The sequence below is a fragment of the Calypte anna genome, chromosome 1 (genome assembly GCF_003957555.1).
Source record: "Calypte anna isolate BGI_N300 chromosome 1, bCalAnn1_v1.p, whole genome shotgun sequence".
Lineage (NCBI taxonomy): Eukaryota > Metazoa > Chordata > Aves > Apodiformes > Trochilidae > Calypte > Calypte anna.
In genome coordinates, this window is record NC_044244.1 from 19,288,596 (window position 1) to 19,360,684 (window position 72,089).

Sequence of the window (72,089 nt, forward strand, 5' to 3'; positions counted from 1 at the left end):
AAACATCGTTGAAAGGCCTGGGCACAAGATTTACTAAAAAGCTGTATAAATATCTTGTGATGTTGATATAAAATTTAATGTTTGGACACTCTTTGCTCTTATGCTCCACAGATCATGCTTTCCAAATGTATATTACTCATCAACTGTGAATGAACTATTTTGTCTTTTCACTCTTATAAACTGAAGGGATCAGATTTCCCTTACTGCTAATACTTTTAATTTCTGTCCAAGTACCTCTGAGAAATTTTACAACCCTTTGACTGTGTAGATAAAATAAAACAATTAAAAAAATAGGCTGAGACATGCAAATGGAACTGAATTATTAATCCTCATTTATGATAAGAGCTGAAATTTTGTGTGGTCTTTTAAGAAAAAGTTTCAAAATGTGTGTTGAGCACGGCATCCCTGGTTTTCTCTCCAGATGAAATAGAATCCATTCAAATATCTGTCACCCCTTCTGTTTGCTTTGTTTTGTTCTTTTTCCAGAACCACAGTATGAATCCCTGAACTATATAAGAAGCTGAGATAGATAGTGCAGAACAGGTCTAAAGCCTCGCTGGGAACATGTCCAGTCTGGATATCTATAAGGTGGAGAGGCAAGAGACACTTTCTTTCAAAGGCCTTGCACAGCCACCACAAAAAAGGTTCCCAGAGCAAAACAGGCTTACTTAATCTTTGAGGATAGATTAAATCATTACAAATCGGACCAACCTCCATCTGCTGCAAGCTATGCTGAAGCTGCCTCTCATTATTTTGCAGCCCATTTTTGATTCATATTTCTTCTCAACGTTTATCTGTGTAAGAATTCTGTGTCCAGGTCCAGGCGCTGGCGGCAGGAGCCACGGCACCACCTCTGTGAGAAGAGGCCAGGGCTGGCCTGGGCTGCACACACCTGGTACCAAATGGTTCCACAACCAACCCACCACAGGGCACAGATGAGCCCTTTGGCTAAGATGATGGCATCCATGTGAAAATGTATTTAAGGAAGGGTAAAAAATGCTGCATAATCCAAATCTATCTACAATATCTAGGAAGAATGAGAGTATCATACTCACAAAATGGTAGCACCATACCATAAAAATACAATTTAGAACTGCTATGAGAGGTGAAAATTTGCATTGCTTTTAGCTTTATCCAGGCAATTATTAATAGAAAAAACATGTGATAGAAATAAACTTGGTAAATGCAGAGCAGCTACAAACATTGATGCATTCCTCTATCAAAGTTGACTATAATCCTGTATATTTTACAAGCCCCTTAAAATTTATTCTGTCATTTTTAAACAACATACATATGTACATAACAGACACACACACACATAAATATATGTGTGTGTGTGTGTGTGTGTGTGTGTGTAAGATATATGCTGGACCAAAGTACAATGTGCTAAAGTGCTGGTTCCAAAGAGTGTCTATTCCACTATTGATTAGTATCTTGAAGCAGCCTCATAAATTGCTGAATACAGACAAGAAAGCAAATTACAATTTAGCTTGCACAAACACAGCTCAGTGATTCTAAATCAGTGTTGAAATAATTTGCCTTGCTCATGATGCATATGTTCTAAGAATGTTTCTTAGTCTCTGTAGCCTGAAAGAGAACATATCAAAATAGTTTTATGAATACATCCGCTCATTCTAATAAACAGGAATAATCTCAATTTGACTTCTATATGTGGTTTCATGCAAAAAAAAAAAAAAAAAATCTAGAGAAAATCTATGAACCAGGCTGCAATGCTTGGAATCATGGTTGATTACAATTTGCAGTGTTGAAGCATTTTTCTGCTGTGTCTAGGAGTCCTGCATGCCAGTCTACATATCTTCATGTACATGTCTATAATGCAGACTTACATAAGTAAGGTAATGGTCTAAAGTCCTTTCATACCAACTCTCACTTTCAGGATGCAATTTGTCTTGTCTCAGGAGACACCTAAAATAGCCAGCTCAGGCCCTGCAAACCTGTCTTTCTCCCTGCACAGAGAGAAGCAACTCAGACATTTTTCTCAAGCACAGGAATCAGCTCTTAACTGAGACACCAAAAACATAAACTATCCCATGGGAAATTCAGCTTCTCCCACAAAGGTATAATCTGTACAGGCTGTGTAAAATCTCCCCACCTCATGCAGACATTACTTAGATCCTAGGATATTTAGAAAGCCCCTAGCCATTTACATGAACAGCTGTGTAGTCCTTACCCATGATCAGCCAAATACTTTTCTGTGTTTCAGATTTCCTCATTGACTCATAGACTTCTTTTGGCTGTAATTATGAATCCATAACTGATATCCAGCTCACAGGCTGATGCTAACATATAGATACATCCAGTTCAGTACTGATCTCAGACTGAACATTAACTATACAGTGTCCACATTTTGGGCTTGATCTAGCTACCTGCATACAAGAAACCAATGCTATTTGAGATTTGATAGGTTGTCCAACAGAGCCTCACTGACCTGACACTGTGACACAGAATTTAAGAAAAATCAGTGTCCTTCTAAGGTGGTAGTTAAAAGTCAGGTAGGACACCCTATGACACAGCAAATAGCACTAGATATTTCTCCCTCTTTAGGAAACAAGGGGAATATTCAGTTGTTTAAAGATATGGTTCTATGACCATGGTAGATAATGTGAGGTTGGCTTCCATCTGATGCTTTACAGTACAAATCATTTATAATATCTGATGAAGATACAGTGTCCACACATTCTACCCAAAAGTGTGTAGTGTCATTTCATATGTCCCACCACATCCTTCTCAGTTCCTCTACACTGTTCCAGAAATCCACAAATGTCCTCCCAGGACTGTATGGGTGCCTTGAATACCTCAGAACAGTTCAGATTACACCAGACACTCACGAAATAGCAACTAAACACTGATTTTAGAATTATATGAGGATGAATCCAGACTATCCTTTCCACCAAAGCTCAAGTATGAACTAGCAATGCAAGATTTAGGCTATTTTGTGCCTAAATAAAAACGCAATATTAAGTGCTAAGGAAATTGTGGAAGAATGACCACTACAGCAAAACAGACCAAAAACTTTGAGAACCATGATTCTGATTTTAGCAACTCATGCACAGTATTTTAAGCTTGTACTGGCCATTAACGTACATTACTGTCAGTAGCAAATAAATTACATTAAACCCTTAGTTTGGGTTTTTTTTTATTTTTTTACTTTTATCTAAAATTAAAATAGTCTTAAATTATAGAATTTGGGAAAAAAACCCAAAGCATACAGAAAAATCATTGTATATTTTAAAAGTTATGTTAATATTTATTCCTGAAAAAAATTAACAAGTGACTTTCTAATATCCCACTTGTATATGTGAATAATATAGGTAGATTAATGTAAAAATCTCAAATTATCTGTCAAATTAGATACAAATTCTTGTTATTCTTAGTGTCATCTTAGGCAGGGTTTTTTTGTCTTCTTTAAATCTGCATTCTATTTTACCTCAATGAAATATAAAATTGTGCAGACAATCTAAGCTTTACATATATGAAACTTACTTAATATGAGTGCTGTAGGATTATAATGATTACAGCTTTCATTTCTGTTCAAAGTTGTTAGACGTATCAATAAGCATTTAGGTGTGATGGATGCATGCTTGAACACTGCAAAATATTATTTTTTTCTAGAATGGCTTCAAATTCCCTGATTTTGAAAATTTTGAAGGCCGATATACTACAGGAGATGATCAATAAATTCATTTATGCAATTAACTTGATAAGGCTGTTGCCACTATTGCAAATCGACATTGAAAATCCCAGTTTTCACCAGCTTGGATTAATTCCTGTTAATGGGATGCTTTAATGTTATTCAACTAAATACCAGGGTCATCCTGATCTCAAATTATATGGTTATTTCCAAAGTACAAGCTGTTTCAAGGGAAGCCTAGCCTATTTATTTACTGATGCATGTCCAGATGTGCTTTTCAGACTTTTAAGAACTGAATCAGAAGCAATTCAGATAAGTTGCACATGAATAATTTATCTTGTTCTTACACATTTTTAAGAGAAGAAAGGACTTTATATGTTAGCATTTTGCCAATGCAATAAAAAACATTGCTAACTAGGACTTGTGTCATAAGTGGTTTGGTCACTGGGCTTGTCATGCTTGCACAATAGGTGTTTCATTATTCAGAGACAAGCCAGATAGTCAAAACTTACTGAGGAGGTTAGAAACTCTGGATGCCTGCTGATTTGTGAGTGCCACAACCAATTTTCATTCCCAGCTACTCCTGCCTTTAGAGCAAGCCTGACATTTTTAGTACAGATTAAAATGCTCCAAATATCAACTGCTTCTGTTGTTAAATGACACATTCCGAAGATGGTTTATTTCTTTTGCAAGCTCATATGCCAAACACTTAAATATTGGTGCATCTAAATTCACAGTAAGAAAGAGGCCCTAAGGCTCCACACACAGATCCATGAAGTCCCTTGTTAATGTAGCACATAAGGCTAAACGATGAGAAAAGGATGGGGAGCCAAAGTCTTATTAATTTCACCTAGTATTATGCAATGTCTGTATTAAACTATAAGCCACTGTTCAAGCAGGAAGAGACTGGCTTTCTGAGAAGGTATGTGTCATCCCATACCACCAAAATCTTCCTGGGCACACACAGAGCAGCATTTAATCCTGGCTAATTCTTCAGGAAGAATGAATGCAGAAGGTACCAAAATGGGTAGCTAGTATGAAAAAGGGAAATAAGGTCACTTGTTCTGAGCAGACAATGTAAGAGTCTGTTTTCCCTAGCCTACAAAAATGAAAGCTGAAAGTATCAAGACTGCTGCCTAAAAATAACATCAAGCAAGTTGTTTCAGTGTATGACCTGTTTGCATCATTCTCTCACTACATGTTACTGGAAAAGCCTGTCTTTACCTTCTTAGTAGCCTCCCTGTAAGTACGGGCTGCTGCAGTTCAGTTGCCCCAAAGTAATCTATTCTCCAGGCTGAGCAACCCCCCCTCCCTCAGCCTCTGCCCACAGTGCAAGTGCTCCAGCCCTGACATATCATGGTGGTCATCTTCTGAACTCACTGCTTATGTCTATCTTTTACTGGGGGCACTAAAACTGAATACAGTATGCTAGAAGTGGTCTAGTGAGAGTCACATAGAGGGCATAATCCCTTAGAATCATAGAATCATAGAGTCGGCTGGGTTGGAAGGGACCTCAGAGATCATCGAGTCCAACCCTTGAACCACCGTTGCGGTTGCTAGACTATGGCACTGAGTGCCACATCCAGTCTCTTTTTAAATATCCCCAGGGACGGAGAATCCACTACTTCCTTTGATATACACAATTTGATCCTCTTATTGCACCTCAAGAGGCTTTTGTGCCTCTTGGTTGCCATGGCACTGCTTTGGCAAGCTCAGTTTGCTGTCCTGCAGACCCCAAGGTCCCTTTCCACAGAGCTGCTTCCCAGCTTTCTATGGTACTGCTGAATGTGTCCCTTAGTGCCATGGCTTAGTCAGTGTGGTAGTGTTAGTTCATAAGGTGGACTTGATGATCTCAGAGGTCCTTTCCAGCCCAAATGATTCTGTGAGTCTGTGTGGTGGAGTCACTATCCTTGGAGGTATTAAAAAAATGGGTAGATATGATCCTTCAGGAGATAATTTAGTGCTTAAGGTGGTGTAGGACTGACACAGAATCATAGAATCATAGAATCATAGAATCATAGAATCATAGAATTGACTGGGTTGGAAGGGACCTCTGAGATCATCATTCTATGATTCTATGTTTAAGAAGCAGCCAGTCACCCTGGAGTCCCAGGACAGTCAATAGAGAGAAATAGGTTTCACTAGAAGATAATATGTTTTAGAAAGATATAAATCATTCACTGGGTACCCTTATTTCTCTCTACAGACCATAGTAAAGTTCTTTAAATGCCTGAATTAAGAAAGACTGATCTTCTTCCTCATTACCTATATCATCCAAGGGTTCCTGATAGATGATTCCAATATTCTGTCCCTCACTTATAATCTATATGCACACATAATATGTACAGAGGGCTCGCGCCGTGGTAGAGAGCCATCATTTAATTGTGATAAATAGAATATAAAAAGGTTGAAATTATATAATCTGGTTGTAGCAGTTTCATGCATTCATGCAGCAGATGCATTTTCACCCTTTGAAGAGAATAATCTGGGCTGAATGGATGGGAATATCAATGAAGTGAACCCTCTTCACAATTGCTCTTTATTCAGCTGCATGTTAGAATGAGAAATTGCCACAGACACTTTTTTTCCCCATTGCATATGGTATGACTTCTTCATGTATGTTCAGCTGAAGTTTCTGTAGAGTAACAAATTAAGCTACTCTGTTTTAATGTTAATTTTATAAATATTGCTGTGTTCAGGTTTTTTTAAATTAATAATGATGCTTCCTGTGAGCACCTAGGTTATGCTTTTTTAGACTAATTGTTTGTTCCATAAAGAGGATTTACCAGCTGAGAAATGAAGTAGAAAACAAATTGCTGACTTCATGAAAGTATTCTATAATGTTTATTTAGCAGGCAGAATGTTATCAATATTACTGTCATCTAAAGATTAGTGTAATCTACACATTGATTTTTTAATTCACAGCCTCCTTGGGCTATTCCATGGTGCTAAGTTTTGTATTTAAAACCGTATTCAGGGTTATCTCAGGAGATTTTTTTTTTGGCAGAGGTTCTTCAGCATGTTTCATTTATATCTTGATTGTATTTGGATTTCACTTAGAAATAATTATTGTTGCCTTACAGAAATAAGCCCATTACCTTCTGATGAAGAAAAGATGCATAAATATAATTTCCATATTAGTAGACTGATTTGTCCAGTCTACAGCGTTATACTAGCAAAATACTCATAGATCAGGCATAATGTCTATATGCGTATTCTTGTGTTGTATTTTATTATGCTTTATGGCATTAAGTTTTGATAAAAAACTTGAGTAGCAGTATGTTGCTTCCAGCCTAACAGCGTGAAAAGTGGGAATGAAAGACCTGCCAGCACATCTGAGGCATGTCTTGCAAAGAAAAAGCCAATAATCTCTGTTTATCACTGATGCACTAGAATAACCAACAGAAAAATATTCACACTGACTTCTTCCCTTTATGCGAAGTTCAGTATATAAATAGGAAAAAAAAATTATATAATTATGCTTAATATTTTCCGACTTCTTTATTGCTATTGAGCTGGCATAGCCTAAACTGGACATCCATCTTCTCCTAGTTATGAGAAAAGAATTATTTCACTGTGTCATCAAGCATACCGTGGGATGGAGATTCTATTTTCACTACAGATTATACCACACAAAACCTTGAGGGAGCTGTATGTACTTTATACAAACTGCTTTTAGTATCTCACAGCCATACTGTCTGAATTCCTATTTTTTTAATGACAAAGTTTGTGCATGCAGTGAAATTATACTCTAGAAGTAGTTTTGGAAGCCACAACTGTGTCTTAAAGTATGGTGCTTGTTAGCTTGCTGATTCAGTCAGAATAAGCCAGCATAAATCTCCAGCATTTTTATTTCAAAAATTTTATGACATATAGAAAAAGTTTGCTACAGAAAGTATAGCTAGACTTAATTATCTATCACCTGATCACTGGCAATAACTTCATTTTGCAGACTGACACTGAAGATCATAAACAGAATAAAAATTTACATTCATATCTTTTTCTAGTCCTCATCTCTTCATTATGGCTAAACATTGGAGGCTCTTTCCTATTCTTTCATGGAACTCAACATGTCAATCTTTGTTCCTTATTTTGTAGCTTGATTATTCTTGCACTGATATACGTGATCTTACCATGCACACAGCCAACCATAAAACAGCTATCAAAAATATTTTTCAAGCCCTCAGCTTAGACTGGATGCGTATTGCCAACTCTTCACATCTTCTACTCTTCATTGAAGAAGGGACATTTGTTTGCAATGTCTCCTGTCCTTGCTACAATTCCTTAATTTTGTGGGAGCCCCCAGTAATTTCATTTTGCCGAACATGTTTGAAAACTGCTGAGTTTTTTTCCATGCAAGCCTCCAGAATACTTTTTCCCTCTTAAAAACTCTCTATAACTGTAATACATATAAAGTTACAGTTTCTTGACTCCCACTTTGCCAAGGACAATACTGGATCACTGTTTACTCGTTCCTCTGTTATCCTATGTTTGCTTTTTTTTTCTGTGTTACCCAACAGGCTTTAAGCGTTCGCACTCAGAAAGAGCTGCAGAGACTCCTATCTGTTTTCCTGACTGACCCTGCACCACAGGGTCATAATGTGCCTAGGGCTGTGAACAGTGTCATGATCATAAAAATTACAGCCAGCAACATTTAGAAATTAAATGCCAACCAGGCTCTCTTTAAGTAACAGTAAAAACCTAAAGAAAACCAAATCATGGCAAGTGATAGGAAAATAGTTCTTAATGTATCCCTTCTGATTTAGTTTGCCTACACATCAAAGGAATTTTACCTATCTAGCAAAATTTTGCTTATCAGACAAAATATCTGTACAATATCTCTATATAATAGGCAGGGTTTTTCATTGATTTTGTTTTTTTACAAACCTGAATTTCTGTATGCTCTTGAAAAAAGAAAGAGGGGGGGGGAAACTCCAGAGCTTTATCAGTGTAAAAAGAAACATGAATTAGCAAAGAAATCAATGGAGAATAACAATTTCTGTTACAGAGTGCATTGAGGGGTGTGTCTAATTGCCCAGGCAGTGGGATGGAAGTGTTTCCCTTCTATATTTATGTGACTTTAAACACTGTAATATTTATAGCAGCTTTTTTTTTACATTCCAGACTGCAGACTTCCAGAAGCAGCCTTTCAACAAGGAATATTATTAAATCTTTCCCTGCAACTACAGTATTCTTCCCACAGAGGCAAATCTCTTTTTTTTCTCTGATACAGTGTCACTAATCATTAGTTACTTTCCTTTTCAAAGCTGCAGACTCATTATAAAAATGTGAGTAGCTAGCACTTAGACTTCTAACTGAACACTTCTTAAAATCATTGGATCCATGAAGCCTGAACTCCTCTATACTTTTACTATTATTAAGGTATAAAGAAACTGTCTTCCAGTATTGGCAAGTATATCCACAAACCTTTGGGCCAAAGAACACAGGTTTTATATATAATTACATGTTATGAGAGTCAGAGAACATTAAATACTTGTAGAGAAAAGAACATCCAGTATTTGCAAAACATAAAAAAGCAAGTGATAAAATTTTGCCAAGCAAACTATTATGACTTAAATGCCAATAATATTAAGTGCTTCTTTCTGTAGTCAATAAAGATTGACAGGAAAAATACAGTAACCCAATACAAAAGTAAAAAAAAAACCACAATTGACAGCATGAATTATATTGATGAAGTTGAGAGTAAATGTGCCATCATCAAGGTGTTTAAGAAAAAAAAAAAAACAAAACCAAAAACATTATCCAAGTGAAACTGTGATGGAAGACTTTTCTAGTCCATTGTTCTATAAAACTGGTTAATTTTTCAGAGTTTACACTATATTAGCAGAGTAGAAGATATTAATTGGGTAGTGTAGAGAACCAGCTTTTTAGCAATTAAATCAAATTAACACCTGGATAAGTTTTTGCACTGAGATTTCTAGTCATTTAGAGGAAATAAATAAAATTTACCTTGTATTCAAGTGTAACATATACAATCACTGCATTCTACAAGTATTTCATTCTGTCAAGCACATGGCTTCCAGTGCAGCTATTTCCCTTTCAGATACTCTGGATTGACCACTTGTAATCACTCCCTAGAATATTTCAGTCCAAATCATCTAGGGATTGCATGAAACTAAACATTAGCCAGTTTAAATTAACCCATTGTATTTAGATAGAAATATACCATGGATGACAGGGTAGACATGCAGGAGGGAAGGAATGCCACACAGATTGGTGTCATCAGCAAACTTGCTGAGTGTGCATTCAGTTCTACTGTCCATGTCATGGACTAAGATGTTAAACACCCTCAGTCCCACTGATGACTTTGTTTGTGGCTTTGCTTTTGTCTTCCTATAGTACCATGTACTGGGATTCTATGGTTTTTATTTCAAGAAAAAAAAAAACAAACAAACAAAGAAGTGTTATTTTGTCCTTTATTAATTCAGTAATGTGACAGTCAATAATTAGTAAAGCTGCTTCCATACCATTTACTTTAAAAAAAAAACCAAAAGCAAAACAGCAAAAAAACCCAAACATTATGGTCATTCCAGGTTGTTCTGACAAATAATTTAAATATTGCATGGGAATAGGTGAAGGGGTATTGATTCTTCTTTGGAAAGAGAAATCTCACTATTGCACTTCCTCAGGATACCTTTGGCCTTTTTCATTGTTAACATGCTCAATTTTTTCCTGACTGGTGCAATGCTTAGTGCACATGTAATGGCTGGTGCTGCTAAAGCCTGTCAATTAGAATTTATCTGGGCAGCCCAAAGGAATGCAGAACAGAGAACATTTTTTTGCTGAGCTACACAGGAACACTCTGCAGCTCCACTCAGTTCTTCCTGCTGATTGCTCTGTAAATGCTAACCAGCTGGAGAGCAAACCTTACTCAAGGACAAACAGCAGAGACTTGCATCTACAGTGTGTGGATGCCTGCAATATAATATCACCCTTATCCTATGTCCAATGACCTGAAGATTAAGGAAAGGCATTTGTTCTCTCCTGATGTTTCCTTGTGAAAACAAAATTCAGCACAGGAGTGGGGTCTTTTTGGTCCATAGAGTTCTGTATAAAATTCCCCAATTCACAGTTCATTCAACTCATGTCTTCTGGTTCCCTTGCTGGCTCTCATCACAATAATGCAGTATCTCTCAATAATAAGAAGAAAGATGAATTTTACTACTTGCATTTTTCAGAGGAAGGCACATCCTTAGGCTTTTTGAACCCATTCATTAAGATAAGCCTGGCTCTTTCCCCACCACCACCTCACAAACTGACTTGTGGTTAGTACTTCTGCAGATGGTTCTAAAAACAGAAGAGTAGTAAACATAAAAGAAACTAAGAAAAAATGATGGTGACCTGAGATATGAGATAAACCAGCTAATCAGAGTATGAACATGGTATGGAGTCAGATAAGTAAACTAGACAGAGGAAAAGCTGGATTAGAAAGCACAGAGAGCAAGAAAAAGAACATATATTAGCAGCCTTCCCCACTGAACTGAATGACACAAAAACCTTGTGACTATACTGTGGTCCTGTAATGTCGAGACTGCTTACAAGTGCACAGGGATAGAATTAAAGTAGCAATTCTGTTTCAGGAATTATATTCTTAATTTTTCACAGTTATTTAAAGTGGCAGGATTTGTTTGGAGATTTTGTATATAATTTATATGAATCTCAGTAACGTATGAATTTATAATTTTGGTGCAGAGGTATCAGAATAACAAACTGCAAATCAGTTCCAAACTTCTGCCACCGGAATTCATCCATTTTTCTTCCAAATATTTCCTCAGATATCACCTCTCCCATAGAAATCATAAATACCAACTTAATCACCTATTTATTTCAATAATAACTTCCGATTTCTAATAGAATTAAAGGTCTATGACCATACAGTTCTTTGTTTAGATAAAAATTTTTATATGTATTAAAGAAATTCATTTGTATAATGGTGATGGAGCAGTGGAACAGACTGCCTAGGAACAGTGTAAAGTCTCCTTCTCTAGAGACTTTCAAGACCTATTCTATGTGACTTTCCCTAGGTGATCCTGCTTTGGCAGGGGGATTGTACTTCACGATAATCAGAGGTCCCTTCCAACCCCTACCATTATATATATATATTTGATATCTCTGTTATACAAATATATCTGCAATTGTTATTCACTGAAGTGAAATTTTAGGAGAGTATGAATCGGTTGTCTGGATCCTGGAAAACTGAGTTTAAGAGTTCTTTGTCTTCAGATCCAACCATGTTAAACTGAAACTGCAAAATGATCTAATCCTAGATTAGATCCTAATCCTAGATATTTTACTAATTTTTAATGATAGTCGTTGTCAGCCTGGAAAGTTAATCCAGAAATATTACCAAAGAAAACAGTAAAGTACATCCTGGTATCTGCCTGGTAAATTTTATTCCAACAACCCTGAAATTGTCAATCCAATCATATAACATCGCCAATTGTTAAGAAATTAAAAACAATATTAAGAAATTAAAAACAATTTAACTCCAAAACTGACTGCTATAGACAAATAAACGGATAACGTGAAGTTTAATGTTGAAAGGTTTGAGTGATTTGTTTATCTGCTTTCATCAGTTTACATGTTTCTATTTGGAAGCTTCACTTAGAAGCACAAAACATATTACTCATGAGCAAGCAATTTGTATTAAAAAGGAAAATGTAGGCATAAAATACATCACAAGCTGTACTTCAAGACTTAGCAAATTCCCTTTCTCCCACAATACTAACCCCTTGCAATAAGAAACTGTAAAGGAGAAGCTTTGAGTCTTGACAGTATTTTTCAGCTATTCATCTGTAAGTCAGAACAGCACCTATCTTAGATTGACAAGAGAGCAAGAAAAAAATCTTAAGTTTTGTTCCATGTCTCCCTTCTGTTAGGATTTCTGGACAATAAAATTGGCTTCAAAATCCCACAGAAATTATGGAAATTTAATATTAAATGGATGATCTTCTAGAGGTCTCTGAATGTTGTAGCAACAAAATACTAAGTTTTATCTAAGAAGAGAAAAATATCTGACAGAGGTGACTCCAGAATCTAGTCCAATTTTCTCTCCTTTCTTGCAGGGAGCCTCAGGAATTAAGGAAGCCCTGAAATGCTAGTGTTCTTAAAATACATGAGAGCAATTAGCAGAAGGACTATAATTAAGACTTCTTATTGCAATATCTTTTAGTCTGCACTATAATACAGTACCATGAGAGACATTTCTGAATATTTAATCTTAACAAATTAATATGTTAATCCTAACATCTTACTACAGTTTTTGTTTGCAATAATGTATCTTGCAGAAACACTGTCATGTGGCTACTTTCTTTTCTTTCCTTTATCTGTGGTATAACACTGCTTTTATTCATAGTGAAAGGCACCACACAATGTGAAGAGCCCTCTATATGTGCATTGAAACAGAAAAATACGTTCACAAGTACTCTCACTTATTTACTGGTCACTTGAAATAAAATAATTAGACAATTGAAATATATTTTGTAATTTTATTCAGAGTATATTTTTTTCCATATCAGCTTTGCTTGACTGTTCTTTCAAAGATGAGAACTAGTTGGAGAAAACCTAACTGAGGGAATAAAAAATAAGCAGAAATCAATGAACAAGTGATAATTAATTTATTTATTATTTATTATGATTTATTTATTTTTATGTTCATTTAACATAAACAAAAGAAGGAAAGGAAATCACAAGAATCACATTAAAAGCCTCTTTCTGGTTTTCTATTCATTCAGCTATTACATTCATCATTCAGACTACCTGAATACCCTCTCTGGATAAGTGTCCAGGTTATAGTGCCAATGTGCTTTTAATCCCATTTTTCATTGAAGTAATCAAATGGAGGTGTCAAGCTTAACATAAAATGATACAGAATATTATACATACTACATACCTGTACCTAATGTACTTATGTGGTCAGGAATTGATTAGTTCTGGATTACTTAAAGTCTGACCTCAAGATTTTAGCAAGGTAATAGAGATCTTCAGTATTGCCTAGATAACAATTGATGAAGCACTCTAACATTTTATCAAAATTTGAATTCTTAACACTCCTGCAAGATGGGCAATCTGTGGATTTCAAAACACTTCAAACATAATTCAGTAATATAGCCATGGGTAAAGGAAAATTTTTCTATATATTTTCATTCATTAAGAAAAAAATCCTACAAGAAAATTTTGTTGATTTCTATTATCTTGGTCAGTTGGTATTCAAGAGACAGAAGGTCATTACAGAGATATTTCAACAAACAAAGGAAAATGAAAATAAATGCCAAAGGGAATATATGATATTCATGGAAAAACACAGGCTTTTGTTCAGCAGCATTCCTTGGAAAATGCTTCCCTTTGAGTCCATAATAGATCTTTGTGGTAAAAATCAACTAAGAAGATAGCTAAGTATATTGCTTAGGCCACAATTTTTTAAAAAAAAAACTAGCTCCAAAGCTCTAAAAACACATCTAAAAACTGAATATAGTGTCATAAAGATAAAACCACAAAAGCCAAAGAAAAAAGCACCAAAAATTCCTTACAAATTTCAAGACTGTCTCACACCTTCAAAAATACAAAGTCACTGCTTCTCCTAGTGTATGTTTGTATACCTAAGTATAACTCTGTCTATGGTCCTCCAAATATAGATTTTATCTCCACTGTGGTAAAACTAGAACCTAAGTTGTCACACATCATAACCTGTTAATTAGGACCTGGGATATGATATAAAACTGTAGCAGACTTCTCCATTGCTTTACACTGTGAGCAGTAACCCATGCTTATGTCCACTATGGGTAAAACCAAATTCAGCTGGTACTTTACAAGTACTGGAGTAAATAAGTGTATAAATCAGAGAGCAATGCCAAAGGGAATTGGGCAGATAGCTTTTCCCTCATGCCCTCCTCACCTTTTCCTTTAATACTGGCTGAGATTTACTTCTTTCCTGTCAGTTTTACACCACTATAGTGATGTACCAATCCCTTTAAATTCTGCCATATTGTAGGGCTATAGATAAATAAAGTGAAGCAACAATTAGAAGTAACTTTTTTTTCCTTCCTTGTTAATAATAAAATCTTTCATTCACTATGTAGCAACTGTGTACCACAACCAGTGTTTCATTTCTAATCAGTGCAAAAATAGGTGGCTACCATATGTAAATAAAGGAGAAAAAAATGTTTGAATAAAGAGAGCCCCTGATGATCTTGCTATGACAAAAAGAAAAAAAAAAGTAACCCAGCCAAGCACAATGTGGGATAGGATAATGAGGAAAGATGCATTACAGTGATGTGGGTGTGTGCGTTATGTTTCTGTCCTTGTATAGAAGTATTTCCAACCAGTCACTCACTCTTTTAAGAACCTGCTACACAAATGTTATAATTTCCTTCCCCTTCAGTTTTTAGAAATTAGTTAAATGCCTTCACTTCTTATTCTTGTCTTTTGACTCCAGAGTTGTACTTTACATTTCACAGAAAATCTTTAGCCAGGAACAGTAATTATTTTATTATATATTTGCTTAGATATCACAGTTTTTTTCATAATAGCATGAGTCTAAAGCTGCATATTGTGTGAGTATTCCTTTTCTACTGCTGGCTGTTATATCTCTTCCAAATAAATGCATGCCTGTGATTTTCTTTCCCCAGCTCAACGAGTCAACATATTTTCTCTCATCTCCTTTCTCTGTTTCTGAGCCAAAACTCTGAGGAGGTTCATTCCACAGATAATTTGGTCAAATCCACTAGCAGCAAGACTGGGCACAACTTCCCACTCTTCGGTTCAGATAAAACCAATCGTGAATTGTACCATTCAATCTGAAGAAAAAATATACTTATTTTCAAAAACAATTATGAATTTCATGGCTTCATATTACAGAGAGAGTATAGTCAGTTTCAAAATGTGATCATAACTTACTTGACAGAGCTTTCATGATTAATGATATACTGGAATATGAATTTTGTGCTTCCTTACCTTCATGTGTGTGATTGGTAATATAAGGCATTGCCCACATATCAGTGTAGCTTTTTTCACATTCCTTCAGAGGAATGTGAATGTTTGCTCACCTTTGTGTCTGGTGAACTGCATCTCTATTTTGTTTTTTTTCATATCTGCCTAATTATATGTTCTTAAGCATCACCACCGAACTGTTAAGTACCTTGTAGCGTGAATTCAAACATGCCATTTAAAAACATCTAGTCCCAGACTAGATAGATGTTGACTAAACCACATTAGTTCAAAATTAGAAAAACTAAAAAAAAAAAAAATTTAAATTATACAACTAAAAGCAAGTGACCTACCCAAATATGCATGTAAATACAATCAGTCTCCTAAAATGCAGAAGGAAAATGCAGAGTGAGGGACAAGCGAAAACCCTGGAGACTTGACAGCCAGACACCCAATACCTTCCCACCAAAAGATTTTGAAGTGAGATCTTCACAGAGTTGTATTTCTACTTGAGACACTTCCCTGAGAATTTCACATTGAATAAGCCCTTATGGCTTACATTTAATTTTTATTGATGTCCTCTTAGTTGCTCCTACTGCCACAGATTGCAGAAAAATTTTCATGCCCACAGTTAGTTCATAATAAATGGGTTTTTTAGGAGACACAGGCTTGTTTCAACATACAGAAAGCTTACACTGTATCTCTGTATTCTTTTTTTTTTAATTATCCTTTCTCAGTTCCATCAGTCCCATTCTTCTTCCCATTTTTCCTTCCCCGTAGACTCCAGTATGACAACTGCTCAATGTCCACAATAGCTGAACACTGATGTAACCAGTGAGGATGAAGTAACAGTGAAAAATATTCTGTTCAATCTGTATATTCTGTTAAAAGTTTGAGAACTAAATATAAAGTTCTCCAAATTGAGCAGCTTTTCCTAGCACATGGAGTTTGAGGCACATGCAACATCAATGATGACCCAGGATCCGTGAATGCTTTCTTTATGCTAGCCATAAATCTGCTATATTAGCTGCCACAAACTTTAGTTAAGACAAAACATTCTTTTATGGGCTGAAACTTCTCCATCCTCCCCCTCCCTCAGTTTTACTCTGACAAGAAAACTTGCAAGGTTTAGGAGGTACATCTGAGATCATTGGGTGATTACTGCCACCTAGTTAATTCCCCATGCAATGAGTTACATGCAATTACAGAAATGAAGGGCCAAGTCCTCAGTTGTCAGTCCTCCTTCTTAGCTAAGATACATACATGCATGCTGAGCTTTTCCTCTGTATTGAGAGTGCTACAGCACTTTTCAAAGCATTTTGCCTCTGTAGTATACCTATAGCCTCTGCATTCATTTACAAAAGAAAGGAAAAAAAACCAAAATCTTGTATGCTGAGGATAGGGATGGATTGTACCTGCACTGGCAGCATTCCAAAGGAAATTATCAGCCATTCCTAAAGGTAACTGTGCAGGACTCTCTGTTCCTGATTAGAGCAAAAGCAAAATATTTTGTCATTAGTATCAGCATCCCATCACTGACAACTAACTTTCCAGGTCTCACATGGTTCTTTATACACCAATTTTGTTACCAGCTCCACTGCATCCCTCCTTCTCAGAAACTGCAGCAGTAAGAGGAGGGTGCCTCTGTCTCCTGTTTTTGCCTCTCTCAGTTTTGCTATCTCTCATGACAGTAAGATTTCCAGGGAAAAGAGACCAGTCTGTGAAGTTTGCTTCTCACTGTCACAGCAATATAGGCCACAGTGGCTGAAAGGGGCCAACTATTATTTGGCCTAGTCCCTCCTCTTCTGAAAGGTCAGGTATTTTACAGCATATGTTCAGTGCAGACCCTAACTGGAGAGGAACACCAATCCAGCTTCTTTGGAACAGTGCCTACTTTATCCTATTAAAATAAATAGATTATGCAGACTATCTGTCTTGCCCCCAGATCTTTTAATCAGGCCAGAAACTGCCTGATATGATAGGTTTACTTTGTCAATCCAGGAAAGGAGAGAGAGTGCTCAGAAGGACCGATGGGAACTGTACGCTAATTGCCTTTCTGACTGGAGAAAAATGTAGCAAAAAACTGATTATAAAGGAGGACAATGAAAAATTAGTTGCTTTGTCTAAATGCTTCCAGTTGTTGATAAATGCTCACTGTTTAGTCTCACCAATTTTTTTCAGCCTGCAGCTGCAGAGCCAGTGTTCCCCATGCCTTGCCATGACTGACGATCTGATTGCTTGCCAGATAATCACCAATTCCTGCTCTGCTGGCTGCTTCAGTTATTTTTTTAAGAGCATTTTTTTTCTCCTTTTCTTGAACGTGATGATCTCATACCGGAAATTCTGTTTTTCTCCCAAAGAAGAGAGTCTTTTGTGATAGCAACAGAGCACTCTTACAATCAGCTGGGAGTTTTCCTTACTTAGGCAAGAAGAAAAATAAGGTCAAGAATTGACAGAGTTCCAGCAGTGCTTAAACTCTAGCAGCACAAAAAAGCTATTTAAGGAGCAACAAAAACCTAAAGACACATTTACTCTGAGGTAATGGTGACATAATTTTTTGGAGAATAATTCCCAGTTATTTTAACCTATTTTTTCTTGCTGCATTCAGGACAAAAATGTGAATAGCATATAGATGGAAACTTTACATGGAGACAGTGTGTCTAACAAATCAGTGTAGAAATGTCCAGTACAGAAATGGCTCTTTACCTTGACAATAAAGGCCAGTTTGATAGTTTATTTTCTTTATTCCTACAATGAGTTCATTGAAAAACCTTCATCATTTTTATTCTGCTTCAATGCCTTACAGTTTTCTATCCCTTGTAAAGGAAATAAAGTTACTGAAGGCAATTTGGAGACTCTGAATGAGATCTTGTTTTGAAGTTTCATAATGATTTCATGAATTTATTTTGTACTGCAAATTACAGTCTCTTGATTTCTAACATGAGACTTTTAGGTTTTTATTAGCATGTCTGTGGCCAAGAGACTGGTCAAATTTACTTTAGCCTTGATTCAGGCTTCAGCAGTTCCATTGCTTTATAAGTAAAAGATCCCTTTGTGATGAGAATATCTTTACCCTGCTAATCTAATTTCTGTAAACCCATTTTCCATTGCCCAGTTGGCTGTTCCATGTCGTCCTTCACAGACATTCCTGGAGAGGAGGTGGTACCTATCTCTTTTCCCACATATTATCACAGGGGGAAAAAAAATCTGCTTTTCACCACTACTTTTCCCCTTAAAGAGACTTTTCAACACAGTTCCTTGAACCTGAGCGTTTTCTTAAGCAGTGGAAATGGTCCAGTTTCTTCAGTATGCCACTCCCTGTGTAATTATATGTTCAGACAAGTACATGACCCTTTTCCCAGACGGCACAAAGAAAAGGTAAACCAAGGCTTTAAAAGTTCTCTACCAGGATTTCTGGATTCCTGTTTTGATCCATCTCTTGTTATAGTGGTCCCAAATTGTCTTACATGGAAGGCAGGGCATGGGAATGAGCCTTGGATTTCTCTGTTTTATCTTTCCAACAGGAATTTGTATCAACTAATCCAATTATAGAAATATAAAGATAGATAGAGATGATAGAGATAGAAAAAGATATAAAGATAGAGGAGAGAGACAGAGAAAGAGATAGAGAGGGAGACGGAGATGGAGATGATGGAAATGGAGACAGAGAGATGATCATGGAGACAGATAAAGACACAAAGATAAGAGACAGAGACAGAAGCGGAGAGACAGAGATAGAGATAGAGATAGAGATAGAGATAGAGATAGAGATAGAGATAGAGAAAGACAGGTATAGATATTTCTTCTACAGTCAGTGGAGCAGACTCAGGCAAGTTCACTGCACTTAAACACTTGCTTTCAAATTGGATGAACTGTCCTGTGCTGGTACCTGTACCTTTAGGGATTTTACTGTCAATAAGAATGGCTTAATTTAGATCTCTGACATATGAACAGAGTTATGTGACAGGTACCTCACCACAGGATCCTGCACATGGGAAGTTATCATAAAGCAAAAAACCCGGGGTTAATCTGCTGTTGTGTGAGAAAGCAGCTTCTGTGAACCATAAAGCTGTACAAGATACAGTCTCATGCCAGGATCTTCTCTTCCAGTGAGAACATAAAGGCAGGAGCCTCAGGGATCTGGGCCAGAACTGGTAGCTGGTTTGTTGCAATACAGTAGGAGAGTAAAGGAAGGACAGTTGCACAGGGCTTCAAATGGGATCAAGCTCTTAGATCACTATTTAAACACTAAAAAACAAGAAAAATTTATCAAGAATGGAACCCTCTGAATTTTCAGGATCAGTTATTGATCATGTGTCAGATTCCACTGTTTATTTCAGAATTTCATCTCCTTTTTTTTGCCTCCTTTTTCTATGTTACTTTTCAAAATTATCGAAGTTCTACAGTTTTTCAGTGAACATGGTACTTTAGAAGAATTGGTGTAACTGGCAACATCTCTATCTTGTTTAAAGGAACAAAATTACTCCAGTTACAGGAGGCTCTCATTTTGGGATTGGGACAATTAGGAATGTACACTGGGTAGATCATCTTGCCCTTTCTGCTAATACAGTATTGTTTCCTCTGGTACTTCTTTGGTGTTTCATTCAGTTTAATTTTGCCACTCTTCTTGATCAACTATTTCTTTGCCACGTAGGTATATTGCTAGTAACCATCCCACTGTACTCAGTCCCCATTTTCCTGAGCTCTGTGGAATCCCATATTTTGTAAAAGCAGTTATATTTCACAATACCACCTTCATTAAGTGCCCTCTCACATTCCGCAGGAAACCAACAGTGTAAAAAAACATTTTTTTAGAACTTGAGACCAATAAGTGCCAGTTTTACAAATTTGGACTGGAACTGTCAAGCAATGTTCTTGTAAACCTCAGACTTGAATAACAGTCAAATACCATCCTTTTGTTATTTTAGCATATTTGGTCCTGAGACAAGATCCAGATGTTCAAACAAGACTGAAAAAGAAAGAACTGAAGAAAATATTTGATCTATATTTGGGAGAAACATCACACTTATTTCTAAATAATAAGCAGAAAACTGAACTGAAAAACTGTTCTTCTCATTCTTGGTTACTTAACTGTTCATGACACTGTTAAGCCATTGTTTATAAAATCAAGTTATTTAGTTCTTTCATAATTTTGTGAGTAATCATGAGTTAATTAGACTCGTTTTTTGTATAATTTAACAGCTGGATTTCAATCACCCCGGATATTAGTTTGCAAAACGAAAACCGCATTGTTCTCCCTAGTGCATAAATAAGATGAAAGCAAACTCTTCCATGAGAATAATGGTCACTACACAATTGTGATTCACATTTGCAAAATTAAACCAAGAAATAAATTGTGAAAATGCCAAAATAAACCAGTATCTGTTAAATCTATTTTCTGCCATGTTTTCCTAAAGAAATAATATGATTGCATTGTTTGGGCAGAAATCTGTCCAACTGCTTACAATGACTTTTGAACCCAATAGTCAATTTATGTTGAATTTGACAGAGGAATAAAGGTCACAAGGTAACACTTCAACACACTTTGTAAAAATTATTAACCAAATATAGGAAATAAACTCAATTTTCATCTATCATTGAGAAAAAAGTTAAGAAAGTTTGCTTATCACACACATAGGTTGCCACAGAAAAATGCCCAGTCAGCTAATGTATAGTTTTAGATGAGCCTGATGGAACAAGGAAGAGAAAAGAAAGGATTTGGAGTAGTTTACTACTAGTACAGAAACTTTAAAGTATACAAATCTGAAATGTATACATATACAAATATGAAACCACATTTTTTTAGTTAAACTGCTTACAAAACAAATTGTTTATCCTTAAATCAGCAAGTCACTTAATCTGTTGTTTCTGCAGTTGTTTATCTCCTTCATGTACTGGTGTATTCTGCTAATAAAGCATTGAGATGAGAGGTCAGCATCAGAGTTCAGATCCTATCTAATAAATACCTAAAAGTTCATTGAATGTGATCTTTGATCCAATCAGCTGAAAACTGCCCTTAACATAGCTGTCTTATTTCCAGCACTTACAATATTACAGAATCAAGATTATAGCTTTATGCAGATGAAAAGTGGTTTTTTTTTTCATATATAATAAGTAGCAAATATTAGACAAACACATGTGCAATTTGCTGATGTTGTTCCTACAAATAAAAACTTTTTATTCTACTAGTTCATTGTATTCATTTTATGCTATTACTGTGATGGATAATATGAAAAGAATTCTTGACCCAGAAGATTGGATGTGTTCTTCCTGGATTGTGTCACTGATTTGTTTTATAATCACAGACAGTTCTTTTTACCTTTGTTTCCAATCAATCTTTGTCTTATTTGCTTATGAAAGCTTCTAAAAAGAGCAATAGTCTTCTGTTGAATATTTGGACCCAATATGCATGAAAGAATAAGGCTTTTGACTCTCCTGTAACACTGTTAATGTTATTTTTGTTGCAATTATTACTCAATTAATGTAGTTATTGTACTGAATCTCCTACAGCTTTATTTTGGCACCTTGCTAATATATATATAGGTAAGTCTCTTATGATGCAAAAGCATGATTTACTTCTGCCTATTCCATCTTCCATTTTAAGAAAAATAGTGGCAGAGTTTGGTGTGTTTTTACACAGATGGAAGTTCCTTTCAGTTGAGATCTAATTGACCTCCAATTGTGATAAATTTCTTATGGCAAGAGAAGCCTGCTAACAAGAGCTCTTCTTGACAAAGTTATTCAAGACTGACCATTGCATGATTATACTTGTATAGGAACCTAAGAAACTCTAAAAATCATAGAAAGTACCTAAGCACATAGGTCCTGACTGGTAAAACTGATTGTAATTTGCAACACTATTCATTTTGAAAATATTTTAAAAATCAATCCAAATTTTGGATCCCTTATCATTTAACATTTTTATCAATTTAGTCTGATTGATAATGAAGTTAAATATACACAACATCCAGTAGCAAAAAATATTAAAGTTGTGTAAGACATTGAAGCACACATGTTCCTTTAAAACATAAGCACTATTTGGATGAATATCACTCTTGCACAAAGAATGTACATAAGCATATTAGACATGATAGTAAAATCTTCCTATAAGGCATTTATTTTTCATTACCCAGTCTCAAAACTCCAAGCCAAACCTAAGTTCAAAATTCCTGATATAAGTTAGGCAATTTACAAAATTTTCAAAGACCTTTGGGACACGATCAACATGGTCAAAGGATTTTGCACACCCTGCTAGCACTTTGGAACATAACCCCAAATTTTAAATCCACAAACAACTGTTTAGATGTTGTTTAAACTTGGAAGGTTTTTAATATTCACAACTGTTTAAATGACAGGTATTGCCTCATTCCCATTCTGTCTGAGCCCCAGACACAATTACATCCTCAAGCTAAATGATACCAGACTTTGGCCTGCCCACAAAAAGAATGAGAAGGGAGTGTCAGCATCTCTCCAAACTGTCCTCCCAGAAGGTTTGTAGTGACTTGTTTGAATCCATTGAGCCCTAACCTCTGTCACATCATACCAAAGTATGGAGTCCAGACATCTATGAGTCCTTAACAGGACAGCCACCTCAAAAGATGGTGTTTGAAAATCATGCTGCTGTTTATGGTAAGTAGATATACCAGGATGGTTTTGAATGTCTTGCCTTAAGTGAGCAAGGTTTCTAGTCTAACCTCACTCCATCTACTCCATCTACCTCTTCCCTGCTGTTCTCTGTATCAGTTATGCTACTTATTTTCTATTAGTTTTCACTTTGTTGCAACCATTTCAGATGCCTTTCTGGGCCTTCCAGCTCACCCTGTTAATCAGTAAGCCAAACAGTATCCAGAGAGCAGTTGCCAGCAAAGATGAAGTAAAACACCCACAGAGTGATGTCTTCTGGACTTCACTATCAAAACTTAAGGTAATTAGATATAGAATTAAAATGGCATGCTGATACTGGCTTCAATAGAGTTGTCATGTTTATTTAAACCAGCTGAAGATATATGGCAAATTTTAATGACTCGTTACAATTTCAAGGGACCCATGACACAAAGGCACATTTCAGGTTTTAAAATTATTTCACACTTTTTTTGAAGAAGTTGATCAATGATTTGAAACAGTGGCATTAATGGCTCTCATTCTTTTCACTTAAGTGAGTACCAAACAATTTGTGTTATTGATCCAAGCACAGTGTTACAGTAATTTCTTCAGTGATTTGTCAGATTGTGTGCTCTGCTGGCTGTCTATACAGGTGATTATTGTTAGCACAGTCTTTTTCCCTGTGGTTCATTTCATACTACAGTGATCACAGTTATTATCATTACTATAATTACTGTTGAGTGTCAGATCAGTTAACAGGTTCTATAAACACAAACTTAAAAAAAAATTAATTGTCAAACATAGTAATATAATATAATAATATAATATAAGTTCATGCATCCTTTTTTCTGTTCAAACTATTCTTATGTTTTACTAGTTTTACTCTCATTCTCTTACATTAAAACAAACAAAAAAACATCCTACACACTGATGAGCTTATTTAGCTAAAGCCTTAGCTTTTGGTTGCTGGAAAGGGATGCATTTAGCAGTACACATGTCTGTTCTTGTGAAACAAAGTAAGGTGTATAGTTAAATACAGTAAGATAGTAGGAGAGGCAGAATAAAGATTTACTGAATGGCAGAATACTACAATGACTTTCACCAACTATTAAGATACAGTGAAAGAAAAGCAAACAAGAAGTCTTCAACAAAACTGGAGGTTTAACATTTGGTATATATCCCATCTTCTCCGCTGGCCAAATTAACCCTCAGGCTGCCTGCAGATCTGGTCCTGCTGTGATCAGTGAGTCTGCAAGGCTGGCTGCAAAGTGGCACAGTTGGCCCTTGGGACTCACAGTACCACATGCCTGAGTGCACCCAGGCAGCAGACAGATCTTAGACAAGTTCCCCCAGGGTGGACAGGCAGTCAGGCAGCCACCCCAGGGTTCAGCAGGCAGGTGGCTGCCAGCATGGCTGGTGCTTGGAGCAGCTTTTGTAATCCCATGTCAGCTGCTGTTGAGCCAGAGTCACAGTCACTGTCAGCTTATTCCTCCTGTCCTGCTGTGAGGACATTTATGAAAGGTACTGCTGGAGGAATCCCACCAGTGGAGCAGCACAGGAGGCCACACTGTACCAGACCCACCTTCAGGAACCTCCTTACAATGCAAAAATTTAAATGGGTGCAGTTACATGCTGCTTTCAGATGGTTTCCCCAGATGCTACAACAGTGGAATTATTAATAGAAAAATATAATTTTGTGTCAAGTGAAAGATAATAATTAGTTATTAGAGTACTATTCTGAATGGTGAAAGTAAGTGTGGGGAATAGGTTACTTACTGTAGTCTGATGGTGGCCATCAGACTTTTCTTAGGAAGAAAGAAAATAAACTTTTTCTTTTTTTCTTTCTCATGTTTTTTTTAAGTATTGTGGCTCTAGAAGAAGTACCATAGGAGATTTTTAAAGCTTTCACTGTGTCTATTGACCTTCCCTCAAGCTGTGAGAATTCTGATCCATCTGAAGCATGCTTTCATGGCTTACTTTACTGTGAGCTTCTAGGTCTGCAGCAGATAAATATAAATGTATATTTATAATTTCAAATGTGCTTAAGTAACGATGACATCCATGGAACTGAAGTATGTAGTAACTTCTTCACTGCATTGATCTCAAAGGTCAAAGAGCCACTTGTGGCAGTTGGAGCTATTGTATTCTGATTTAGCTCAAGTTTTAGAGTTGTGTACAGATCAGGTTTTATTTTATCTGATCCAATTCAATGACTATCCTTGCTGAAAGTACAATTTCAGTAAGACAGGACTGTGACTTTACAGATGAAAGATAGACATAAGGAAAACAGAGAACCAGGGAATGGAAAGAACAGGGAAGAGTAGACTCTTCTTGCTGATACAATTAAATAGAAGACAGCTGTTGAACCATTTAACGTCTCTCACCTCTCTGCATGAGAAAGCCATAAATAATGTAAGCAGAGGGACTACTTTCCTTCACAGTGCCTGCACAATGGTATGTGTTGAAAATGACATGCACGAGTCTCCATCTGTGAATAAAAGCTTAGTTAGATCTTAAATTCATGCACAAAGAGCAATAAAAAATTAAATAGACAGAGAAAGGAAAAAAAGAATTGTAAACAAAGTACTGTGGGTTTATTTAAAAACACAGAGAAGCAGGAGACAATATCAGCAGTCTTAGTATTTTTAATACAAATTATTAATGATGGAATTTCTGGAGTAACGTATTGGAATTTAATACCCAGCTTCCAGTCTCTTTGATTCCTCTAAATATTGCTCTTAGCTGTACTGACATATGTTCAGTGTGAGACAGAACTGGATGGCTGATGCTGCAAAGTTCTACAGTCACTTCTTCATCAAAACTTTCAAAAAATATCTTTTGAAAACACACCCAGAACGCATATACTCAAAATAAATTAATGTAAAAATTAGAGGTTTTTAAAGAGGTTTTCGGACACCATGTATTACCTTAAAGATTTCCATCTCAAAGTGATGATGTTAAGCACCAATGTAGGAGATAGGTCACTCGTTCTTGCTCCAGCAAACTGAGTGAAATGTTACTTCAGTGTAGTTATGGAGGCAGCAGGAAGATTTCATTGAATCATATTGCAAGTTGGATGGGACCCATTGGAGTCATCAAGTCCAACTCCTGTCCCTTCATAGGCCACCCCTAGGATCACACCATGTGTCTGAGAACATCATCCACTTGTTTTTTGAACTCAGGCAGGCTTGGTGCTCTGATCACTTCTCTGAGAAGCTTCTTCCACATCTCAACTGCCCTATGGGTGAAAAACCTTTTAGTTCTATCTAACCTAAACATCCTTCTTCAGTCCAGGCTTTGGTCAGAGGATTCAAGATATCAGTCTCAGTCCCATCTCTTTCCCTCATCAGGAAACCCTATGCTGCAATGAGGTCCGCCCTCAGTCTCCTTCTCTCCAAACTGAACAATCCAAGTGACCTCAGCTGCTCCTCATAAGTCATCCCTTCCAGACTTGTCACCATCGTCATTGCTCTCTTTTGGATGGTCTCCAAAAGCCTGATGTCTTTTCTATACTGTGCTGCCCAAAACTGCTCACAGTACTCAAGGTGAGGCCACACCAGCGCAGAGTAGAGTGGTACAATCCCCTCCCTTGACCAGCTGGCAACGCTGTGCTTGAGGCACCCCGGGACACAGTTGGCTCTCCTGGCTGCCAGGGCACACTGCTGGCTCAAGTTCAGTCTGCCATCAGCCAGGACCCCGAGGTACCTCTCTACCATGCAGTTCTCCAACAATTCAATCCCCAGTCTGTACCTGCCACCAGGATTACCCCATCCTAGGTGCAGAAATCAGCAGTTGCCCTTGTTAAACTTTGTGTGGTTGGTGATTGCCCATCTCTCTAACCTGTTGAGATGTCTCTGCAGGGCCGGCCTGCCCTCAAGGGAGTCAACTGCTCCTCCCTTTTTTGTGTCATCCACAAACTTGCTTCAAATTCCTCCCACTTCTGTGCCCAAGTCCTTGATGAAGATGAGGAAGAGGACTAGGCCAAGGCTGGAGCCCTGTAGAACCCCAGTAGTGATTGACTGTCAGCCTTATGTTAACGCATTTGCTGTCACTCGGTGCTCAACCTGTGAGCCAGTTGCTCACCCACTGCATAGCACAGATGTCCAGCTGTATGTTGGACATTTCATCCAGGAGGATACTATGAGAGACACTATCGAAAGCTTTTCTGAAGTCCAGAAATATTACATTCACTGGATTCCCTTGATCAACTAGGTGGGTCACCTTGTCATAAAAGGAAATTAAGTTTGATGAGCAGGACCTTCCCTTCATGAAGCAGTGCTGGCTGTAACCAATGACTTCATTGGCCTTACAGGTGTTTTTCAATACCTCTCAGAATAATCTTATCCATAATTTTACCAAGCACTAAAGTTAGACTTACTGGCATGTAGTTTCCAGGGTCCTCCTTCTTGCCCTTCTAGAATACTGGAATGTTAGATTCTAGTTGACTCAGATCCATCTAGATTGCCAGAACCTCTCAAAAATAATGGAGAGAGGCTAGTGATGACATCAGCCAGTTCATTGAGAACTTCTGGATGAATCCCATCAGGCCCCATGGACTTGTAGGGATCTAACTGTAGCAGCACATCCCATACAAGTTCAGGGTCAGCTATGGGTTGATTCTCATTGCAGTCATTTTCCTCCAGTCCTGAGAATTGAGGCCCCCTTGATCCATCATCAGTGTTGAAGACAAAGAAAAAGAATGCATTAAATACCTCTGCTTTGTATGTATCCCTGTTGGTGAGGTGACCATCCTTATCCCATAAGGGACCAATGTCATTTCTACACTGCCTTTTGCTGTTAATGTATTTAAAAAAAATCATTTTATTGTTTCCCACAGCTCTGCAGTACAGCATAGCTGCTAGTTGAGGAAAACAAAGAGAAGCTGTCCCAGCATATTTAGAACTTACACAGCTCTCTAGATTCACAGCCTCATTCTTTTTATAACCCTGGGAAGGAACTGATACTCTGGGAATCCTATCAGAAGTCTCCCTTACTAATATTCCTGTAACGTTAGGATTTTGTTACATCTTATAATCATATCCACAAACATATGCAAGTGGCTTTCATAAGCCATTCACAGTTTAAAATGGGCAGATCTTTCCAAAGAGAAATGTGATTTGTCCTTCAGCCTAATCAGCACTCATATTATACAAACCTAGGAAAATATGCTGACACTCACCCAGGACACCCTAGAAGAAAACTGAAAACAATATGATTGGATTTCTGTGCATAAAATGTATCTCATCTCACTTCAGTAATGGTGAGACCTTCCTAATCCTCATCACCCATATGCTTTTACTCACTCTATGGTCCAAAAATTCCAGATCCCAAACTCAAATAACTTCACAGACTTCTGTGGACAGCTTTCTGCTAGAAAAGGGAAAAAACAGTAAGAACAGATGGTTTTTATTAGAACCTGCTATATTCAGAGGCAAAGCCAGGACCTGTGGGACCTGTGGCTGTTGTCTGAGATCTGGCTGCTATTAGTATGCGAAAAGGCTAAGTAGAAGCTTCTGACTGGCTAGGTGTTGGCACATGATGCTTGTGATGAAAAGAAAGCTCAAATCCCAGAGGAGTCAGATGATGTTATTGGTTGACAAAACAGGTAATCTTCCAAAGGTGCTTGCAAAGGACATCTAACTTTGCAGACACCCAACACATTCATTCTACACGTCTGCTGACACTCAGTATGGCAAGTCCATTGCCAGAAATTAGCTAATATTTGCAAATATTTAACACAACCAGCTACAGGTAGCAAGGGAAGACTACAAGCTGCAGGTGTAAAAGTGAGAAACTGCAAGCTTACTCCAACAATTGCTTGTGGGAAATACTAAATTTGATGAACTAGGGATAAAGAAGCTCAGTTTCCTGAAGGCGCATAACAGATGACATCTCAGAGGCAGGGACAGCAATTGCCGAGTTCTCTCTTAATAGATCTGACCAGGTTCAAAAATGAAACAACAAAAGCTGCTATATTCCCTCAGCCCTAAAGGAAGTCAAAGCCCAAGCGAAGAGATCAGAGGAAGGGGAGGAGTCTAACTGTCTGTCCTAGCAGGCAATTTACCCAATTGGAACTGGTAAGCAGGATAATTCTGCAATAATCACATCAATGTGTATCCTCCCAGGCAGATCTTATTGAGGCTTTTGTTCCTGCAGTGCAATTTGAAACTTGTTTGGGTGAGCAGCCAGCCTGAAGGTACATTTGAAATCAGGGAAGGTGAAGACTTGGTATAGTATATAATAAAATAATACACCAGGCAACGATGTAATTTGAAGGATATTTACATGTACTTGTATATTTTTTGTAAAGTGTTTTGTTTTCCTTTAACTCTGAGATGATATCTGTGAAGAGTAATATGTAACTTGGCTGGCATACAGCAAAGGGACCTAAAGCTCTGTTTGCTGGCAGTATGAGATTCACCCAGCTTGAAGCCAAAGTAAGCCCCAATAATTATAAAGCCTGACCTTTTGTGTGGTTGCAGAAATCGAAAAATTAGGGCCAAAAAGAGCTGGTTTTGGCCCAGGTCAGATAAAACATTCAGGTTCTGTTATTGACCTTACACCAGCATCCCTGTTGTTTTTCATTAAGTTATTTTAGCCTCTTTTTGAGATTTCTCACCTCCCATGTAGAAGTAAATTAACTCAACATAGAAGCAATACAGAGATAGTACAAATCCAAAGGGAAAGAATGGAAAAAGACAGAGTAAAGAGTGGGGAAAAAAAAGCTCAAAGGGGTTTTAGTAGCTTGAGTAAAAAATCTTTTTTAATACCATCTCTTTTCATCTCTGTGGTTCTTTCCCTTATTGTAGGTGGTTGCTACCAAGCCTAAGGTAGTATTGGTTATATTGTAACTTTTGCAGCTTACATAGTAATAACTAAATAAGTTTCATTTGACTATTTTCAGTGCTAAGTCCTTTAGAAGAATGTTCTTGTCTTCAGTAAAATCACTCTCACTAAATTACTCTCTTCAGACTGTTTCCAACCTAATATTAAGTCACTTTCACCCTTTTGCACACCACAAGAAGCAACAGAAAAAATGTTCACTACAATTTGAGAAATGGAAGGATGCTGATATGTAACCTGTGAACAACCTTTCCACTTTCACAGCTAAATGTTACAACCACCCTTTATTTCTTGACAGCCTGCATACTTGGGTCCCAGGTGTAAATACTTTGGAAATCTGAGATGCAAGGCTTTCAACTGCATGCTGAAAGCTGTAAATATCAGGCACAATTTCCTTTTATTTTAATGAGTGGGTTGTCATGGAAACTTTGTGGTGGACTGTGGGCCTCGTACTGAAAACTCTTGAGGTTTCTGGCAGTTCCCTGACGGGTCCTGTCAACTGCTCTTTTCACAGGAAGTGATAATAAAAATTCACTTTCCTGTTCAGTGAACCTTGAATGAACTGAAGGAGCACAACCTCAAATCCACTTGCTTCCTCTCACTCCAAATTTCATATGCATGGCTGATAGCATGCTACTTAACCCTTTCAATAACTTTGTCAACAGCTGATACCAGTAACAGTTAAAACATGTCTACTATTACATGATCTTGAAAGTCTTTTGATATTTATATGAAATAGGTATAAATAGCTGCCATCTTAGAAATTTATAAATCTGGACCTCTAAAGTGAGGTTGGAGCACTGTCTATCAGAATCCTTTCTTTCCTCCTAGATTTATTTCATGAGCTTAAAACATTTCAAAGTAATGTCAGAATGAGGTCTATTTCCTGTTTTCTGACTTTTAATATATTTCACTCTGAAAACATCTTACATAGATACATCATATTAGCGAACACAATAAAATATAAACCCCTAATCACCCTTTTCCATCCACCATGAGGTATTTTTCAGCAAGGTTCCTATACCCAGAAGTTCTCTTGCTGTATAATACCTCACTGTTATGAAACCATTTTTTGTGAGCTCTTCCCTCAAGGCTTCTGCTTTTACTGCTCAGGAAAGATTCCCGAAATATGTCCTAAACATGATCACCAAAATGCCTGGAGGTAGTCAGGCATCTCTGTTGCTCTTCATCCCTTTTGTTTTTCATATTTCTCAATGTCATGGCTGTCACACTTCAATGCATTGACCCAAATACTCTATATTAAGCTAAACTGTCCCTCCCACAGCTGACTTCAGATGTGTCTGCAAGGGAGAGCAAAGAACTGCTTGAAACAGGTGCTATTGAGTGCTTGCTGGTTTACATTACCAAGTTTCAGTAACTACTTCAAGAAGATTTTGTAACTCCAGCAGCTCCAGCATGTGTCCAGCCTCCCAGGAAGGTGAGTGACTCCAGCACATGGCACATTATTGCTGTGACCTCTTTACTCTCAGTCAGGTCTCCACTACTTTGCTTCACAGTCAGCTTCTTAACCTTACCATTTTACCCTGGGATTAGCTTTATTGAAGGGAACCTCAAAAATATGTAAGCAAACAAGCAAGTAAATGAGTAAACGTAAACAAGGACACAAGCAAACAAGCAAACAAACAAAAACCCCAATTCCTCTAGCTGCCTATCCTCTATTATAATAGAAGAGAAAGTAGAATTGCATGCTTGTTGCTGTAGATTCAACATAATACTACGTAATCCTGCTGGGAAGCTTTATGATTAAAAGGTTAGAAACCTCTGCTTCAGCTATTGAGAAGGGATCAGCTGATACAGATAGGGAGGAAAAATGAAGAGGTATTACTTGTCACTGACAACTTGTAAGCAGTGCTTACAAGTCATTTTCAAATGGATAAAACACTAAAACACTAAATGGCTCAGATTTAGCTCTTCATTTCACCTGCTAATTTACAGGAGAAAACAGGATGGCCATAACCATATACACTTATATGTAGTAGATGTAAAATATAAAATATATACTCATTATTTTAATGAACACTGTTGTTAAAGAGATACATCAGATTTACTACTTCAGAAATTGCTGCTTTGGTTGTTCCTAAGATTTCTTCAAAAATTGTTATTTCCATACAAAACTCACTGTCATAGCTGAATGAGACATGCTTGAAAAACTAAAGCATACTGCTAAAATGCATAGCACTGACCATAACTTGAGACTAAAATCTCGATCCATAGTTCAATACCTACCCCTTGTAAATGGATAGTTTCACAAAAATCAAAATACTTGAGACAGATGAAGTTGAAGAAAAAGGAAAAAGACAAAATTTTAACTCATGACAGCCTGGTGCAGAGATGTAGTGTAGCCTCTAAGCTTGGTGAAAGCCACTCTTCAGAAGTCTGAACAGTTATGGGCATTACAAGATCCAGAGGAGGGAAACTTACATAAGTTACAATCAACAGACCGAAGATAGAAATATTTGATATGAAGAATCCACCATTAGAGATGGGTCATTTCTCTCAACTATAATTTTAAAAATCAAGATTACCTGGGTAATCCATCCAAAAGATGTTTACTAGATAATCCACAGCTCCTATTCTTGAAGGCATATCCAGAGAAAATACTACAGTCTTGTATGGGCAGCATGACTAGATGATGAAATTAAGTTAAAATCCAAGAAAGTGATTTTTGCCTTGTGAACTGTCAAATCCTCACATCCCTTCTCCAGTCCCACAGCACGAGCACGAAGACAAAAGTTAGTGCATAGGTGGCCTATGGTAGTAAACTTTTGGATCAAACTTCAGTGTTATCACCCTCCTTGAGCAAGTGTGGTGTCTCCAGATTCAGAACTTGTGGTAGTGTTGCTATGGTTTTATTTGTACTGTCTAAAATATACTGGGGCCAGACTGACTTCAGGCACAACGACACTCTGCAGCACTGCTTCTCTAGGTGGCTGTAGAACTTTCCTAGAATGAATTGCCTCGGTAACTCACTTTACTGAAGAAGTGTATAATGACCTTCCTAGAAACATTTGACTGCAAAATATCCAAAAGTACAAAAATAAATTTATTCACATAGTTGACATTATAAATATGCACACGGTTTTACATATTTTCCTAGGATTTCCATACTGAAAATTGGCTGAGATTCTTTTCACTTGCAGAGATATTAAAATAATGATCAGCTACACTACTGGTTTCAAATTCTCTCTCTCCAGGACACTAGAATTTCAATGTTTGTGTTCCTCATTTCATGATGCAGTTCTTTATTCATGTTAAACTACTTTGTGATGAACCAAAATTTGCATTTTGTTTATACACGTTGTGAGTATTCAAGTGGCCTTGAAGTCAATGAGCTGTCACATACATAAGTCATTTCAGTGTCATTCAGACCTTTAAATAGCAACTATCCCATCTAGCTACTTCTGCAGAACAATTCAGTCATCTTCATGCTGTATTGAACTCACAGTCCTCACACTCTCACACAGAAGTTTGAAGAGGGCTGGGAGTTGAAACCAGATCATTATATATGGCTGACTAGCGGTTGAACACGAGCCAGCAGTGTGCCTGGGTAGCCCAGAAGACCAATGGCATCCTGTCTTGGATCAGGAATAAGATGGCCAGCAGGACTAGGGATAGAATTTTCCCCTTGTACTCAGCACTGGTGAGACCTCACCTTGAGCACTGTGTACAGTTCTGGGCTCCTCACATAAAGAAAGATTCTTCTGGAGAAGGTCCAGAGGAGGGCAACAAGGCTGGTGAACTGACTAAGGAGAGAGTCTTATGAGGAGAAGCTGAAGAAGCTGGGGTTGTTTAGCCTTGAGAAGAGGAGACTTAGGGGGGATCTTATCATTCTCTACAACTACCTGAAGGGAGGTTGTGGTCATGTGGAGGTCAGGCTCTTCTCCATGGAACTAGACACAGGACAAGAGTGTATAGACTGAAGCTACACCAGGGGAGTTTTCATAGAATCATAGGATAGTTAGTGTTGGATCATCATTTAAAGATCATCTAAAGATTATGTAGTTTCGGTTTAGGTTGGGTATTAGTAAACACTTCCTCATGGAAAGGGTGATCAGGCATTGGAATGGACTGCTCAGGGATGGAGTCATCATGCCTGGAGGTGTGTAAAGAAATGCAGGTGGTGGGACTTAGTGCCATGGTCTAGCCAATGTGGTGGTGTTGGATCATAGGCTGCACTTGATGATCTCAGAGGTTCTTTCCAGCCTCAATAATTCTGTGATTCTGTGACTGTATAAATTATATGTCATCAGGGCCCACCGTGAAATTCATCTTGCTCTCTTTCATCAAATGGACAGCCTTTTAATGAAATTAAGGACAGTGGGATGAGTAGTGTAATAAAACAGCATAGCAAGTGTAGGAAAACACAAATCTTTATTTCTGATCATACATTTCAATGACTTGTCCTTCAAACAGTGTTTATATGGCAGTTTTATAATCTTTCCATACATCTGCTGCATGCATGAAAACAAAGCAATTGCTATGGAAACATCCTGAGATGCTATTTATAGTGTTTCACACAAGCAAACAGGTTGGCAAACAACAGAAAGAAAATGGAAATTAAATTACCTCAACTGAAGAAAAAAACAAACACATAAAGTAAAAGAACTGTATTCCTAAAGTTTGCTCGGTGCTACATATGTCTCTTCCAGTTATCACTGAGGTGGCTCTTTTGCACATAAATAAATGCAGTATGTATTGTTTAAGAAATTGTTTCAAACATGCAATACTAAATATTTACAGAAGAACTGAAAGAAGGATAAGTGGTTGAATTCACATAAGGTGGGAATAAGTTATTCCATTATGGAAATCATTCTGACACTGTAGTTAACATCACTCTGCAAAATGATGTAATGAATCCCAGCAAATTGATAGGAAAATGTATATTTATGCTAATTCACATATAAGTGTTCGGAACAAGTGAAAAGAAAAAAAATAAGATGTAGTAATGCAATGGGTGATTGGAGTATTGTAAACTGGTGGTTACAAAGAGGCTTCCTAAATTAAGCCACCTACTTGATGAATCTGTTCACTCTCTGGTTAGATGACAGGAGGGAATAAAAAGCTGACTTGTCACACATGCATGTTAAATGTGCATTAACAGGTAATCTGACTAGATGGAATTAATACAGCATCTTTTGGACAAAGATTTTACATTTTTGAAATCTGAAAAAGTTTTTAAAAGCTGCCTAATTGGAAAATATGCATAAAAAATGTGAGTGCTTTGAAATAGGGATGGATAGCTTGGACATGATCTAGCAGGAATTTTGATCCTGTGTTTTTACATTTTGAAACCTACACCATCTTCTTACCAAAGAGCAAAAATAAAGAAAAAGCAGGCAGAAATGTATTAAGTGATAAATGTACAGTGGCCTCTATACTAAGTATTTTTGGTGTAGTTTTTAGACTTACGTGAATAACTGATTTTATTAAACCAAAGACTTTTGCATCTATATAGAAATTAATATAGAAATAGAATCTGATCTTGAGTTTTATTTTTATATGCATTTAAAGTTATGTTTATTCAATACTGCCAAATTCACAATGCACTTAAAATTTAGATTGTGTGACACTGCTAACTTAGAAGAACAGCTGAGGATATTTCCTGAGATGCTTGTATGACCTGAATGATTTAAATGACACAGATGAATGGAAGACTTGTGCTGCTGCTTTGCTGTGTCACAGCTGAACACAAACCTCTACATCTTGCACCCAGGCATGGCAGTTCCTCTATGATGGTAAATTAAACACAAATTCTCCTCCCAGAAACTGAGACAAATCCTTCTCTGAAACATGTAGCTGGCATTTGTCATGTTGCAAGCTGATAACTGACTTTCACCAAAACTCACATTGCTTTAACATCACAGATCTGTACACAGATCAGAAGAGCAAGCTCCCAGCATACATCCCCATCCCAGCTGCTGCTGTGTCCCCTCAGACCGCATCCAGGCACAGCTGAGATGACACAACTCCCTGTGGGGCTGCACCATCACCAATATCACTGAACTTATCTGGCCTGAAAATGTGGGAGTTTTTCCTTTGTGGTATTTTTGACCTGTGCTGGTTCATTGTCTCAGCCAAGGGCCCAATCTCATGAAAGATTGTGTTGGCACAGCTGTGGGAATGAAGAGCTTGGGAATGCTTTAAACTGTCATTGTCACTGAAGCTGGCATATTGTGAAGCTTGAGGAAAGCAACAGGTGGTATTTTTCCATATGAAACCCCTACAGTACCAAATTAATGATTCTGTATCTCCAACAATGCTACATTTTTGGTCATTGTAGTTGCTGGGGACTGGATTTGCCCTGCTCTCAACAAACATTTGGTAATAATATGAAAAAACAACAAAAACCCTCAAACCTACAAGTTAACTGAGCTACATTGCAGAGCTTTTTTTAAAAAATAAAATAAAACACTTAATAGAAATCCTATTTTTTCCAGTTTTTCTTTTTAAAAATTACATTTCAAATCAGCAGTGTATGACTGAAGCGCCAGTCATTCCATTTTTCTTTATGATTGATGGGCATCAAAAAGTGTACCATGCATTGCAGAATGTAAATACGGATTTAATCTTAATGTAAAGTTCATAATTCCAATTTAATGTGGGGTTTTTTAATGGAAAAGATAGTGTGGGAATCAACTGAAAAAAACCCCACCCTAAAATAGAAGGATTTGTTTAAGGCCGGTCAAAATGGCAATTTTGAAAATATGTCTTTTCACACCAGTACGATTTCTCAGCTATTCATTTTGAGGCAAAGTTCCTGAAAAATATCTTTTTCATTCACTTTTTTATTTCCATCTGCCTCTAAATTGCATAATATAAACAGTAAGGAGCATTGGGGTTTAACCATTTTTATGGAGTTGTATATAATAACAACAAAATTCACGGTAAACACATTACAGATTAGCTATAGGCAGATCTCATCTTGGGTTTTCAGTTTAGTGATGATCAGTACTCTATGTTATTCAACACTTCTGTCATTGGTCAAGAATTGCACATAGTATTGATTCTAACATATTTAGCAAACCATTCAGAAAGAACACAGATAATTAATGGACCAAGACAATCACATAAAGCATTCCTGTATTGCTTGGCAAATTCACAGAATGCAACACCACTAAATGCAGAGTGAAAAATCTAGGAGACAGACTATACTTATAAATTAATTATTATATCCTGGAAAGCTGAGATTCATCTGGGTAGTGCTGGATGAGTAATTTGACATGCATTCTCAGTGGTTTGCATAACATTCTTCTGTGATGACAAAAAAAAGGGCATATTCATAAGACTGCATAGTCAATTGAGATTAGTACTGAAAACTGGCATGACGTTTTCTTATTGCTCTTTTTAAAAAATGACATTGACAAATCATCCAGAAAACAAACCATAAAGATATTTAAAAGTAGAAGGAAGTGCCTCACTGTGAAAGACTGTAACAGGTCCATCTGTTTACTTAATTAAAAATGTTAAAAAGACTGAAAAGGCATTTGAATGCATTGTATAAAACCTTCTTGTCAAGAAATAAACTGAATGGAGTCTAATCCAGTGGCAAAAGAACTGAAACTACCATGCAAAAAGGTGTGTTCTGCAACTGTTGATGTCTCTGGATAAGTTTGACCCAGAAAACAAGACAAGATTCAGGAACATCCCTCATTCATCCCAAAGCATGCCCTGCTGGATGGAATTTCTCCATCTGTCACATTGAGGTGAAATACATGAGCTAGTGTTTCCTTTTTGCTTTAAGCTGTAAAAATGCTTAATTTCAGTTCCTGGGGTCTTTCACATGCCATCACCCAAACACAGGAAATTGTTGCCCAGTGGTAACTGAACTGTTATTCTTAACATTGCTTTCAGCAATACTGAACATACTTAACAAAGTATGGGTTCTAAATTAATTCTCACAAGGAAGATACACCTGCAGACTCCTTTACTGGAGATCAGAGATTGCTAGTAGACAAAAGAAAGGCTCTGGTCCATTCTCAGATTTGTATTTTCATTATTTTCTTTGATTTAGAAGACAGCTGCATATTATTCTTAGCAGTGATGAAATTGTAATGTCCTTTTGTCTTCAATAAAACTCCACATGAACACAAGTATAATATTATCACTAAGTTTTCTAGAACAGGTTCTTCTTGCCATAATGGGGAAAATTTTGCACATGTACATTTTTATCACTACTTTGTCCTTCAACAGTGTAAATATATTTTCTAAGAAACAGGATTTTCCTAAAAAGACAGCATTTCTAGAAAATAATGTGTGTATATTTTATAATTTAACTGTTATATGCTAAATGGTACAAATACACAAATGTGTCTTAAAACAGCTACATTACAAGCCAAAGCCTTTAACACTTGTGCTCTAGAAACCACCTGTCATTAAAATATCAGTCAAATACTGTCCAAATTAGTGTAAAAAATCCTTTGGGTCATGAAGAGACTCAAGGTCTTGGGTATTGCCATGGCTGGATTTAAATTCATGCTTCTGGACCTGGAATTCACCCTTCAGAGGCTGTAGATCATATGTCACGAAGGCTGGGGTTGGACATGAGCTGTGAACAGGACTGCCACAGCCAGCAGGAGGGGCAGAGCAGAGGACTAAGTTGGTCAAAAATATTGGAAAATATGAACAATGAAGTTTTGCCCTTCCCTCATATGTCTATGTGTATACAAGACTGGAATTGCCATCTGACTGCTGCATGACCATCTCGCTTTCCCCAACAGCTCTCTAAGGTGAAGATGTCACTCCTGGCTCCTCAGACTTCAAGGTTTGATGCCACCCACCTCTCCAGATGAAATTGTATCACAGTAGAGAGAAATGTAAGATTTCAGATAGGATTCAGGAGCACAAGAGGATGACTGACATTCTCCTAATGCAGAATCTACCAGCAAGGGAAAGACCCCAGTCAGGAGGGCTCAAGTAGAGGAATATATGTCTAGAAATACAAATGCTGACATGAAGTACAAGATACTTTGTGCATCCACTACAGTAAAATCTTATTTCTGGTTCTTAGACTTCTCAACCCATATAGCATTAAATTGGAGGCTGCATATATCTTGAGTGGATGTATTGCTATTATACCTGCTGGTATTATATATGTGTCCCAACTAGCCAGATTCCTTTCCCTAAGGTGCATTGCTTAGTTTCAGCTGCAGCCCAAGCCTGAGCTCTTTCCAAAATCCAGTTAAATTTCTCTACATTGTTTCAGTATGAATTCAGGCTTCCTGAATTCTGTCACATTGACAGTAAAGATTTCTGGCATTCTTGCCTGCCTCATACTGTCAAAAAGGTAAATGAGATCCATGAGAAAGGCCAGGACATGCTAAGGTCCATTCACACTTCAAATAAGCATACAACAGTATGTTTTCCATGTCCCCAAGGCCTTCCCTCTCTCTTTTTTTCCTAGAGCAACAAGGAAAACAGATTTTTAAAATACCTGGAAGTGTGAATTCACACACTGGATAAATGTTTTTACAACCCTTTAAGCAAAGCAGATTGACAGCTTACTTAAAAAGCAACACTTCTAAACACAATGCTTCATAAACCAGCTAAACCGACAACTTCTTTCCACAAATATAGTGGCATCTCCTTGAGAATTACATTCTGGAAAAATGCAGCAGCTGATATTTTGCAAAAGTGACAAAATATTTTCCTTTTACAAAACCTTGAGAACATTTCATTTTATGTTTCAAAGATTTATCCTCATGGATTCATGTTTTCAAGGCCACGACGTCCCATTAGATATCTTCTGTAACACATATCTTTAAATTACAACTTCTAGATTTCAATAATTTCAGGTCTACCTAACATTTATCTTTCACGGAGACATCAAATCTTGAGCTGAGGAACAAATAGGGGTGCTGTTTATTTATTTTATGTTTTCCATTTTGCTTTGAAAAACATGCAGTTTCTTGTAACTTCAATCATTTCTATGGACATTTGGAATACTCAAAATATTTGAAAACAGACTACACAGATTGCATGCTTACAGAAAGAGCAGCTAATCTTTGAATGCTGAAGATACAGCAGCAAAAATGAAATTAGCAAAAGTGATCAGCAAAATAAAAAGTGCTTAGATAAACTTAGAGGGCACGTTTTTGCTTGGATTAAAGCCATTTGTACTGTCCATTCTGGTTTGGTTTCTTTGCTTCTTTTTTTTTTTTTTTTTATATGTTTAGTTCAATACAGATAATTCACGAACCATTTTGTCAGCCAGGCCCACCCATGGTCTAGCAACTGCTCCGGTGGGTCAAGGGTTGGACTAGATGATCTCTGAGGTCTCTTCCAACCCGGCTAATTCTATGATTCTATGATTCTATGATAATTCTGTGGATGTGCAAAATCATGTAGTCCTTCAGATTTCCAGTTGCATGCATACACAGAAATCTAAAACTTGACTTCCTTTTGAAATATTTCAGACTAGTGTGAGGTGACATTATAAATTATACTCCCTAACTGCTGAAAGAACATTAAAGCTGTGATTGCAGATACTGAGTTTGTTTCCTTCAAATTTGCACCTCTATATATGTACTTAGGGACTTATACACATGCTTGCCTTTGACAAATGGGCATAAAACTTTATGTACATAAAACAGGGATGGGAGATGAATAGCAACAAAATTAGAACCTGTGAATTGATTTCATATCTTGTGGAAAATAAAATCAAACTTCTATTGACCAACAGTTAGATGCAGGTTTTTTTCAGCAGTTAAAATATACGAGTACAATTTCAAGTTTCTCTACATTTTTTCCTCTAACATCAATCTGCTGAGAAACTCAAATGCTTAGTTGATGTGATAATATAATTTCTATTTCTTTGTCTGTGGGTAAAGCTTTCTGCAACAAAGGAATGCTAATAATTTGAGAAATGTTTTGGATAACTTCCTCACTGATCTTAGTTTGTAGCTTTAAATAGGACAATAAGGGAAATATTTAACAATAGCTGCTTTAATATGACTTAAATACTTCATGGACCTCATCCAGGATATGGAATGCAAGGAATTCCTGTACTGTCCTAATGTTCTGTGGAATGAATGAAAAGAAAAATAGATACTGATAAAAACACAGTCACAGCCCACGAAAATATTATCATCAGTCTCTGTCTGCTGGTAGATTGTTATCTTCTGCATATTAGACAAAATTAGACTCTGAAAGGAAGTTTTAATTACTTTCTTCCATATGTTAATATACAGACAGACTCAAAATGTGGTTCTGGTTTCTCTGTTGTTACTACTAATTTACATACACTTTAGGTTTTTCCAAAATTGAGAACATTCTGAGACTTCATAAAAAAGCAATTTTCTAAAAAGATATTTGTATTTGTATTTGTGTCCATTGTATTACATTACCTATAACACCAACACAAGGAAAGAGTGTGGTAAGAATATAAAATAAACATAGCAGCACTTGTCTGTCAGTTCCTGTCTTAGACCAAATATTGAGAACTTTCTTTTTAAACAGAAATTAATTTAGAACAATTAAATTAATAATGAGTAATCCAGATGTGAATAACAGTTTGGAAATTAAGCAATCTACAGTTTGATTGTGAAACAGTGGATTAACTATTCAGTAAAATATCTCATGAGCCTTTAGCCACATTTTCTAAACAATCTACAACACACAAAAATTTTAGGAAGAAATGCACTTGAGACACTTTAATGAGTTTGCAGTATGTATGTTGTACCTCAGGTTTAGCTACAAGAAGAGCACCCAGGAAAAAAAACCCCAGCAATTTTAGCAAAAGACATCATGCTGAGAATGAATCTGGTGGTTCTGCAATTGTGCAAAGCAAAAATGAGCCTGTGGATATGATTTCAAATTTCTTGTCTACCAGAATAAGAGTTTTACCAGATTCCTAGTTATAACCATAGTTTAGGATGTGCCCAGGAAAAACAAAAAAAAAAGTTTTCTCAAAGCCCTTCTACCTAACTTGTCATACTACCATTAATTACTTGAAAATGGTTTCTACTTTATTCTACCCATTTGAATTCAGCTGGAATTAAAATCAGTAAAAAAGCCTGTGGCAAAAGCTATAATTGTAGTTTCTTAATTAGGAATATAAGGTTTAGAAAGTTCAGATTGGCTTAATAGATTATGTTTAGGAGCATGAATACTGTGTGGGTGTGCCTTAGTGAACATCTGCCCAGGACAATAGATTGCTGTCCAGTGTAAAGAACAAGCAAAACCTGCCATTGTTTATAGCTATAATTTTAATAATGGTCTCAAGTTAAATATTATGTTTGGAATACAGAAAATATAATCATATGGAAAGGATTAATATTTAACAATGTAAGATATTTTTATCACAAATTCATTGTTTTACAGAATGCTTGTTTTAATTAGATAATAAAATTAAAGGAAGTCACAAAAAACAACAAAAGGCTAAATGTTTCAGATAATTTAGACTCAGAAGTCCATGCATGTGCAACTAGTGCAGTTTCATGAACAAAGACAAGTCTATACACAGGCACAGTGAATTATGCATTTTTACAGTAATGCTGTCTGTGTATCTGTTAAAGTAGTTGCCAACATGTACAAATTAGATGTGGAATTGTATTTGCATTTTAAACATGCATACACATGTCTAAATAGTCACAAAATCAAGCCCCACATCCTTAGCCTATTGTTTATGTGAGACATTGTTGATTTAATCAAAACATAAAGAGCTAGAGTAATGGAAAGTTCATGTGAAGTTCCTTTACTGTATTTGCAAATCTTTTTAGGCCTGAAGAAACATTGCTTAATAATCTTTATCTGTCTAAGTAATCTCTTTGTCTTCTGTTGTTACCACTGAAACACTCATTTTTATTTGGATATATGTTAGTATTGGTTCAAGTACCAGTCTTCCACTGGTGTAAAGCACAACAGGATGGCTAATTGTGGCTACCATCTCTTTCCCGGGTTATAATAGGTGACCCCTGGTTCTGGACACAAATCAAACCTGTTAATTACTTCTTTTCTTACTCCCACTGTTTTGTGTAAAGATCATGCAAAGCCTAACAGAGGTGATTAGGCACTGGTTCTGTACAGTTAAAGCTACAGCTACTTTACCACTTTCCTGAATTGAAACAAGATTGAGTTTCTAGCCTTCTCTTTCTTAAAGGACTCTTCAGCTAACCATATCCAGCCATATACATATTTGGAGATCATTGCAGGAAATGAAACCATAGTAAAACACCTTGGGCACTAGGGAAGAGCAAGAGGACTAAAAAATTTTGGAGGTCTGGGAATGACTGACCTGGCATGCTGAAATACTGAGGTTCATTTCTTGATGTTTGATGACTTTTAACATTCATACTTAAATGCATTACAAAATGTCTATCTCTAGGAATATTTTCTCCTTCTGAGAATAATCCAGGATATATAATAACAGAAGGGTTCAGGTAGGGAAGGGATCTTGTATATGAGGAAGGGGTCTTAATATCACCTATTCCAACCCTTCTTCCCACAGTTCCTGGCTTTGCCTTCTGCAACCTGGGTGGTGTGGCCACAGCTCTTGCCAGTGAAGACAGAGGCAAAAAAGTCTTTGAGTACCTCAGTCTTCTCAATATCCTGCATGACCAGGTCTCCTGTTTCCTTCTGGAGGGGACCCACATTGTCCATACTCTTCCTCTAATAAATTTGTAGAAGCTTATTGCTTTTCTTGTTGCCCTTGATGTCCCTGCTCAGATTTAAGTCTATTTGGGCTTTAGCTTTTCTAACCTGATCCCTGGCTGCCAGACAACTTCTTTGTACTCCTCCCAGGTTACTTCTCCTTGCTTCCACCCTCTGAGGGCTTTCCTTCTACATCTAGAGAACGTTCAAGAGTGACTTGTTTTCCCATGCATGCCTTCTGACATTCTTGTCTGCCTTCTATTTTGTTAGGATTCATTGCTTCTGAGCCCAAAGAAAGTGATCCTTGAACAGTGAACAACTTTCTTGGGTTCCTATCTCCTTCAGAGCTCTAACCCATGGTATCCTACCCAGCAGATCCCTGAATAGGTCACAGTCTGCACCTCTGAAGTCCAGGGTTGTTGTCCTGCTTGTTGCTTTGTGGGAACTGCACATGACCCTGAACTCCACCATATCATGGTCACTTGTAGCCAAGGCTGCCCCTAACTTTCACATCCTCAGCCAGTCCCTTCTTATTTGTCAATACATCCCAAACACTCATTAAACATTCTGTCCAAAATGGTCGTATTGTTTAATCTTTCTAGAGTCTGGAAATCTAGAAAAAGTCAGATACTGGTGTAAATGAAAAAAAAAAAAAAAAGTCAACACCAAAATCTGCCTTCAAACATCTGTTTTATTGTACTGTAAATGCACAGGAACAGCTATAACAACAATAAAACCTCCATTTTTACTAGGCGTTTTTCCCATATTCTTATTTGGTTTAATATATTGAGTCAATCAGCTCAAATAGCTGCATTAATACACAGTCTGGAATCAGCATTCTCTCATGTTGTACCATCTTTTATTACTAAATCAGCACGCAGTATTCTCAAATGTCCCTGAACAGAGTGTTCTCAGTATTTATATATCACATCTCTATTATGTCAGTACTTTTACTACTTTCATGTATATACTAGATCATTAACTGCTTTTAACCGTGTTCCAAGTTCTTTCCCAGAGCTGTTGGATCTTCTCACAGTCCAACATAAACTGCTCTGACCAGAGCCTTAATCTTGACTGAATTTACAAGTATTCCCAGTTTATATAAGGGCAGTGTTTCTTCCAGTATAATTACTTCGCTGAATAAAACAGAACACTAATGTCACTACACAACATGAGGTAGGCATTTCCTCTGTCACTTTTTTCTTTATTGTGACATTGTTTTTTTTTTTTTTAAAAGCATACTTACCAAAAAATTCCATAACATGCTTCTTTCATACAATGGTGTACATATTCCTCAGTTATCAAACATGTTTAAATTACACTGTTGGTTGGATATCACCAGAACTGAATCACCTGTGATATACCATGTAGTATATTTTTTTATATTTCAGATGAGACCACAATCTACTGAAATGTGGGCACAGAGCTTGTATAACAGAGGATATCTTAATTATTTATTAAAAAAGGGTAATGAAAATTAACAAAGAAAGCTGTTTGACAATGCTTATTATCTGCAGAGGAGTTCACATGCATAGCTCAGAGTGTACATCTGCATCCAGTGTCAGGACTGAGACTTCTTGGAAGCTGCTTGCTTCAAAGGTTGCTTTTTAGGAGTACTGAGAATTCACATGGGAAAAGAGCGGTTTGATATTGAAAAAAAACCTTTCACATTAAATGACTGATCAGAAATCAAGATTTATAAAATAATGTAGTATTTTTTTCTACTCTTCTTACAGGTCTCATGATAAAATAAAACTCCTTGGTTTTGTACTCCTCTAGCCAGCAGCTGTAGTAACAGAGCACTAGAAAGCTTATCCCTGTCTTTTCAACTTCATGTCCTTTCAAATATTGTGTTAACATCCTTTGCAGGTAATGCCTGGATCTCTCACTCACAGTGAAACCCCTGTGATCATAATATTCTTTTCTGTGAAAACTACTGTACAGAGTTGGGAAAATACGGAATGTAAGTAAGAAAACCTAGGCAGAAAAATGAGTTTTTCATGAAGGTTTTTTCCTTTGAAGATTATAACATAGAATCCCTGAAAAATGAAACACGTAACTAATTAATACTGTATTGCTAATTAGGAGTTGGCTCTGTATGCCAAAATTAGCTTCAGATTTTTCTCCTCCAATAATAATTTCTCATTTATGTCTGAGAAGATGAGGGGAAGGTGAATGAATTCTTTAGGATCCCTTAGCTAAGATTTCTGAAAATCTTAACAAAATTTTGAACTTTTCAATTGTTTTTAGTTGTGACACTTACATACTTATATATCAAAATATTTGAGTGTACATTGAGTTTGTTTATTATGAAACACAGAAATTTTTTGAACATTTGCATGACTTAGCATGGGATCTTCAATAAACATTTTATTAGAAAAAATAAGGTAATGGCAATAACAAAGCTAGCATCACTCAAAAGTCTATGGAATTAGGAATTAGGAATAAAATTAAAAGATTGAAGATAAAACATAACTTTAAAAGCCTTGCATTTCTCATTGCTTGTCCAGTATCAGCTTTGATTTGATATTTTGTCAGCTTGTAAAGTTCCATATAGGGCCCAAGCTCAATTCATCTTCATTGACTGGAATATCAGCTCTTTTTTTGTTTGCTTTTCATTTTTAAACATGGAATAAAATGAGGACAAAGTCTGGATATTTTTAAACAATAGAGGAAATAAATGATTTAACTTTTACAGGAAAGGTCAGTGTATGACTTGCTCAATGTGTCGGATTGACAACACTGGAAACCAAAATCCTTATTTTAGCCACAGAATAGATGTTCAGCAGCAACTACAGGTACTAGTTCAGATTTTTCTACCAGCTTAAAGTGGGAATTTCTCTGATTTATACAGAAAAGAATTGCTTTGTCCAAGTGAAAAAAAAAAAAAGCAAGTTTATTACTTTCTATCTTATTAAAAAGCAAACCAGTCACACTAATCAGCACTCCAGGTAGTGCTTAGTGAAAGACACATAAAATCATTGTGATTTTGTGATTTTCTGGTTGTGCTGAATTTTCAATACACAAGGAATCAAAAAACACCACACTGTTTTCCAGGGACCAAGGGGTGAAGAAAAGGGATGAAGGGTATGTAAGGGTAAATAGAACAGAATGGACAGAGCCTTATACAAGATGCTTTTTTTTTTTCTTCCGAATAAGACAAACTGATTATACATGTTGCAAGATGGATTTACAGTTTTATATGTCCTCTGGTACACTTGGTGCCTATTCTCTAATGTTACTGCCCATAACTGTCTGACTTCATGAGGTTTTTTCATGAAATTCAAAGTCAGATCCTATTTATTTTAATTTATTTTCAGGTAATGTTCTGCCCTGATCCCACACTGCCCCTAGGGAAATCCATTAATATAAAATTCATCACAAAATGAAAAAAATTGTTTCTTTTTATAGGCAAGTCTTCTGAAGGTTTATCATTGCATGCTGAGGGTTCTCATATTTTCCTCTTCTCTATAAACAACTATGAAGAAAATTCAGTATTTGCTGAAGAGGGGGTTGGGCACAAGACTCGCAAAGGCCTTCTGATGAACATTGTCCAGCTGAATGCCATTACTGACAAACATATCCTATAATCTCTTTTATGAAGTAGGCTTTACCTTAAAAATAATGAAGTTGATTGTATTGCTTTTACTTGAAGGATATTCCTCATTCCTCTGGTAGTTCCTCCAATTGCTAAATAAAGTTTGATAATAGCCCTTTATTTTTCTGCCAACAATGCCCTTCGGACTTCTTCTCCCTCCATGATGTTGATTCCCTTCTGAGGTATTTGCAGAGAGAAATCATATCTCTTCTCAGCTTCCATTCTGTAATTCTAAACCAAGATTTTTTTATTTGCTATTGTTATGTGTGTTGTCAAGTCCACTGTTCACCCCTTAATAAATCCTTTCCTCCAGCACAAAGACTTCTTTCTGTGTTTTAATATTTTATACCATTTCTATCACCGTTGTTCTCTTTTGAATGAGTAATCTACTTCATTCTGCAAGATATTCTTCTGATTTGATGATATTAAACACTTTGTGTGTTAAACTATATTTATAAGCATTAATGACTTCAGCACAATAAGAAAATAAATGAAAGTATTAGGTCAGAATGGTTCTAAGACTTATCCTTGAGGAACTTCTGCCATAACTTTGCTCGGTAGTTTTCTTAATGATAACTTGGGTGTCATGTTCACTTCAACCAGGTTTAATTTCTAATCTTAGTATTAATCTCTTTTGCTCAATGGTACCATAGCATACACTTTACTCGAATAGAGGTAGACTAAATCTACTGTTTCCCATGTCTGGAAGTAACAGATCTTTTATAAATTAACTATATCTGGCTAGATTAGCACAATCTACCTATGACAATCTCATTTAATATTTAGTCTGTTTTCTACAGAACTGCACATCCTTCATTATTTTTTCCCTCAGACTTTTTTAGAAGCTTGCATAAAATCAAGGTCAGGTGAATTGTTTTATATTCATCTAATCTATTTCCTTCCTCCTGTTATTAATTATGCACACTGTTTGTTATCTTACAGTCAGATTCTTTTAGGTCACTGTGCTGAGTGCTCTTTCAGTGTTCTTGAATAGCCAGAGGCAGAACTTCAGTATAAAATATGGAGTTTAAGGGCCATATGCTCATAGTCCATCTGTGTTTAGCAAAACATTAAAATAGGTAACTGTATATCTTTCTAGCTGACTTATGCAAAGGCTTAAATTCAAAAACATCCTGAAAGTGAATACGTTTCCACTTAGAAATAGTAATGTAGCATCTCACCCACAGTGCTGATAAAAGAGAACTTATGTGCTACATAATGCACAATATGTTTGGCTATTATGTAGTTTAATTCCCATTACTTTTTAAGATTAATAAGACCACATGTTTCTTGAGTGCATGTGAAAGGATTACTTAGCCAGTGCTCAAGGTATTGTAGATAAAAGCAAGACTTTAACTGTCAGCTAACCTGGAGCCAGTAAAAAATTAAATCAGTTATGAAAGTTTATTTGCTATGAAACCTGCTAAATCTAACTTCTAAATAAGTCTCATTCATCCAGCATCAAGCGGAGATCAGAAACAGAATATATAAAGCTGTGTATTCCAGGATATCAACAGCAATGTGTATGTGAATTATCCTTTTATCATGAAGGTGAAAAGCTAATCCCACAGGGGGAAAAAAAATATCTAAAAAAGTCCAAGTCCATTAACAACCCTCTTTACACTTCATTTAACATCAAGCATCAGCAGGGCTGGTTGTATGGAACTCAAACTAACTTTCCTTTCTTTCTGTTGGCTCTCCCCTGTCAGAGTCAGGGGAGGAAAGAAAAAATATGAAAAAAGGGAAAGAAATTGGCAGAATGCCTAAATGCATGTGAAGAGGAATGCCATCATGTTATCCTACAGATATGTGCAATTGCCCCATTTTGGAGCCTTAATGGCAAATAGTATTACATATTACTCACTTTAGAACCTGAAGTATACCTAAAAACTGTCAGGCAGAGCAGAGTTTCTTCAGAATTTATTATAACTGAAAAGGCTGCCTGAGGGTGCCCTCAAATCAACTCCTTATGTGTAGGCTCAAAACAAACCTGACGCTGTTGTATTTATAGATCATTTCTGGAATAACTCTAAAGGAGGCTGCATGTTCTACCACTTAGAGCCAAAGAGCTGGGAATAGGCTCTCAGAAGGATACCAGGCACTACTCCCAGTAGTGCTATTGACTGACCTCTTTATGCTTCAAGCTGCTCAACTGTAAAATTGAAGGCTTTTTCAAAATAAAATCAAGAAAACCAACAATAGCATGGTTTTAGGCAGGTCATGAAGTCAACTGATGGCAGTTCTATTCCTGGCTCTACAATGCACTCAGATGAACCTGGAGCAAGTTATTTAGGGCAAGCCCACACCATGCTGCTAACCAGAAAGCACTGAACTAGCTCACAGCAAACCAGTTTCAGAATCAGAAACAAGATAACTTCATCACAGTACTGTTCCACCTGAACTAACTCACTAATTAGCTCTAATTTGGGCTAATTAACAGGAGCACACAGGCTAGGCTATACTAACTCATGTGGACAAGCGGTGACTGCCCTGTGTTGGATTGCTATATGAATTAGTTTGGAAATAACCAGGATCTCCCTATCACAGAACAGAATCATACTGTAAGATGCACCCTGAAGTCATAGTACCTAGTAATTTTGCACAAATCCTTTTTTTTTGGTTTTATTTCTTTATTCCTAGCTGACTGAATTCTCTAAAGTAAGCTTTGTTCACACCTCTTTCTAAATAGTGGTAGAAATCACGTGCAAACTCATGTTTTAAACACTAAATGCTGATTTCTTTTTTTCCTCATAGTGGTGAAATTACACGTCTTTGACCAAGTACAGCTGTTTCACTAATAAAATGAATATGGAAAATAATAGCTAAATAAAGGAAAATATCTCTAAAGGACATTTAATCATTGCAGATATTGTCAGTAATTACCAATAATAGATATATGAAAATAAGACTGTTTCAAAGGAATGTCTAGTTTCTTTCAAACTTTCAGCAAATTTGAGACTAAATCAAGATATAATATGATGGACTTACTCTTCAGAGCCACATTTTTTTTACTGGAACACCTGAGCTCAGTGTTGCCCCTGACATTTTCTCCCATTACCCTGAGGTCTACTCCCAGACTACGTGGACTAACTATTGATTTAAATTGTGTGACTTTAAGAACTGAGAGTTGCCAAACAGCCTTTTGTTCTCTTCCAGTAGTCGCGAGCAAGTCCTAAGAGCAGTCAAGATGCTAATGCCAAAGCTTGACCTGTGAATCAGCAACTGAGCTGCTCCCTTACAGAACCATTTAAAGAACTCTGAGTCAATGAGGAATGCAGAACAGGAGGAGGTTTAGGTATTAGCTCTAGGAGAGTTTGTCCTAATATTTGTTATAGAAACCAGATTATTTATGAGATCCATTTCAACATTTTAAAATCACCTAAAGGAAATCTTCCATGTTTGCTCAGATATGAAATATCTCTCTCTTCTTCTCTTTCATTGATTTCAATTTGCTGCAAGCAGGGAAGGAAAAAATATCTGACCCTGCTCTTTAAGATGTTTCTGCTGACTGTCATACATAGATACTTGCTATTAAAAGCATCCAATAACTACAAGTTAATTGTAAAAATATGAGCTCTGTCATATATGTATATTAGACATTAGCCATTCTTTCTTAACCTATAAAATGTTCCTGCCTTTTCCATTTTCTTTGTCCATAAAATTATGATGGTTTTGGAAAATTTCTGGTAGGATTTATAAACTACAGCATTAGCATAAAGCTCTTACATGAGTGACGGAGCATTTAGCTGTGGAGTAAACCACATGTCAGCACGAATGGTGTCACAATCTTCTCAGCCCCAGACTACAACTGGGCACTGCCTGTATAGAAGGAGTTCAGAAACAGGAAACAAATTTGGGCCTGAAGCAATGGGTTAAGAAGGAGGATACTAATAGCAGCTCTTAATTAAATGTGGGAGATAAATTATTAAAGACTTACTTGCAGGGAGATTATTTTGCATTTTGAGTTCACACAAAACAAGGAAAAGGAAGCCTCAAGTGAAGAAAGGGAGAAGGTGTAAGCAAAAAGAAGGAGAAAAACTATGTGGTCTGGAGGAGGGAAAATGTGACCAAGGTAAAATTTGCTGTGCCCTCTACAGCCAGAAACTTCTAAGAGAATTTCAAGGACTTTTCCGAAAGGTAACATGTGAAACATAAATTCTTCATTCATCATTTCACAAGCACCTTTAAACATTTCCAGCATAGCCAGAAGTTGGAAAAAAAGTAAAAATATAACACAAAATACTGACTTGCAGGAGTATGTCCAAATCTCACAGTACATCAAAAAAATGGGGAAACTAATCAGAGGCTAATGGTTATCTGGTTTATAGTTCTAAATCAGTTATATCCTTTGTACTAATTAAAGGAAACATTACTCATGTAGGAACATATCCACATATGCATATGGTGCACATATTCTAAACTAGCACTGATCCAAACTAAATCAGAAAGGAGAAAACAATAATTGCAGCAGCACAACCCTAAAATAGGCAATTACCATCAGGGCTTATGCTAACACGACTATGGTTTTCGGGATGTGAACTGATATGTCAATGGGCTTAGAAATACTGGTTTATATAATGATTAGCCTGAGAGTCAGAACTTTACCTTACCATGCAAGGTAAAAATATGCTGTGATTAGCCTTCACAAAATCCCTTTTGTAGTTGTGTACTTCCATGTTTTTTCTTTTTTTTCTTTTTTTCTTCTAGAAAAAGGGAAGCTGTTTGCCAAAAGCCTGCAAAAATTGAAAGTGCTGGCACAATTACTATTGACAAATAATAACCACGGAGCACATCACAAGTTCTAAAGCAGAGATGATACAGCAATTTATTGAGCTCAAGAGAAATGTTAGACTTTTCCAGGGCTCCTCATATGTTCTAACCCACACACACAGCAACCTGGGGTGGCTCCATCAGGGAATTCTTATCCAGGGTTATGCTAGAAGCAGAAAATTTCATCACACTCAGATTGACAGCATTAACAGGATTGACATAGACACCCAGCTGTCACAGAGAGCTTGGTATTTGAGTCTACATGAAAGGAGAGCTATGTGGTCGCTTCCCAAGGACAAAAGAAAAGAAAAGCAACTTTTCAAAGCCAGTGCCGAGTTGTAACATCACTTGTAAAGTGTGCTGAGCTCATAGTTGTGTTAAAAGACTGTTGCTATATTTTAGTAACAATTATTCATAATAAATTCCAGAAATCATAATCATATTCATTTGAAACATGGGAAAACCCCAATAGGAATGCCTAGTGTTTTCTTTGTTGGGGATTTTTTGTTTGGTTGGTTTTTTTTTTTTTAGATTGACTTGTAGTGTAGTAAAATAGCCCAGTGTTTATGTGCTATAGTTGTGCTAACACCAAAAAAAAAAAGAAAAACGTATGTTCTGTACTCTTTCCAAAATAACTTAGTTTTAGCCATAGTTATATTTATCCATAGAAGTGCTTGCTAAACACAAATATGATTTGTACTTACATATATTAGTATCTAAAGTATTATGTCTTAATGGGATAAGATATTGCTGATGGAAGTTTTCCAGTTTTATTAAAAAAGTGATTGGAATGTTGAACCTAAACACTTCATCCAGTGCATCTGCAATATTTCAAGATCTCACTGGATTCCTGACTGAATTCCTGGAAGGGTACCAGGCTGTATACTGAGTGCTGTCAGTGTTTCCAGTTCGGAAGACAACCCCAAAAAAGCAGAAACCCTACCTTTTTGCCATCTTTTTGTCACACACCTGTGTGACAATGTGTATTTCCTTATAATACTTCCCAAACCACTGAAGGTAGAAGTAGCATAATATTTCTTGGAACATTATTTTGCAGAGATATCAGGGTTTTTTATGGTCAATACAGATCAGTCATCCTCTTGGCCACTTCCTGATACTATTCACCCAGTTTAGTTTCCCCAGACAAGAATCCCTTTCCTTTAGTGCAATTAGTGACACAAATGTTGTTTAAACAACTAAGTCCTTCTTCTACACAGGGCTTGTTAGCTCAGGCACAAGAGTACAGAGCTAACTGCAGCTGAATACAAAGGCATACCCTGGGCAGCTTAACATTTTTCAAACTGCCCTGTTCTGCTTTTCTCTCTGCTGTCTGTAAGGTGTCTCTGGTCTTCCTGATTACACCCCAGGCTCACACACCACGTAGTGTGTTAGTAGTTTGTGTGCCATATTACTCTAATCACAAAGTAGAAACAACAACATGTGGATAAAATGGCCATTCACAACTAGCTGGCAGATTTCTGCCTGTGAGCAATGGCTGTCAGCTGTTCCAGAGAACTTAGACAGTAAGTTTATCACACAAACATTAATATTAAATTCCAGTAACAAGTAATTCAAGAAAACTAGTTTATACTAAGGCATCTGGGACATACAGAAAAGCTGTTATTCACTGCAGATTATTCTTTTACACCCTATATATGGCTTTGTACATACTTGTTAAAAAAACCATAGGTAAAATAATTAAAACATTAACTTAACATGATTTGTCAGTTACTGCCTGATCCAGAAATGATCGATGTTAAAGGAACATCACCACTACAATGGGCTTTACATCACCACTTTGGTGATAAAGTTAGTACTGAAGGTCTACAAGAAGTGGAGATGCTGTTATGTCTTTTTAAGAATTCAGAATTTGAAAAGAAGTTAAAAGCCACTCGGGCTGAAGAAGAAATACTCTTCAAAGTCTCTGAAATGAAATTCAGAAGTTGAGTATATACAGCAAGAAGTAATCCTACCTTTTGGAACAATATGAAGAACATTACTATTCAATCTGTGAATTACAAATGTAAGAGCACCTGATCAATAAAACCATGTTGTTGTATTCTTTATTAAATTTAGAAGTTTAACAAGTTTATTGCAAGTTGTACTCTTGCTATATCTTCTTGTCTTCTATGTATTTTTCTAAAGAAAATATTTTAGGACTAAAATACACATAACTTGTCTAAAATATTACTAAGGAGCCATTAGTTAAATATTTGATCAAGCATCCAAAGAGGACAGCAAGTACGTGAGTAAAGATTTTTAGCATGACCCAAGATTAGTAACATGGAAGAGAGTTAATATGATTGTCTGCTGTGATAAAATAACTAGGTCTGTAGCTGAGGATAAACTGGTCAATGTCACTAAATAAACTTCAGAAAGATTTGGTTAGAGTCCCCAGCAGTATCCTTTTATCCCAGTTGGGATGGTATGCTCTGGATGGACTGGTAGTCTGCTGAGCATCTGGTCAGTGGGTGAGCCTGTTAATTATTGAGTTCAAAGAGCTAATGGTTCACTCTTCAAGGCTGGCTACAAATGAAGATCTTCAGGAGTCTATCCTTGTGTTTCCCAAGTGTAATATATTTGTTATTGTTTGTAAGAGTCCTCATCCAGCCTGTGAATCACACAGAAGTATCACCCTAATACCATCTAGAAGGACCTATCCAAACTGGAGTTACAATACAACAGAAACCATATGAAATTTGACAGAAGCAATTTAAACCCTTGTACCTGGGGTAGGAAAAGACACTGCAACTGCACAGGCTAAGACTGGCTGGTTGAGGAACAGCTCTGCTGAAAAGGACCTGGGGCCTCAGCAGACAGTTTCCAGCACCCTGGATGCACTCCCCAGCCCTCCTAGGGTTTGGCTGCCAGAGGTGGCTGCATTCAAGGCCAGCTGGCTGAGCAGAGAGAGTTGTTGTGGAGAAAGAGCGTAGGAAGCCACAGCAGGGCTTTCCCCATCCTTCCCTTGGGATCTGCTCTCAGCCAAGCCTCTTGATCCTGGCTGCTGCCTGACCTAGAGCTTCAGCCACATTGCAGACCTACCTGTGCATGGCCCCACTGAACCTGACCTGGGGACCAATCTAGCTAGCTCCCAGCTGGCTTCCCAGCTCAACAAAGGACCTTCCTGGCCACCACCAGGCTGTCTTATGCTGCATACCCTTCTATAGATCTGTCTTGCTCCCCTCACTCTGGTAGTGTGGGATGGACAGTGGCTGGAGAGGTCCTGCCTTGCAAGCCCTGGCATCAAACAGAGGTCCCAGCATTCTATGCCTTGGAGCAGCCAGTCCTCATTGCACCCTGACCACTGACAGCTGAGATCGAAGCACTATGTCCTGGCAGCAAAGAAAGCAGTCTCCTGGTCTGTATTAAAATGAGCACACCCAATACATCAAGAATGGCTCTATATTTGTTAGACATATCTGGAAAACTGAGTCCAGTTTTGGGTCTTCTAGTTCACAAAAGATCAGTAAACTGGAGTAAGCTGAGTGTCACGACACCAGGATGGTGTGGAGTTGGAGCACTTGCCCTGTGAGGAGAGAAGAGCTGGAGAGGAGAGAGGAGACCTGGAGAGAGGAGGTCTCTCCTTTCAATTTTGAGTCTTTTCAGCCCCTGGCTGCAGGGGGAGAAAGCAACAGTCTGCAGATACTAAAGAAGATGTTACCAATAAGGTGAAGCTGGGCTATTTACCGAGATGCATAGCAGAAAGATATCAATTAAATAGGGAGGCTCTGACCTGACATAAAGAGATTTTAATTTTTTTTTCCAAGAGGACAGTTGAGCACTGGAAGAGAACTGTTCAGACTCTCAGAGATTTTCAAGACCAAAAGAAGCATCTTGGCCTACATGACTCTGATTTGGACTGACAGCTAACAACACCTCTTCCAATCTGGATGATCTCCTGATTTCATGGGAGAAAATGCTTCCTGGAGACAACGTTTATTTCTTTGTGATTTAGTGAAGACACTGGGGTATAATCCCCAAAATAAGATATTTGGTAATGGGTACTGAATTGAAGTAAAAATGCTACCAGTTTGAACCTTTCTGCCTCTAACATCTCCACAGAATTACAATGATAGTATGAGTGCTAGGCAGCTCAGCTGGTGTTAGAAACTCATTGGTGGCTACTGATATTAAATATATATATATATATATATATATATTAAGGAAATACATCTAGAGAAAGTGACATGGAGGTATAATGTTTGAAAAACCAAGAGCTAGAACACTCTTCAAAACACACCTCTACAGAGTCAATTTCCTATATGACCTTTCTCAGAGTACATCTGGTCTGGAAATCTATATGTGTATATGTTCTACACGTGCACAGTAAACCGAACACTTTTAGGACATGTTGAATGTCCTGGGAATGCACAGAACAAACCACATTGCACATCTGCAGATGGTTTGATACACATGTAGCTGGTTTGCAATATTTTGAGAAGTTCCAGATGTGTGGCTTTTGGTTGGCAGCAGATGACCTCTTAGGGCCTGAGACAGCAGGGAATCCTGGAAAAACACATAAAGTCTTCAAAATCCTTGTTGACAAAATCTCTACAAAAAAACAAACCAAGCCAAACCAAACCAACAAACAACAACAACAACAACAAAACAACCAAACAAAAAAACAAACCACCAAAAAAAAAAAAAAAAAAAAACCACAAAAAAACCCCAGACCAACGCCCACCCCAAAAAATCCCAAACAAACAAACCCTCTTTCCTCTTTTCCCCCACTGGAAAGGAAAAACAATCTAATTATCCTAATGTTAGATGTTTCTTCCTTTCAGCATAGGCAGACAAAAAACACAACAAAACATAAACAAAACAAACAGGAACTGAGGTTGTTATAATGATCTATTTCTTCTGAATTGTTCAGGTATACATGTGCAGATAATCACAGCAAGAACTGGGAATGAAAAATACAGCTGCTGTCATAGGGGAAAGGGCATTTTACTTCTTCCAGTACAGGTCATATTTTTAAAAAAGAAAAATCTTGGCTCCAAGCAACTAAAATGTGTCATTAACTCACAAGACAAGATTTTAATGGACATGAAAAATACATGTAAATGTAATTTGCTGCAGGCACCATGTCCTTATGCACATATGGCACATATTTGTGAATTGTTTTTGCTTTGTAGTGTGAGCATTTTGCTAAGTAACCTGTGTAGCTGATACTGCTATTCATTTTATGCATCAAATATGACATGTATTCTTCAGGACAGTCTGCTTTAAAGAAATTATATCAATGCAATATCTGTTCTCCAGCATATCTCAGATCATTCTAGGAACTGAAGAAAATGAGATAATTACATATAAACATGCCACCTGTGTTCTGTGTGACTATAGTATAGTTTCCTCAAAGATGACAATAGGCAGAAAAGGCTGAAAGTATTCATTCCTCTTCAAGGCTTGTTGGGTTTTTTGATGGTTGGATTTTTTTTCTCTTTTCTTTTTTTCTTTTTTTTTTTTTTCCCCCACAACGACTCTTACAGGGGAGACTTATATAACAGTGGCTTTCTAACATCTGTTTGCTAAAGCAAATAATGTAGGCAAAGTTGTGGCTGCAGATAGTGCATAGAAACAGCAAGGCCATAGAAAAGGGAAAAAAATGCACGCTTATACTGAAGGATCCTTTTGTTTAGCCGTTTTGAGAAAGACCTCGGTGACCTTAGAAAACCTCCATCTGCAGCCCGTGAATCTTGGTTAAAAGCCTCAGCAGAGGACCTTGAGAGCCCTCTACAGGCCATCCATGCCCAATACCTCCAAGGAGAATGATCCTGGTAGCCCTGATCTGCTCATCTTCATCTGCCTTGATGTGGGGATGAAAGATGTTTTATTTGCCATTTATCACAGTGGGGGTTTTGGTGTGCAACAGTAAGCCATCCCTTTAATGATGCGTACAGCTGGCAGCATTGTTCAGCTTAAATAACTACTTGCCAAAAAAGGAAAAGAATTTGTCCTCTCTCTGGATTTGTTATTTCATTACGGTTCCTCAAGAGAACTCCAATAAAGGATTTGGGCCTATTAATCACCCTCTACAACCTCCTCAAGTAATTAGTCTTTAAAAATGTTTGCTACCTCCTTAGTAGTACATAATTTGACGATGCTTAGTGAATCAGCTGAGGTTCAGACTCAGTAACCTTTAGAGGTTTGGACTGTCTGAGCTCATCAGTCTGGGCCCCCAGTTGAACTGGAAACTGCACTTTTTTCAATCTTTGTGGCAGGTTTATAGTACAGCACGGCTGGATGCCTGCCATGAAGGAAAACTCAAAACATATAAATTCTTCATAAGGCAATGGTAGAAGGTGGCACTGAGAAATAATGCTGTCAGAGCCACCTCGGGAGGAGCAGGGGGGAACACTTATTCTAAGACAGATGTAGCAACAATTGCTCCTGTTTAACTCCCTAAATGGGTAATCCTAGTTTATGGGGCCCCACTGATGGAAATCTTGCTGACATTTCTCTTAGGATTTTTCTTTTTGGCAGGGATTGTGGGTTCCCAGGAGAGCACTGCAAGCATCACCAACAATTTCATATGTACGCCCCTTGAAATAAATGTACAGTGCAATTTTCTTTGAAGATGCATACATTTTAATGACAAATTTAATGATGAACACAGCTAAAATATTTCCAGTTTATTCTGTATCTAAGCTGCATAATGAAGCAGCTTCATATTAGAAAATATGAAGTTGCAAGCCTCTCAAGCAAAAATGTATTTGGCACCATAGGTAACACAGTTCACATGCCTTGTTGATTTTTCTTGGCATTCCCAGTTCCATTGGCCTTGTTTCTGGTAAATTAAGAAAGCAAGTACAGATTCACAGACCACTTTGGGGATATTCCAGGGCTTTGTATTTGGCATTACAGAAAGATAGTCACAAGCTGCCCAAGCTAGAGCTCCTTGGAGGATAAAGATTTCACTTTGCTGCATTTTTTGAGTTTTAGACGACTGCTCGAGATTTTGTTCTGACACTGGTCTGAAAATGAGGACCTTCATGTGATTTTGCAAAAGAAACTTGAGCTAAAATTTCAATTTTCAGTTTTTCAGGTTAGATCTTTTGAGGGTTTTGCTTTAGATCACAATTATTTTTGTGATACTAGACAGAGAGACTCTGACATTAAATAGTTTGGCGTTCAGGGGCTGTGGACAAGGAAATTAAAGATACCAGCTAAATTCTTTGTTTTTTATTCATCAATGTGCAATATTTCACCTAAAAAGGTCAGAGAAAAAAATTGTGACCAGGACACTATATTCTGGGGCAGGATCCTTTAAAATACAAAATAGCAGTCAAATAAATGCAAACTATGACTTTTGTCACTGTGAAGGACATGATTGGAAAAAATGACCACAGGAATTAAAGTACAGGGACATTAATCCAACTTAATCTAATAAAAACTACATGGGGGTTTTTCTGGGGGGGAAATAGTATGTTTATCTGTATAAACCTACCCCTTGATATCAGAAAAGTAGAAACACAAAATATTTACATATGGGAGCCCCTCTCCAGTCAAAAGTATTTGTCTCAGTTTCCAGAAATGCCCTGGCTTGTAGCTCCTTTATTGTTTTAGATTTCTCATGTATAACAGGCAGCACTTGCTTTAGTGAGTTATCCTGTTTAATTCAATTGAGTAATAGTTCCCTAATGTCAATAAATGACAATGTATTGTATTTCAGTATTGCTTGCCATACAGTGTACATGGCATACAAAGCAATTAAAAGATAAATGGACATGCATGAAACTTCAGTGGGAGCCACACATACTCAGTTTTGAGCCAGAGGCAAGGGCTTGGAGAAGGAAGACATTTCACATAATGGTTCTGTCCTACAGCTACAAAAGTAAAAGTAGAAATTTATTAGTGGACATTTTTAAATAATTTATAAAAGGCTAACTGATCAGTGTCTTGCCATGGATCTAACTAAACTGTCATATTGGCAAATTGAACTCAAAAGTCAAGTCTACTGCATTTATTTGCCAGGGAAAAAAAGAGTTTAGCCAGCTTTATAGGGACTGGTTATGTCTTTATTTAAAACTCTGTTAAATGATTTTTGCATGCATGCCTGTGTTTGTGTCTATTTCTATATATAGTAATCATCACAGCATTTCATTATCAGTATCTGAAGACAGTTGTTAGAAATTGTCAGAAAACATCATAATCCAGCTTGTTCCATCAGGTTTTGGCAGTGAGTGGGAGCCTCTGAGTCAATGGAGGGGTCTTAGTTCCTTCTGTCTAAAACACCATGGAGGCTGGTAGGATGCAGGATGACTCCTGTAGATCCTGCTGATAGGAGAAGGATTACTCTTACTTATGTAAAAGAAATATTTGATCTTCATGCTGTAACTTTTTTGTTTTTCTTTACTGTGAGGGTGGGAATCTTCAACACAAATCAAGTAGTTTGGAGTGGAGAAAAAAGAAAACCAAACCTCTCCTTTAATAAACATCACACTGCTGGCCATGCAATATAAAGCACCAAGAACACCATGTTTGTTCTGGTTTTTTCAGTAGCTGAAAAAAATGACTATTTTTAAAAGTACTCCTTAAATGCCAACTCTCTAACAGATGATAACTCCAAAAGGCAAATCCAAACATGGGCCTGCAACACCTGTCAGGATCTCTTTCAAAATATTCCTGGTAGTAATCAAAAAGACTTTGAAATTATCTTCTTATAGCTTGTTGTAAAATATTAGTGACTGAGGTGGACATAGGAATTAGCAAGTAACAGTACACTTAAACCTTTATAACATTTTTATTTACCTCTGTCAATAATAACACTTGAGAAGATGGAGGATAAAAAGGAGTAATGTGAAATCTAATATTTCTGCTTCCATTTATGCAACTTGTTATTCTTTGCTTGGAGCTGTGAGAATAGAAGCTGTTTGTTAAAGTCCTGCTTCTACCTCTGGCTCATGTAAAAGTGCAGAGAGATAACATCAAGTAGCTGTGCAGGGGTACTGCATGTACTTTTTAACTTTGCTGCTTAATAATACTGGGTATAATTAAAAATATGTAATGTGGTCTTTTCAGTGATGCTATTGCTATTAAGGGGTTCTGCATTACACAATCACATTGACCATGTCATGTCCCATACAAACTGTGCTGCCTTCCATCTGCTTATATCTGTGTTAAGTCCCAAAAAACAATATTTTGCAGAGTATCTCACTTGGAGCACTGAAATTGTCCTGTAAGGAGAGAATTTCTTGAGAGTGCAAAGAGGACCTGGAAAAAACAGCTCCTTCCACCAAGGACTTTGAAGTTTCCAAAATGTCTTTGTACAGTCAAAGCATAGACATAGGAAAAGGGGATAAAATATCTTGAAACTAGTCAAAGAAACAACTAACTTGACTGCAAGCATTTTTATTCACAGGTTATCAGGAATCTGACCTGATTTCTGCAGACAGCATGGGATTAATGAACTTGATAATCTGTGAGTGTCCCATAGGATGTACTTTCCCACTACATGTTGAAAATGTATCTTACTGTGACTGCTTACCTAACACTTGCAGTATTTTCCAGTTCCTTGAGTGTATGACTGGAATAATAAATAAAAAACACCTAATAATGAGTAAGCTTTCAAATTTATAATCATTCATATTAAATTACATTCAGATGTAGGTTTTCATAAGCATATTAAATGTACAATGTAGAGGACCAAACACCTATAATATATAATACTCCACAAATGAAACCAATTTAATATTTCTCAGAAATCTGAGTCATATTTTTATATTATGCAAGCTTTATGTTTTTATACCTAGGAACTGTGAAATGTTGCAAAGCCAATTTTAAGTGTTTACGATTACCAATAAATGCACACTCAAGGTGGGTTGAAGCTGTAAACCCCTACAATGTAATCTATCCCTGTATAATGTCCTTTAGATGTTACTGTTGTTTCTATGTACCCTAAAAATGGAAGCTTCAAATTAACCCTACCCAGGGTATCTATATAAATTATTGCAATACCTCACTGCTTTTATCATTTTAAGATGTTTGCTTAAAAGAGAGCTGACTTTTAATGCATAGTTTTTACCATTACTTCTATTATGTGTTAGCCAGGAAGAAAGACATTTTGCTTACTGCATAAGAAAATCTTAATTCCTCTTTGGCTATCAATAAATTATGTAATTCTTTTGATCTTAATTTAAATATTGAAATGAAATATTGGGTTTTTTTCATGAAACATGAAAACCTTTTATTAAAATTTAAAAAATTATCAAAAGTTAGTTTTAAATAAATTGAACTTGCACATGAAAATTTCTTCATTAGAAAACCTCTTCTTGATCCTAAATTCTTTTCCTCCTCAGGCTGTGTTTGAAACTATGTCTTCTGTGAATACAATATAGTGGTAAATATTCCATCTGGAAGGAATCCTTGAAATGTTTGGTCAGACACTGTTTTGGCTAAACCAACATGTCTCTGTCCAGGAGATCTATTGTTTTTTCCAGAAGTTTTAATTGAGATAGTTAATCATAGAATCATGGAATACTTTGATTTGGAAGGAACCTTACAGATCATCTAGATCCAGCCAGCCTGCCATGGGCAGGGACAGCTTCCACTAGACTGTGCCACGCAGAATCCCATCCAACCTGGGCTTTATGTCCCACTGTGAAAGGACCTACTGCCATCTGTCTGAAGCAAGACCTCTCAAGACTGCTAAAGAGTGAATCACAGGTCAGCAAATTTTCTTCTCTTCAGGGAAACAGTGGGTGCTCAGACTATATTAAATTTTTGCTTATAAAAGAAAGTGCAAAATGGAGGCCAGGAGGACTAAGAGAACTCTAACTCCCCTTTCTTACTTCCAACAATGTCATCCAACATTCTGTATACTTCTAAAGCCATCCATGGGAATTGCTGTGTGGTTAAAAGCCATATCTCACTCACAGAATGAGCACATCCAGCTCCTAATGTGCCTAATATGTGCCAAGCTTAAGAAAATTTTCACTGGTCTAAAAGAAGCAGCGTTTGAAAAAAGCTACCATTTCTAAAATTAGTCCCTCAAAACACCTTGTAAATCATGGAGAAGGAGTAGATTCAGGTGAAAATCATAATTCTCTTTGCCTTATCACGGTTATAAATCTCTACTCTGAAAGTATTCTTCCACTCAAATTCCGTAAGCACAAGGATTGCTTTCTACGAAACTAAGGAGAAGACACAAATGTTTTTAAAGAACATTTTAGCCTTACACTTTTTTATATATTTTCCTCCATTCCTCCTCTATTGGAAAAAAAAAAAAAAAAAAAAAAAAAAACCACAAAAACCCCACAAAACAACACAGTCCTTTCTAGTCCTTCTGGCCTTCAGTAATGGTTAAATTCCCTGCAAAATGCTGACCAGAACTGTGACACCATATCTCTATGATAGTTAACTCCTGCAGGAACCTAGATAAACACAGGATATTTGCTAAATAAGAGACTCTAACTTAAAAAGCTGAAAGATGTGTAATAGTGATACATTTACAGTACTACTAGAAACAGATTTTCTGATGTAGTGTTTTCCCTTGCCCTGAGTGTGTGTAAATTGAGGATGTGGCAGGAACAGTGAGTATGGATAAGTAAAGTGGTTTCCTTAGAAACAATAAAAGCAGAAACTGTAAAACACAACATCCTCCCAACAGATGTAACTTTTTAATGGTGTTGATAACACAGAGAACAGACGCAAGTAGTGTCATTGTTTGTACACATCACACCGCATAGTTCCCCAAATAGCTGAATTAGTTTCCATATAAGATCATAAAATCTAGATAGAATCTCACAGGGCTACCATTAAGGAAGAGGGCATGACTATGACGTTCCAATATTAGTATTATAAGCTAAATATAGCAGCCAGAATTTCTGGTGCCCACTTGTGCTCATTTCTTCTGTGATAAGTAATTCATCTCCCTCCATCATGTTAACAGCTAGCTCATGTGTATTGGAAAGATGTGACCACTGCAGCAAGTAAGCTTCTAGAAAACCCAGGCTAGAGGTCATACCAATAAGCCATTCCTTTAAGTTTTTCAAAAATAGGAGCCCAAATTAGGCATGCAAACAAGCAATTCCCAACCATGTGGAATGTCCAGCAGCCTTTCAGTAAGACTGGGAGAGGAAAGAAAAAGTTTGCGTTTATCCAGAAATCAGTTTGGTGAAAAACCTTCATGTTCATCTCTGGATATCACAAGAAGTAAAGGTCTACAAGCATTCGTGCATTCTCCTCCATGGCAATGAATAACTATTTGTTTAAGTTAAAAGGCACCAATTCACAGAATTGGGATTTATGAGTTGGTTTTATGACTGTTCTGTGTCTCTGAAGCCACACGCACCCTTCAGGGCATGGTGAGTATTTGTAATCTCTTTAAATTATAATAAACTCTCAGCTGAAAGTAAAAAATAATGTGGAAATAATGGTCACTGGAAAAGGTGGCACATTATTTCATGGGTTTTATTGTTTTCTAAAACCATTTTTCAGTTCTTTAAAACTGAATGCAGAGCTCTATGCTTGGAAGAGCAATGAAGAGACAATGAGTTAGGTCTTTGCCAAAACCTTTGGGTCAGTCCATGGACAGAAATTGTCAGAGCACGGAGTGTTACCACAGAGTTTTTTTCTCTGTGATTATAGCAGACACTTGCATTCACAGTCATTGCTCTCAATGCATATTTTTAAGATGCTGCTCAGTTCTAAGGACACTTTTGGAGATATGAAGTTGAAGAAAAGCATTAACAGCCATCCAAGATTGTAGCTGTGCAGATCCACATCCTCGCTTGGCTTGTAGAGATTAGCTGTAACTCAAATGAAATTAAATTTAGGAAGGAAATAAAAATTATCAAGGTGCTATTCCAATGTGCCGTTGTTTTTCCAGAGCAGAGATGTTCAAAGAGAAAAGGAGTTGGCTGGAAAAGATTTCATGCTTAACTAGTTCAAACAGTGCTCCGTGGTTATCATATAATGGGTTACTTCAGTAATTTGAAAAATGCTGCGGGGGGGAAGTACATAGCTTAGGCTAGCTGTATATCTACACTGGATGTCAAAAACCATTACTACAAAGTAATATACTGCAGAGCACAGTGATATACTTTGCAAAGACCAGATTTGCAATGTAAGCAGCCTTTGGCCAAGGGATCTGCTACACAGACACACAATGCTGTAGCTACCTATGACTTTTGATGAACTTCTTTTTCTCTTTCCCTTCACCTCACCAGATGACCCTTTCTCAACATGAAATTTGCAGATAGAATGTAATTAATTTTTATAGTTCTTTATTATGGGTCAGTGTGTTGTTTTGCACAGATGGGTTTTACTCTACCACTTCTTAACCTGTTTCATTTGAAAGTCTAAAGGTTCTTTAGTGCAAAGTAAGATCTAAGAGAACAAAAAAATTAACAAAACAAAACAATTAACAGATTCCAGGATGCGATGTAAAAGAACTTCTTTTCACAACTGTTATAACAAGACAGTGCAATTTAGGTCTGTGTGTATAAATGATAGGAAACTATTTGAAAGCTGTTTATATCCAGAGAAAATATTAGCAGTTTGTATCCATATACAACACAAATCTTCTACTGCCTTTGGGATTCTAGTTTCATTGAAATCTTCCAACATGTTTAACATTGTCACAAAACTTATTCCCACACCTGTATTTTATACAGATATGAAATGCCTTTGTATGGGCTACCTAAAATAACCCCTTTACTGAAGACCATTACACACACCAAAATTGATTCTGCCATAGACAAACTTACATCCCAATGGACTGAAGAAAAAACAAAATAAAGACGGAAATATGTTTGTGAAAAATAAATCTTCTTATGTTTTAGAAGTTAGTTTTTGTCAGTGCAGTGCAGCAAGGAGTATCATATGTCTGCATTTGACCATCAGTGCCTTCAGAAAGAAATTAAGAAGCCAGAATTTAATCCACATCCCTTTTGCTTTTGAGGCTCATTTGCTGCTGCCAATCACTTACATCAATCCTACCTCATAGTTGTATAGAGCAGGGAATCAAGAAAGCTTCTTTCATCTTACACAACCTTTCTTCAGAGGAGGCAAACACACATTTCTGGAAGGCAAGATCCTAATTATTCAAATAGCATATAAATTTGAAATCTTAGGTCCTTGCTTCTTTCTGCCTGCCTGTGTAGCTAAATTTATCCTGCAGACTTTTTACCTTTACTCTGTGTACGTAGTAGACTTCCAAGTCTACTTAAATTCAAAGTGGCTTTCAAAGACATACTTCTGAGAAAAAATGTTAACGTGGCTAACGATAGGGAGTTTTAGTCTTAAATCAAATTGATTTGCTTGATCGTTCAAATGCACTACTTCACCTTTTCGTCTATCATTACTTTAACCAAAATTCCAATGCTGCAAGAGCATGTATTCTCTCCACTGATACCTATAAAATTCTGAATTAACTCACTGAATTTATATCTGGGCTGAGAGACATGGCAATCCCTATGCCAACAGTTCTAACGTGCTTAAGGGATGCCTAGACTTTTTCACATGGAGAGACTTGCTCCAAAGCTTTACAGCTAATAGTATTATTTCAAGTGATCTGCTTTTGCCAGATATCATATTTGTCACACAAAAGAAATGGAAAACTGCACATGGTGGACAAGGAGGCTGCTGAAATATCAGATTGCTTAAATTATTATATTCACTTATGTCCTGACAAAAATCAGAATGCTGGCAGCTTCAGCGTGAATAAACTGGAAAATGAGAGTAATTTTAAGCTATATTAATTTACTGTAATATAAAGAAGCAAACACATAAACAGCCATAAGTTATATTACTGAAATTTTAAATTAACAGCTTGTTGCTAACATCACAGAATCACTGAAATTTTTAGGTTGGAAGAGACCTCTAAGATTATCCAGTCCAAACTTTGACTAGCACCATAAGCTAACTACTAAACCATGTCCCTAGGGCCACCTAGTTTGGTGTCATCCGCAAATTTACTGAGGGTACATTTAGTCTTCTCATCCAAATCATTAATGAAGATAATAAAGAGAAAAGGCCCCAGCACTGAACCCTTGGGGACACCACTTGTGACGGATCACCAGACAGATCTAGTTCCATTCATGACTACTCTTTCAGTCCGACCATCCAGCCAATTTTTAATCCAGTGCAGGGTACATTTATCCAAGCCAAATGCAATAAGTTTCTGAGGAAGAATGCTGTGACAGACACTGTCAAAAGCTTTTCTAAAGTCCAAATAGACAATGTCCACAACTCTTCTGTCATCCACTATGCGAGTCATCTTCTTGTAGAAGGAGATCAGGTTATTAAGACAGGACCTGCCTTTCATAAACCCATGCTGAATGGGCCTGATCACCTGGTTGTCTTGTATGTACCATGTGATGGTACTCAAGATGACCTGCTCCATAACTTTCCCTGGCACCGAGGTCAACTGACAGGTCTATAGTTCCCCGGATCTTCCTTTTCTCTGTTCTTATAAATGGGCATTACATTTGCCAGTTTCCTATCTACTGGGACCTTCCAAGTTCTCCAGGACTGTTGATAAATAATGGACAGTGGTCTGGTGAGCGCTTCTGCCATGTCCTTTAGTACCCTCAGGTGTATCCCATCTGATCCCATAGACTTGTGCACATCCATGTGGCACAACAGGGCACTGATCATTTCCTCCTAGACTATAGGGACTTCATTCTGCTCCCCATCTTGGTCTTCCAATTCAGGGAGCTGTACCCTCAGAGAGCAATTGGCATTAACAAAGACTGAGGTGAAATGAGCATTCACCAGTTCAGCCTTTTCCTTGTCCAGAGTACATGAGTTTCCCTCCCTTGTCAAGTAGATGGGAGAGATTCTCCCTAAGTCTTCTTGGCAAGCCTCTCCTCACTGACTAATGTGAGGGTGGGAGAATCTTGTATACTGTGGTCCTGAACACTGGGAATGGGATTCATCTCACTTAACTTCACCTAACTTCCTTCAGTTAGAGGTAGCTTTCACATCCAGACATAAGAGTAGGTATAAATTCAGTGTCTAAGCTCCTATTATAGCCTTTGTTATTTTGCCCACTGAGTCAGTGCAGCACAGAGAGCTACTGAAAGGGTCAGAAGGGGGTGACTATTTTTGGGCTAGCTGTGCAGCTTTCTCACTTCTGCTCAAAATATTGACTAGATCTGTCTTTCAACTGATTTGCATAAATTTTAATCACTTGTGATCATTCGGGATTTTCCAGGCATCCAAGATACCAGCTGAAGCTGTCAGGTATAGAATGGAATCTATAGGAGATGCACCTTCTTTTGTTACAGCAGTTGGAGTCCATGCTGGACACCCTATGGTATCCAAGATGACACACTGGGCAACAGAGCTGGACCCTCACTGATTATAGTAGGCACTTAAATATCTGCTTCACATTCAGTCACTTTCCTGTACACATGTAAATTCAGTGTCTCATTCTGTTTCAATATGAATGACTAATGCTGTTTGAGATGCCTAAGCACTTTCTAACTATGCTCTAGATCTGATACCAGAAATTCCAGGATTGTCTTTCAGCCACTAATCATATTCACCAGCTTTGCAGACATCTAGAATACTCAAGGCGAGAAATCACATTAAAGATATATGTGCAGCCAGATGAAATCTTCCTTCAGCTTCTCATCTAGGCTAGTTGCTAAATTTCCTCTCCAGGCAACAGAAAGGCATAGGTACCTCTGTGGATCTCTTTATCCTTCTTGACTGGTGAAGCAGATTTCTAAAACTGATTCTCTATTAAGTACAGTGGATAAAAACACAACTTACAGAGAGTAAAAGAAACAATTTTCAGGTGGACAAAGGGGTTGAGAATGTCCAAGAGTGTTCACATTATTTCACAATGAAATGCCACAGATATTGCCTTTGCCTGTTTGAAGAGGTATCTAGTCACCTCGGTACAAACAAATTACCGACCAGAAATTAAAGAAAGCCTACAAACTTGCTAGGGAACACAAGCAGTGGTATATGTTGGATGTTATTAACATGCAGACTGTCAAAAAAGGCACAAGAATACATGATGATAAATTTATGCATTACATGGACTCATCCGGAGAGTCTTTTCTGAGTGCAAATTGTCTTTCAAATAAAAAAGTTAAGATAGAACAAAATGTTCCTTAAGAAGTAATGTGGTATTTTTTTCACTCATTTGACTTGCATTATTGTCTCCCATATTTGTGTTAGCAAGAGAAACTCTTCATCTCCCACACTCTTAACTCCAGGTCAAGGCACTAACGTGTATTCGAGCCTTGGCATTTTATAATGCACTGTAAATCCTTGGTCTGTTGCCTAGACCTGTGCTTGCTCTGCTTGCATTTCATCATGACAGGAGGTGTAGGAACTCACAGCCAAAAATGCACGGAACACTCAGCAGAGCTTACCACAGCAGATGGAGCACAGAACCATCAGACCAGAATTTGTTTGTATCATCCTGAATTGGGACTTAGGCAAAGGTCAAGACTTCTTTGAAAAAGGCCTTGTAAACAAACTTTCATATTAATTTTATCCAGGTCTGTAAATAAACTTCCTATAGAGTATAACTAAATGTCTCAAGATTACTGTTTCCCAGAGAAGCTTCCTAATATGGATACAGAAAACCCCTGACAGGCTTCGTTGCTACTCTTTTGTTACAGGAACTCTGAGCACCTTTGAACATCGCTTCATTGCACATGAGATCCAGACACATGGACTCTTTGAGAAATAACTTGAACTGTGAAATAATGTAATACCTTCAAGGTTTCAAAGCTATTCCATTCTATTATGAGAATACTGTCCTATTCTGAATGCAAGTTCTGCAATATTTAAGGAAGACTAACCAGACATGATGGGCCAAAACTTATGCTTATCTAGGCAGGATTTTATCCTCCTTCGAGTAAAACAGAAAATACTTTGCCTTCTGTTTGCATGCAGACATACTTTTCTTAATCTTTTACCTTATTTTGCACAGGGACATTTATCCAGACAATAAAAATCACCTAACAACTCCTGAATGATAGGATTATTTTTTTTCTCTGGGGGGGGGTTGACCTAAACCTCTGTACATCACTGGAAATGACTGAAGCTGGGATATTTTATATAGATAGGTCTCTGGCTCCATTTTCATACATAAATCAATCTTTGGATTCAAGTAGACTCATAACCTCTTTTTTTCAAATATTAAGAAAGAACAGTGCGTCAAAAAAGCCAGAAAAATCCATTATGTAACTCCAAATCTGGTAAAAAAGATAATAACATGTAAGTGCAGTCCTTTTTCAGGCAACATTTTAGTAAAACTTTCATTGTAATTTGACAGTTTTATGATGGATTTTTTATTCAATTGTAGTAATATAAAACTTAATCACACTGAGAAAGCTTTGATAAATATGGTTAATAGCATCTTTCCCAATATTTTATCAGGGCACATACTGTACAAATTTAATGTAAAATAGCTACAATAATGTACAAGAATAAAAAAAAAAATTAAAAAATTTTCAAGAATGAGATAAAAATTACTCAGTTACATTATTATGTATTTTTGGTAATATGATTTTGTCAACTTTTAAAAATGAATGTAACATTTATAGCTGTAAATGAGAAAATTAGCATGAGATCACATTAAAAAAAAGAAGAATCATTATGCATAGCATGTGTGACTCACTGAAGTGTGGTGAGTAGGAGGTTCTGTGTGTAGTAACCTGAATTGTATAGAAGATAAAGTACATTTTGTATTCTTTCCTGTCTCCCTTCAGAGACTCATGAACCAAAAATCCAAGCAATAGAGATGAGTAGAATTTTGGCTATTTTTCTGAACTAATTTATATCATTATTAAAGATGTACAAGCTGCTTTACAAAGAGTGGGATGGAAACTGGCCAGAGGAATGTTAGCTAAGGAACAAAACTGGGACAAGCCTCTCTGCTTTCATGAAAATGATTGCATATTGTAATCAGCATAACTTTTACAGTCGGAGCATCTTCCACATGTCAGCCAATATGGCCTTAATAAGTTTTTTCTTTGTGCTCAGGTCCATACAAGTCAGTCAAATCCCATTATTGCATGCAGATGCTGAAAACACCACTGATCTCAGCACTCTGCAGTCATATTCTTTATTGTGCTTATCCTGATTGAGAGTGTAAGCATAAAAAGTCTTCAAGAGAATCAAACTCCAGATATATGAATTCCTGCTATAAGAAGCAATTGGACCTCTGTCTGAGATAGTGGACAGAAAAAGATGATATTATAACAATTTACAGTAGGAAAAAATAAACTAAAGGATAACTGTCATTTCCCCTGAATGCACAAAGAGGAAATGAACAGAGAGTAAAGTTAACTTATACTCAAACCAGAACAAATATAGATTAATTCCTATTGTCTAGTCATTCTCTTAAAATCATAAAATTACTTCAAATTTTCTGCTATATTCTATTCTGCCTTTAGACTTATCTTTCCTCCTTAAAAGGAGGAAACTGTAATGTCAATTCTGGAGGCCCAAACAGTTTCTCTTGTGTTTTCTTCCACTGTAAAATAATATCTTTTTATGTGCTTTTTTTCTTTTTTTTTCTTTTTTTGGTGGGTTTTTTTTTTGACATTTTAATCAATAAAAACAAGCATAGCAGATCCACTGTATTCATTGTTAAATATAATTGTATTTTTTAAGTTTGGACTAGCTAAGAAGAAGAACCATCATATCTTACAAATATTGGCAAGTATTGACTACTTCTAAATTGACTTTTATTCACATGAACTGAACAGACACAGTGGCTGTACTATGTTTTCTATGGATCTGTTTGAAAAAAGGGGAAAATCTATGCCTCCTACAACTACACAAATACTTAATACTCTTATATTCAGTGCTTTGTGCATGACTTCTCCACTATCACAATAAAACTATCCTCAGTGCAAATAGAAAGGTCTCAGTACCCAGAGTGGTTTCATTACATTTCTGAAGGAAAAGTCAAATCAGAATGAAAGTTTGGAAGAATAGAAAGGAGGTGAGTAATAAAAGAAATAGAATGTTTTTTGTCTAGCTACAAGAGGTTGCTCTCATGTGGCTTGACTTCAAGACGCCTAAACTCTTCATTCTCTGTATGAAGAGTAGTAACCCTCTTTCCAAAGACTACCTGCAAAAGCTGAACTAAAA